The sequence below is a fragment of the Triturus cristatus genome, chromosome 3_2 (assembly GCF_964204655.1).
Source record: "Triturus cristatus chromosome 3_2, aTriCri1.1, whole genome shotgun sequence".
NCBI lineage: Eukaryota > Metazoa > Chordata > Amphibia > Caudata > Salamandridae > Triturus > Triturus cristatus.
Window position 1 is genome coordinate 260,449,528 of NC_140584.1, and position 72,089 is coordinate 260,521,616.

General features: G+C 34.4%; 1 protein-coding gene across 1 annotated transcript; it reads left to right on the forward strand.

Annotated features, from left to right (window-relative positions):
• Nucleotides 1-4,717: 4,717 nt before the first annotated feature.
• LOC146857084 (uncharacterized) lies at nt 4,718-51,837 on the forward strand. Its single transcript, XM_085647019.1, has 3 exons — nt 4,718-5,439; nt 5,748-6,431; nt 51,680-51,837. The coding sequence occupies exons 1-3, from the start codon at nt 5,007-5,009 to the stop codon at nt 51,835-51,837; spliced, it is 1,275 nt and encodes a 424-aa protein (XP_085503145.1). The 5' UTR covers nt 4,718-5,006.
• Nucleotides 51,838-72,089: the final 20,252 nt, after the last annotated feature.

A 72,089-nucleotide genomic window follows, 5' to 3' on the forward strand; every position in this document is an offset into this window, starting at 1 on the left:
TTTTGTCACTGTGAGGCTTTAAAAAGTGGTTATTCAACATGAGGCACAATTCAATTGACATTTTGAATAATTTTTTCTACACTCCAAAAAAATCAATTTTCTGATGAAAAATGATGACCTCAGACCTGTCGAATTTTCTCTGGATGGTCAGAAATGGTCATTTTTAATGTTTAATGTTTTGACTGTAAATGTCCATTGCATGTGAATTATAACTTTTGGAACTAAAATAAGTGTGTTTGGAGTCATTTTCCTGCCCGAAATTGGTCAAAATAGAACCTTCTTAGTAGGAGGAAAAGTCTGTAAAAATGGAAATTTTTGTCACTGTCAGGCTGTAATAAGTGGTTATTCAACATGAGGCACAATCCAAAAGACATTTTGAATAATTTTTTCTACAGTCCAAAAAATCAATTGTCTGATGAAAAACGATGATCCCAGACCTGTCGAATTTTCTCCAGATGGTCAGAAATGGTAATTTTTTAATGTTTAATGTTTTGACTGTAAATGTCCATTGCACGTGAATTATAACTTTTGGAACTAAAAAAAGTGTGTTTGGAGTCATTTTCCTGCCCGAAATTGGTCAAAATAGAAGCTTCTTAGTAGGACGAAAAGTCTGTAAAAATGGAAATTTTTGTCACTGTCAGGCTTTAAAAAGTGGTTATTCAACATGAGGCACAATCCAAAAGACATTTTGAATGATTTTTTCTACAGTCCAAAAAAATCAATTTTCTGATGAAAATCGATGACCCCAGACCTGTCGAACTTTCTCCAGATGGTCAGAAATGGTCATTTTTTAATGTTTAATGTTTTGACTGTAAATGTCCATTACACGTGAACTATCACTTTTGGAACTAAAATAAGTATTTGGAGTAATTTTCCTTCACGAAATTGTTCAAAATACAAGCTTCTGAGTGAGAGGACAAGTTTATAAAAATGGCAATTTTTGTCACTGTGAGGCTTCAAAAAGTGGATATTCAACATGAGGCACAATTCAATTGACATTTTGAATAATTTTTCCTACACTCCAAAAAAATCAATTTTCTGATGAAAAATGATGACCTCAGACCTGTCGAATTTTCTCTGGATGGTCAGAAATGGTCATTTTTAATGTTTAATGTTTTGACTGTAAGTGTCCATTGCATGTGAATTATAACTTTTGGAACTAAAATAAGTGTGTTTGGAGTCATTTTCCTGCCCGAAATTGGTCAAAATAGAACCTTCTTAGTAGGAGGAAAAGTCTGTAAAAATGGAAATTTTTGTCACTGTCAGGCTTTAATAAGTGGTTATTCAACATGAGGCACAATCCAAAAGACATTTTGAATAATTTTTTCTACAGTCCAAAAAATCAATTGTCTGATGAAAAACGATGGTCCCAGACCTGTCGAATTTTCTCCAGATGGTCAGAAATGGTAATTTTTTAATGTTTAATGTTTTGACTGTAAATGTCCATTGCACGTGAATTATAACTTTTGGAACTAAAAAAAGTGTGTTTGGAGTCATTTTCCTGCCCGAAATTGGTCAAAATAGAAGCTTCTTAGTAGGACGAAAAGTCTGTAAAAATGGAAATTTTTGTCACTGTCAGGCTTTAAAAAGTGGTTATTCAACATGAGGCACAATCCAAAAGACATTTTGAATGATTTTTTCTACAGTCCAAAAAAATCAATTTTCTGATGAAAAATGACGACCCCACACCTGTCGAATTTTCTCCGGATGGTCAGAAATGGTCATTTTTTAATGTTTAATGTTTTGACTGTAAATGTCCATTACACGTGAATTATCACTTTTGGAACTAAAATAAGTGTGTTTGGAGTCATTTTCTTGCCTGAAATCGGTCAAAATAGAAGCTTCTGAGTAGGAAGAAAAGTCTGTAAAAATGGCACTTTTGGTCACTGTGAGGCTTTAAAAAGTGGTTATTCAACATGAGGCACAATCCAATTGAAATTTTGAATCATTTTTGCTACAGTCCAAAAAATCAATTTTCTGACGAAAATCGATGACCCCAGACCTGTCGAACTTTCTCCAGATGGTCAGAAATGGTCATTTTTTAATGTTTAAACTCATGACTGTAATTGACCAGTGCACGTGAATTATCACTTTTGGAACTAAAATAAGTGTGTTTGGAGTCATTTTCTTGCCTAAAATTGGTCGAAATAGAAGCTTCTGCGTAGGAAGAAAAGTCTGTAAAAATGGCACTTTTGGTCACTGTGAGGCTTCGAAAAGTGGTTATTCAACATAGGGCACAATCCAATTGACATTTTGAATATTTTTTCTACTGTGAAAAAACTATTTTTTTATGAAAAACTATGACCCCAGACCTGTCGAACTTTCTCCAGATGGTCAGAAATGGTAATTTTTTAATATTTAATCTTTTGACTGTAAATCACGATTGCATGTGAATGATCACTTTAAGAACTAAAATAAGTGTGTTTAGAGTCATTTTCCCTACCCGAAATTGGTCAAAATAGAAGCTTCTGAGTAGGAGGAAAAGTCTGTAAAAATGGCAATTTTGGTCACTGTGAGGCTTTAAAAAGTGGTTATTCAACATGAGGCACAATCCAATTGAAATTTTGAATCATTTTTGCTACAGTCCAAAAAATCAATTTTCTGACGAAAATCGATGACCCCAGACCTGTCGAACTTTCTCCAGATGGTCAGAAATGGTCATTTTTTAATGTTTAAACTCATGACTGTAATTGACCAGTGCATGTGAATTATCACTTTTGGAACTAAAATAAGTGTGTTTGGAGTAATTTTCCTGCCCGAAATTGGTCAAAATAGAAGCTTCTGAGTAGGAAGAAAAGTCTGTAAAAATGGCACTTTTGGTCACTGTGAGGCTTTAAAAAGAGGTTATTCAACATGAGGCACAATCCAATTGACATTTTGAATTATTTTTTCTGCAGTGGAAAACAACAGTTTTCTGATGAAAAACGATGAAATTGTCATTTTTTAATGTTTAATCTCTTGACTGTAATTGACCAGTGCATGTGAATTATCACTTTTGGAACTAAAATAAGTGTGTTTGGAGTCATTTTCTTGCCTGAAATTGGTCAAAATAGAAGCTTCTGAGTAGGAAGAAAAGTCTGTAAAAATGGCACTTTTGGTCACTGTGAGGCTTCCAAAAGTGGTTATTCAACATAGGGCACAATCCAATTGACATTTTGAATAATTTTTTCTACGGTGCAAAAATCTATTTTTTTATAAAAAACTATGACCCCAGACCTATCGAACTTTCTCCAGATGGTCAGAAATGGTCCTTTTTTAATATTTAATCTTTTGACTGTAAATCACGAGTGCATGTGAATGATCACTTTAAGAACTAAAATAAGTGTGTTTAGAGTCATTTTCCTGCCCGAAATTGGTCAAAATAGAAGCTTCTGAGTAGGAGGAAAAGTCTGTAAAAATGGCAATTTTGGTCACTTTCAGGCTTTAAAAAGTGGTTATTCAACACGAGGCACAATCCAAAAGACATTTTGAATAATTTTTTTTACAGTCCACAAAATCAATTTTCTTATGAAAAACGATGACCCCAGACCTGTTGAATTTTCGCCGGATGGTCAGAAATGGTCATTTTTTAATGTTTAATGTTTTGACTGTTAATGTCCATTACACGTGAATTATCACTTTTGGAACTAAAATAAGTGTTTGGAGTAATTTTCCTTCACGAAATTGTTCAAAATAGAAGCTTCTGAGTGAGAGGACAAGTTTATAAAAATGGCAATTTTTGTCACTGTGAGGCTTTAAAAAGTGGTTATTCAACATGAGGCACAATCCAATTGACATTTTGAATAATTTTTTCTACACTCCAAAAAAATCAATTTTCTGATGAAAAATGTTGACCCCAGACCTGTCGAATTTTCTCCGGATGGTCAGAAATGGTAATTTTTTAATGTTTAATGTTTTGACTGTAAATGTCCATTGCACGTGAATTATAACTTTTGGAACTAAAAAAAGTGTGTTTGGAGTCATTTTCCTGCCCGAAATTGGTCAAAATAGAAGCTTCTTAGTAGGAGGAAAAGTCTGTAAAAATGGAAATTTTTGTGACTGTCAGGCTTTAAAAAGTGGTTATTCAACATGAGGCACAATCCAAAAGACATTTTGAATGATTTTTTCTACAGTCCAAAAAATCAATTGTCTGATGAAAAACGATGTTCCCAGACCTGTCGAGTTTTCTCCAGATAGTCAGAAATGGTCATTTTTTAATGTTTAATGTTTTGACTGTAAATGTCCATTAGACATGAATTATCACTTTTGGAACTAAAATAAGTGTGTTTGGAGTCATTTTCCTTCCGGAAATTGGTCAAAATAGAAGCTTCTGAGTGAGAGGACAAGTTTATAAAAATGGCAATTTTTGTCACTGTGAGGCTTTAAAAAGTGGTTATTCAACATGAGGCACAATCCAATTGAAATTTTGAATCAGTTTTTTCTACAGTCCAAAAAATCAATTTTCTGATGAAGAAACGATGACCCCAGACCTGTCGAACTTTCTCCAGATGATCAGAAATGGTCATTTTTTAATGTTTAATCTCTTGACTGTAATTGACCAGTGCATGTGAATTATCACTTTTGGAACTAAAATAAGTGTGTTTGGAGTCATTTTCTTGCCTGAAATTGGTCAAAAGAGAAGCTTCTGAGTAGGAAGAAAAGTCTGCAAAAATGGCACTTTTGGTCACTATGGGGCATATGTATCAAACTCCCCTTTAGCGAATCTCAAATTGCGAGAATTTGCGATTCGCAAAATCAGATTCGCTAAACGGGATGTATAAAATAAATCGCTAATCATTTGCGATTCCTTAAAAATCGCAAATAATTCGCAGAATCCCGTATTGCGATTTCTTAATAGCGAAATTCGCTAAATAAGAAATCGCAAAAACGGGAATCTGCAAGCCTGGTGCAGGCTGATGACATCACAAACAGGAAACTGTAGTGATTGCCTGCACCTGCTCACCTGAGCCACACCCAGAGGCTGCTTGTGGAGTGTGAGGAGGCTTTCCTGGAGACAGCAACCAGCAATGGATCCCAAACAAAACCAGCAGGGCAAAGATGCAGAAAAAAGAAAGAGAAAACACAAGTTTTCAGAAAAGGAGCAGGAGGTCCTCATTGAGGAGATGGTCTGCAGCCATGAGCTCCTCTTTGGGAAGAAGGCACTCAAAGTCCCAGAGGCCAGGAAGAGGAAAATCTGGCTGGAAATACAGAGCAAGGTGAATGCTGTTGGAGTCACCACACGCACCATCGAGGAGCTGCGCAAGCGGTGGTATGATATGCGCCAGAGGTCCAAGGAGAGGGTGGCAGCCAGACTCAAGGATGCCAGTCAGACTGGAGGAGGACCATCCACTGCAGAGCAGCCAACCCCCCATGAGGAGCTTGTGGAGTCAACCCTCCTGCCTGAGAGCGTTGGTGGTGTGGCTGCAATCGACAGCTCCGACCCCTCATCCAGCAGACAAGGTAAGATGCATGCCAAATCACCCTGCACTCCTCCCCATCCCTTGCACACTCCCCCAAATGCGCATAGTTAACTCCCAACATGCCAATCCAGCCCAGGTCTTACAGCACACCCAGCAATGCATCATGGTACTCGTAGTACTGTGTCTGACTGTGTGTCCATGACACCATCACAAGTAAATGCAACATATGTGTTTTGGGGATCATTGAATAGAAATGTGTCAGAGATTAGCCGTCAAAGATTTGTAACTTTATTGAGTGCCACATGCAGACAGTAACACAAACTCATATAGTCCCCTTTACATCCACAGCACACGCCATGCCACAAGAAGACAGCGCTGAGGGAGAGGAGCCTGCAGACCCTGCGGACTCCAGCGATGAGACAGAGCAGCAGCCAATTCAGCGCAGGAAGCGCGCACATGTGCCCCCACTGCCTCCATTTGAGGATGAAGTCCCAGCAACAGGCGATGACACCGACAGGAGAGAGGGGAGTCAGGGTGTGACAGACATGCCCCGTCATGACGCACCAACACCAAGGCAAAGGGAACAGGCCATTTCCAGGTCAAGGCCCAGGAGCAGCACTGCAACAGAAGGAGAAGGCACCGTGTTCTCCGGCTTGGAACAGTGCATGTTGCAGGAACAGCGCCTGCAAAGCAAGGCAATGCGGTCAATGAGTCGCCAGCTAGGCCGCCTACATCAGGACAATCGCAGCATGGTAGCGGCAATACGAGAGCTCTGTGCCACTTTGAGGGACACCCAAGCTGCCAATGACAGGGCTGGACGACGTGCCAATGCACGGCTACACAATTACACCAAGGCAGTCAACCGCCTCTGCACCACCACCAGCGCACTCACACGCAGAAGCGTAACCATGCAGGTGGACATGGCACATTGCTGCCAGGACATAGCGCGAGGGCTGGCGCAGGTGACCACTGCTGTGGAACAGCTGCAGACAGCCAATGCAGGTGGCAGCGCACTAACGGCCTCTGCTGAGAGTGAGGACACATCGAGTCGCAGCAGCATCACTCCAACCTTGCCAGGTGAAAGACGCCGCAGTGGCAGACAGGTAGCAGGCCAAGGGCGCACCATGGGGGTCAACCACCCTGGACGGCACCGACGGAGGTGATCATCTGCGGGGACACTGACTGCAACACGGGTGCATTAACCCGCAAAAGGCTGTTTGCCCTATTTCTTGTGCCTTCTCTGCACTGTGTGTACAACATGTGCTGGGGACAATTACAATTTCTTTCATGTTAAGTGTGATTAAACACTTGACACATCATCAGGCTTTGTAGTCTCATTTCCTCAACACTCACCTAAAAGTAGTTTTGTGTGATCTCAGTCCGTCTCTGGCGTCCAGCAGCTGCCCCAACTCCTGGTGCTGGTCTGGCAGGGGGAGCAGGGCGCTCGTCATCCGATGTGTCTGTATCGCTCACATCAATTGTGGTGCCTTTCCTCATTGCCATGTTGTGTAGCATTGCACAGCTTGCCACGATTTTACAGCAGGTCTCAGGGCTGTATTGCAGTGCGCCTCCACTCTTATGCAGGCACCGGAAGCGGCTCTTCAGGATTCCGAAGGTTCGCTCAATGACACAGCGTGTAGATCTGTGTGCCCTGTTGTAGCTCCTCTCACTTGCATTTGCAGGATCCAGGTATGGGGTCAGGATGAAGTCGCGCACTGCATAGGCACTGTCACCTGCATGGGAAAAACACAATAGGTGAGTCAATGTCCCCCCCCTCAAGTGATGTAGTGGATGTATTGATGTGTGCAATGTATTTACCGAGCAGGTACCCCTCCCCAAACTCTCCAGCACTCAGACGTCTGTGTATTCCACTGTGTCGGAAGATGAAGGAGTCATGTGTACTGCCGGGGTATTTGGCTACGATGTCGGTGATGTGATACTTAGCGTTGCACACAATCTGTGTGTTGAGGGAATGGTAGCATTTCCGATTCCTGTAGACATATTCAGTTTCTGCTGGGGGTGTGATGGCCACATGGGTCCCGTCAATGCAGCCGATGACGTGGGGGAAACGTGCAATCTGGTAGAAGTCCAGTATCGTTTGTTGTAATGCCTGTTGGGTGGTGGGGAAGTAAATGTGATGTGGGAGCCTCAGTAGCATTGCATCTAGGAAGGCATGGAAGAAGCGCGAAAGTGCACTCTGTGACACACCACCAACCTCCGCTATGACCCGTTGAAAACTCCCTGACGCGAGGAGGTGCAGGGAGCACAGGACCTGCACATGTGTGGGAATTGTTTGTGTCCTGCGAGTAGGGTGCTCCAAGTGGGGTTTCAGCTCCTCAATCAGGTCCATTATGGTCTGTGGGTGCAGTCTGTACTTGTCATAGATCTCCTCTTCAGTGTTCTGTAACAGGGTGATGCGCAGCCTGAAGATACGTTCCTGTCTCATTCTCCTGTGTGCAAGGGCCCGAATACGCAGCCTCCTGGCTATCACGTACATTGCAGCCATTGTGGGTGTGTTTGTTGCATTGTGGGCTGGTTTTTGTACCTTGCACCAGTTTACCACCTGCAAGCAATTGGTGTTAATAGCGATTTCTTAATTAGCGAATTTCGTAAAATCGCAATTTGCGATTTTTTCATACATGTGTTTGCGATTTCTTAGCTAGCGATTTCTTGTTAGCGATATTCGCAACGCTAAGGAATCGCAAAATAGGTATTCGCTAGGAAATTCGCAGTTTTCTTGTTTCGCAGCCTAAGAAATCGCTAATTTAGCGATTTCTTATTTTTCAGTTTGGAAATGTGTCCTACATATGAAATAGCGAAAAATCAGTCGCAAACGCTGTTTTTTGCGATTCGCAGCGTTTGCGACTAATTTTTGCTTTCATACATATGCCCCTATGAGGCTTCCAAAAGTGGTTATTCAACATAGGGCACAATCCAATTGACATTTTGAATAATTTTTTCTACGGTGCAAAAATCTATTTTTTTATGAAAATCTATGACCCCAGACCTGTCGAACTTTCTCCAGATGGTCAGAAATGGTCATTTTTTAATATTTAATCTTTTGACTGTAAATCACGATTGCATGTGAATGATCACTTTAAGAACTAAAATAAGTGTGTTTAGAGTCATTTTCCTGCCCAAAATTGGTCAAAATAGAAGCTTCTGAGTAGGAGGAAAAGTCTGTAAAAATGGCAATTTTGGTCACTGTCAGGCTTTAAAAAGTGGTTATTCAACATGAGGCACAATCCAATTGAAATTTTAAATCATTTTTGCTACAGTCCAAAAAATCAATTTTCTGATGAAAATCGATGACCCCAGACCTGTCGAACTTTCTCCAGATGGTCAGAAATGGTCATTTTTTAATGTTTAATGTTTTGACTGTAAATGTCCATTACACGTGAACTATCACTTTTGGAACTAAAATAAGTATTTGGAGTAATTTTCCTTCACGAAATTGTTCAAAATACAAGCTTCTGAGTGAGAGGACAAGTTTATAAAAATGGCAATTTTTGTCACTGTGAGGCTTTAAAAAGTGGTTATTCAACATGAGGCACAATTCAATTGACATTTTGAATAATTTTTTCTACACTCCAAAAAAATCAATTTTCTGATGAAAAATGATGACCTCAGACCTGTCGAATTTTCTCTGGATGGTCAGAAATGGTCATTTTTAATGTTTAATGTTTTGACTGTAAATGTCCATTGCATGTGAATTATAACTTTTGGAACTAAAATAAGTGTGTTTGGAGTCATTTTCCTGCCCGAAATTGGTCAAAATAGAACCTTCTTAGTAGGAGGAAAAGTCTGTAAAAATGGAAATTTTTGTCACTGTCAGGCTGTAATAAGTGGTTATTCAACATGAGGCACAATCCAAAAGACATTTTGAATAATTTTTTCTACAGTCCAAAAAATCAATTGTCTGATGAAAAACGATGATCCCAGACCTGTCGAATTTTCTCCAGATGGTCAGAAATTGTAATTTTTTAATGTTTAATGTTTTGACTGTAAATGTCCATTGCACGTGAATTATAACTTTTGGAACTAAAAAAAGTGTGTTTGGAGTCATTTTCCTGCCCGAAATTGGTCAAAATAGAAGCTTCTTAGTAGGAGGAAAAGTCTGTAAAAATGGAAATTTTTGTCACTGTCAGGCTTTAAAAAGTGGTTATTCAACATGAGGCACAATCCAAAAGACATTTTGAATGATTTTTTCTACAGTCCCAAAAAATCAATTTTCTGATGAAAAATGATGACCCCAGACCTGTCGAGTTTTCTCCAGATAGTCAGAAATGGTCATTTTTTAATGTTTAATGTTTTGACTGTAAATGTCCATTACACGTAAATTATCACTTTTGGAACTAAAATAAGTGTGTTTGGAGTCATTTTCCTTCCCGAAATTGGTCAAAATAGAAGCTTCTGAGTGAGAGGACAAGTTTATGAAAATGGCAATTTTTGTCACTGTGAGGCTTTAAAAAGTGGTTATTCAACATGAGGCACAATCCAATTGAAATTTTGAATCAGTTTTTTCTACAGTCCAAAAAATCAATTTTCTGATGAAGAAACGATGACCCCAGACCTGTCGAACTTTCTGCAGATGATCAGAAATGGTCATTTTTTAATGTTTAAACTCATGACTGTAATTGACCAGTGCATGTGAATTATCACTTTTGGAACTAAAATAAGTGTGTTTGGAGTCATTTTCTTGCCTGAAATTGGTCGAAATAGAAGCTTCTGAGTAGGAAGAAAAGTCTGTAAAAATGTCACTTTTGGTCACTGTGAGGTTTCCAAAAGTGGTTATTCAACATAGGGCACAATCCAATTGACATTTTGAATAATTTTTTCTACGGTGCAAAAATCTATTTTTTTATGAAAATCTATGACCCCAGACCTGTCGAACTTTCTCCAGATGGTCAGAAATGGTCATTTTTTAATATTTAATCTTTTGACTGTAAATCACGATTGCATGTGAATGATCACTTTAAAAACTAAAATAAGTGTGTTTAGAGTCATTTTCCTGCCCGAAATTGGTCAAAATAGAAGCTTCGGAGTAGGAGGAAAAGTCTGTAAAAATGGCAATTTTGGTCACTGTCAGGCTTTAAAAAGTGGTTATTCAACATGAGGCACAATCCAATTGAAATTTTAAATCATTTTTGCTACAGTCCAAAAAATCAATTTTCTGATGAAAATCGATGACCCCAGACCTGTCGAACTTTCTCCAGATGGTCAGAAATGGTCATTTTTTAATGTTTAATGTTTTGACTGTAAATGTCCATTACACGTGAACTATCACTTTTGGAACTAAAATAAGTATTTGGAGTAATTTTCCTTCACGAAATTGTTCAACATACAAGCTTCTGAGTGAGAGGACAAGTTTATAAAAATGGCAATTTTTGTCACTGTGAGGCTTCAAAAAGTGGATATTCAACATGAGGCACAATTCAATTGACATTTTGAATAATTTTTTCTACACTCCAAAAAAATCAATTTTCTGATGAAAAATGATGACCTCAGACCGGTCGAATTTTCTCTGGATGGTCAGAAATGGTCATTTTTAATGTTTAATGTTTTGACTGTAAATGTCCATTGCATGTGAATTATAACTTTTGGAACTAAAATAAGTGTGTTTGGAGTCATTTTCCCGCCCGAAATTGGTCAAAATAGAACCTTCTTAGTAGGAGGAAAAGTCTGTAAAAATGGAAATTTTTGTCACTGTCAGGCTTTAATAAGTGGTTATTCAACATGAGACACAATCCAAAAGACATTTTGAATAATTTTTTCTACAGTCCAAAAAATCAATTGTCTGATGAAAAACGATGATCCCAGACCTGTCGAATTTTCTCCAGATGGTCAGAAATGGTAATTTTTTAATGTTTAATGTTTTGACTGTAAATGTCCATTGCACGTGAATTATAACTTTTGGAACTAAAAAAAGTGTGTTTGGAGTCATTTTCCTGCCCGAAATTGGTCAAAATAGAAGCTTCTTAGTAGGACGAAAAGTCTGTAAAAATGGAAATTTTTGTCACTGTCAGGCTTTAAAAAGTGGTTATTCAACATGAGGCACAATCCAAAAGACATTTTGAATGATTTTTTCTACAGTCCAAAAAAATCAATTTTCTGATGAAAAATGATGACCCCAGACCTGTCGAATTTTCTCCGGATGGTCAGAAATGGTCATTTTTTAATGTTTAATGTTTTGACTGTAAATGTCCATTACACGTGAATTATCACTTTTGGAACTAAAATAAGTTTGTTTGGAGTCATTTTCTTGCCTGAAATCGGTCAAAATAGAAGCTTCTGAGTAGGAAGAAAAGTCTGTAAAAATGGCACTTTTGGTCACTGTGAGGCTTTAAAAAGTGGTTATTCAACATGAGGCACAATCCAATTGAAATTTTGAATCATTTTTGCTACAGTCCAAAAAATCAATTTTCTGACGAAAATCGATGACCCCAGACCTGTCGAACTTTCTCCAGATGGTCAGAAATGGTCATTTTTTAATGTTTAAACTCATGACTGTAATTGACCAGTGCATGTGAATTATCACTTTTGGAACTAAAATAAGTGTGTTTGGAGTCATTTTCTTGCCTGAAATTGGTCGAAATAGAAGCTTCTGAGTAGGAAGAAAAGTCTGTAAAAATGTCACTTTTGGTCACTGTGAGGTTTCCAAAAGTGGTTATTCAACATAGGGCACAATCCAATTGACATTTTGAATAATTTTTTCTACGGTGCAAAAATCTATTTTTTTATGAAAATCTATGACCCCAGACCTGTCGAACTTTCTCCAGATGGTCAGAAATGGTCATTTTTTAATATTTAATCTTTTGACTGTAAATCACGATTGCATGTGAATGATCACTTTAAAAACTAAAATAAGTGTGTTTAGAGTCATTTTCCTGCCCGAAATTGGTCAAAATAGAAGCTTCGGAGTAGGAGGAAAAGTCTGTAAAAATGGCAATTTTGGTCACTGTCAGGCTTTAAAAAGTGGTTATTCAACATGAGGCACAATCCAATTGAAATTTTAAATCATTTTTGCTACAGTCCAAAAAATCAATTTTCTGATGAAAATCGATGACCCCAGACCTGTCGAACTTTCTCCAGATGGTCAGAAATGGTCATTTTTTAATGTTTAATGTTTTGACTGTAAATGTCCATTACACGTGAACTATCACTTTTGGAACTAAAATAAGTATTTGGAGTAATTTTCCTTCACGAAATTGTTCAACATACAAGCTTCTGAGTGAGAGGACAAGTTTATAAAAATGGCAATTTTTGTCACTGTGAGGCTTCAAAAAGTGGATATTCAACATGAGGCACAATTCAATTGACATTTTGAATAATTTTTTCTACACTCCAAAAAAATCAATTTTCTGATGAAAAATGATGACCTCAGACCGGTCGAATTTTCTCTGGATGGTCAGAAATGGTCATTTTTAATGTTTAATGTTTTGACTGTAAATGTCCATTGCATGTGAATTATAACTTTTGGAACTAAAATAAGTGTGTTTGGAGTCATTTTCCCGCCCGAAATTGGTCAAAATAGAACCTTCTTAGTAGGAGGAAAAGTCTGTAAAAATGGAAATTTTTGTCACTGTCAGGCTTTAATAAGTGGTTATTCAACATGAGGCACAATCCAAAAGACATTTTGAATAATTTTTTCTACAGTCCAAAAAATCAATTGTCTGATGAAAAACGATGATCCCAGACCTGTCGAATTTTCTCCAGATGGTCAGAAATGGTAATTTTTTAATGTTTAATGTTTTGACTGTAAATGTCCATTGCACGTGAATTATAACTTTTGGAACTAAAAAAAGTGTGTTTGGAGTCATTTTCCTGCCCGAAATTGGTCAAAATAGAAGCTTCTTAGTAGGACGAAAAGTCTGTAAAAATGGAAATTTTTGTCACTGTCAGGCTTTAAAAAGTGGTTATTCAACATGAGGCACAATCCAAAAGACATTTTGAATGATTTTTTCTACAGTCCAAAAAAATCAATTTTCTGATGAAAAATGATGACCCCAGACCTGTCGAATTTTCTCCGGATGGTCAGAAATGGTCATTTTTTAATGTTTAATGTTTTGACTGTAAATGTCCATTACACGTGAATTATCACTTTTGGAACTAAAATAAGTTTGTTTGGAGTCATTTTCTTGCCTGAAATCGGTCAAAATAGAAGCTTCTGAGTAGGAAGAAAAGTCTGTAAAAATGGCACTTTTGGTCACTGTGAGGCTTTAAAAAGTGGTTATTCAACATGAGGCACAATCCAATTGAAATTTTGAATCATTTTTGCTACAGTCCAAAAAATCAATTTTCTGACGAAAATCGATGACCCCAGACCTGTCGAACTTTCTCCAGATGGTCAGAAATGGTCATTTTTTAATGTTTAAACTCATGACTGTAATTGACCAGTGCATGTGAATTATCACTTTTGGAACTAAAATAAGTGTGTTTGGAGTCATTTTCCTGCCCGAAATTGGTCAAAATAGAAGCTTCTGAGTAGGAAGAAAAGTCTGTAAAAATGGCACTTTTGGTCACTGTGAGGCTTTAAAAAGAGGTTATTCAACATGAGGCACAATCCAATTGACATTTTGAATTATTTTTTCTGCAGTTGAAAACATCAGTTTTCTGATGAAAAACGATGAAATTGTCATTTTTTAATGTTTAATCTTTTGACTGTAAATGTCCATTGCACGTGAATTATCACTTTTGGAACTAAAATAAGAGAGTTTGGAGTCATTTTCCTGCCCGAAATTGGTCAAAATAAAAGCTTCTTAGTAGGAGGAAAAATCTGTAAAAATTGAAATTTTTGTCACTGTCACTGTGAGGCTTTAAAAAGTGGTTATTCAACATGAGGCATAATCCAATTGACATTTTGAATAATTTTTTCTACACTCCAAAAAAATCAATTTTCTGATGAAAAATGATGACCCCAGACCTGTCGAATTTTCTCCGGATGGTCAGAAATGGTCATTTTTTAATGTTTAATGTTTTTACTGTAAATGTCCATTGCACGTGAATTATAACTTTTGGAACTAAAAAAAAGTGTGTTTGGATTCTTTTTCCTGCCTGAAATTGGTCAAAATAGAAGCTTCTTAGTAGGAGGAAACGTCTGTAAAAATAGAAATTTTTGTCACTGTCAGGCTTTAAAAAGTGGTTATTCAACATGAGGCACAATCCAAAAGACATTTTGAATGATTTTTTCTACAGTCCAAAAAATCAATTGTCTGATGAAAAACGATGTTCCCAGACCTGTCGAGTTTTCTCCAGATAGTCAGAAATGGTCAGTTTTTTAATGTTTAATGTTTTGACTGTAAATGTCCATTAGACATGAATTATCACTTTTGGAACTAAAATAAGTGTGTTTGGAGTAATTTTCCTTCCCGAAATTGGTCAAAATAGAAGCTTCTGAGTGATTGGACAAGTTTATAAAAATGGCAATTTTTGTCACTGTGAGGCTTTAAAAAGTGGTTATTCAACATGAGGCACAATCCAATTGAAATTTTGAATCAGTTTTTTCTACAGTCCAAAAAATCAATTTTCTGATGAAGAAACGATGACCCCAGACCTGTCGAACTTTCTCCAGATGATCAGAAATGGTCATTTTTTAATGTTTAATCTCTTGACTGTAATTGACCAGTGCATGTGAATTATCACTTTTGGAACTAAAATAAGTGTGTTTGGAGTCATTTTCTTGCCTGAAATTGGTCAAAATAGAAGCTTCTGAGTAGGAAGAAAAGTCTGTAAAAATGGCACTTTTGGTCACTATGAGGCTTCCAAAAGTGGTTATTCAACATAGGGCACAATCCAATTGACATTTTGAATAATTTTTTCTACGGTGCAAAAATCTATTTTTTTATGAAAATCTATGACCCCAGACCTGTCGAACTTTCTCCAGATGGTCAGAAATGGTCATTTTTTAATATTTAATCTTTTGACTGTAAATCACGATTGCATGTGAATGATCACTTTAAGAACTAAAATAAGTGTGCTTAGAGTCATTTTCCTGCCCGAAATTGGTCAAAATAGAAGCTTCTGAGTAGGAGGAAAAGTCTGTAAAAATGGCAATTTTGGTCACTGTCAGGCTTTAAAAAGTGGTTATTCAACATGAGGCACAATCCAATTGAAATTTAAAATCATTTTTGCTACAGTCCAAAAAATCAATTTTCTGGCGAAAATCGATGACCCCAGACCTGTCGAACTTTCTCCAGATGGTCAGAAATGGTCATTTTTTAATGTTTAATGTTTTGACTGTAAATGTCCATTACACGTGAACTATCACTTTTGGAACTAAAATAAGTATTTGGAGTAATTTTCCTTCACGAAATTGTTCAAAATACAAGCTTCTGAGTGAGAGGACAAGTTTATAAAAATGTCAATTTTTGTCACTGTGAGGCTTTAAAAAGTGGTTATTCAACATGAGGCACAATTCAATTGACATTTTGAATATTTTTTCTACACTCCAAAAAAATCAATTTTCTGATGAAAAATGATGACCTCAGACCTGTCGAATTTTCTCTGGATGGTCAGAAATGGTCATTTTTAATGTTTAATGTTTTGACTGTAAATGTCCATTGCATGTGAATTATAACTTTTGGAACTAAAATAAGTGTGTTTGGAGTCATTTTCCTGCCCGAAATTGGTCAAAATAGAAGCTTCTGAGTAGGAGGAAAAGTCTGTAAAAATGGAAATTTTTGTCACTGTCAGGCTTTAAAAAGTGGTTATTCAACATGAGGCACAATCCAAAAGACATTTTGAATGATTTTTTCTACAGTCCAAAAAAATCAATTTTCTGATGAAAAATGATGACCCCAGACCTGTCGAATTTTCTCCGGATGGTCAGAAATGGTCATTTTTTAATGTTGAATGTTTTGACTGTAAATGTCCATTACACGTGAATTATCACTTTTGGAACTAAAATAAGTGTGTTTGGAGTCATTTTCTTGCCTGAAATCGGTCAAAATAGAAGCTTCTGAGTAGGAAGAAAAGTCTGTAAAAATGGCACTTTTGGTCACTGTGAGGCTTTAAAAAGTGGTTATTCAACCTGAGGCACAATCCAATTGAAATTTTGAATCATTTTTGCTACAGTCCAAAAAATCAATTTTCTGACGAAAATCGATGACCCCAGACCTGTCGAACTTTCTCCAGATGGTCAGAAATGGTCATTTTTTAATGTTTAAACTCATGACTGTAATTGACCAGTGCATGTGAATTATCACTTTTGGAACTAAAATAAGTGTGTTTGGAGTCATTTTCCTGCCCGAAATTGGTCAAAATAGAAGCTTCTGAGTAGAAGGAAAAGTCTGTAAAAATGGCACTTTTGGTCACTGTGAGGCTTTAAAAAGAGGTTATTCAACATGAGGCACAATCCAATTGACATTTTGAATTATTTTTTCTGCAGTTGAAAACATCAGTTTTCTGATGAAAAACGATGAAATTGTCATTTTTTAATGTTTAATCTCTTGACTGTAATTGACCAGTGCATGTGAATTATCACTTTTGGAACTAAAATAGGTGTGTTTAGAGTCATTTTCTTGCCTGAAATTGGTCAAAATAGAAGCTTCTGAGTAGGAAGAAAAGTCTGTAAAAATGGCACTTTTGGTCACTGTGAGGCTTCCAAAAGTGGTTATTCAACATAGGGCACAATCCAATCGACATTTTGAATAATTTTTTCTACGGTGCAAAAATCTATTTTTTTATGAAAAACTATGACCCCAGACCTATCGAACTTTCTCCAGATGGTCAGAAATGGTCATTTTTTAATATTTAATCTTTTGAGTGTAAATCACGATTGCATGTGAATGATCACTTTAAGAACTAAAATAATTGTGTTTAGAGTCATTTTCCTGCCCGAAATTGGTCAAAATAGAGCTTCTGAGTAGGAGGAAAAGTCTGTAAAAATGGCAATTTTGGTCACTGTCAGGCTTTAAAAAGTCGTTATTCAACACGAGGCACAATCCAAAAGACATTTTAAATAATTTTTTTTACAGTCCACAAAATCAATTTTCTTATGAAAAACGATGACCCCAGACCTGTCGAATTTTCGCCGGATGGTCAGAAATGGTCATTTTTTAATGTTTAATGTTTTGACTGTAAATGTCCATTACACGTGAATTATCACTTTTGGAACTAAAATAAGTGTTTGGAGTAATTTTCCTTCACGAAATTGTTCAAAATAGAAGCTTCTGAGTGAGAGGACAAGTTTATAAAAATGGCAATTTTTGTCACTGTGAGGCTTTAAAAAGTGGTTATTCAACATGAGGCACAATCCAATTGACACTTTGAATAATTTTTTCTACACTCCAAAAAAATCAATTTTCTGATGAAAAATGATGACCCCAGACCTGTAGAATTTTCTCAGGATGGTCAGAAATGATAATTTTTTAATGTTTAATGTTCTGACTGTAAATGTCCATTACACGTGAATTATCACTTTTGGAACTAAAATAAGTGTGTTTGGAGTCATTTTCCTGCCCGAAATTGGTCAAAATAGAAGCTTCTTAGTAGGAGGAAAAGTCTGTAAAAATGGAAATTTTTGTCACTGTCAGGCTTTAAAAAGTGGTTATTCAACATGAGGCAGAATCCAAAAGACATTTTGAATGATTTTTTCTACAGTCCAAAAAATCAATTGTCTGATGAAAAACAATGTTCCCAGACCTGTCGAGTTTTCTCCAGATAGTCAGAAATGGTCATTTTTTAATGTTTAATGTTCTGACTGTAAATGTCCATTAGACGTGAATTATCACTTTTGGAACTAAAATAAGTGTGTTTGGAGTCATTTTCCTGTGAGGCTTTAAAAAGTGGTTATTCAACATGAGGCACAATCCAATTGAAATTTTGAATCAGTTTTTTCTACAGTCCAAAAAATCAATTTTCTGATGAAGAAACGATGACCCCAGACCTGTCGAACTTTCTCCAGATGATCAGAAATGGTCATTTTTTATTGTTTAATCTCTTGACTGTAATTGACCAGTGCATGAGAATTATCACTTTTGGAACTAAAATAAGTGGGTTTGGAGTCATTTTCTTGCCTGAAATTGGTCAAAATAGAAGCTTCTGAGTAGGAAGAAAAGTCTGTAAAAATGGCACTTTTGGTCACTGTGAGGCTTCCAAAAGTGGTTATTCAACATAGGGCACAATCCAATTGACATTTTGAATACGTTTTTTCTACGGTGCAAAAATCTATTTTTTTATGAAAAACTATGACCCCAGACCTGTCGAACTTTCTCCAGATGGTCAGAAATGGTAATTTTTTAATATTTAATCTTTTGACTGTAAATCACGATTGCATGTGAATGATCACTTTAAGAACTAAAATAGGTGTGTTTAGAGTAATTTTCCTGCCCGAAATTGGTCAAAATAGAAGCTTCTGAGTAGGAGGAAAAGTCTGTAAAAATGGCAATTTTGGTCACTGTGAGGCTTTAAAAAGTGGTTATTCAACATGAGGCACAATCCAATTGAAATTTTGAATCATTTTTGCTACAGTCCAAAAACTCAATTTTCTGACGAAAATCGATGACCCCAGACATGTCGAACTTTCTCCAGATGGTCAGAAATGGTCATTTTTTAATGTTTAAACTCATGACTGTAATTGACCAGTGCACGTGAATTATCACTTTTGGAACTAAAATAAGTGTGTTTGGAGTCATTTTCTTGCCTAAAATTGGTCGAAATAGAAGCTTCTGCGTAGGAAGAAAAGTCTGTAAAAATGGCACTTTTGGTCACTGTGAGGCTTCGAAAAGTGGTTATTCAACATAGGGCACAATCCAATTGACATTTTGAATATTTTTTCTACTGTGAAAAAACTATTTTTTTATGAAAAACTATGAACCCAGACCTGTCGAACTTTCTCCAGATGGTCAGAAATGGTAATTTTTTAATATTTAATCTTTTGACTGTAAATCACGATTGCATGTGAATGATCACTTTAAGAACTAAAATAAGTGTGTTTAGAGTCATTTTCCCTACCCGAAATTGGTCAAAATAGAAGCTTCTGAGTAGGAGGAAAAGTCTGTAAAAATGGCAATTTTGGTCACTGTGAGGCTTTAAAAAGTGGTTATTCAACATGAGGCACAATCCAATTGAAATTTTGAATCATTTTTGCTACAGTCCAAAAAATCAATTTTCTGACGAAAATCGATGACCCCAGACCTGTCGAACTTTCTCCAGATGGTCAGAAATGGTAATTTTTTAATGTTTAAACTCATGACTGTAATTGACCAGTGCATGTGAATTATCACTTTTGGAACTAAAATAAGTGTGTTTGGAGTCATTTTCCTGCCCGAAATTGGTCAAAATAGAAGCTTCTGAGTAGGAAGAAAAGTCTGTAAAAATGGCACTTTTGGTCACTGTGAGGCTTTAAAAAGAGGTTATTCAACATGAGGCACAATCCAATTGACATTTTGAATTATTTATTCTGCAGTTGAAAACATCAGTTTTCTAATGAAAAACGATGAAATCGTCATTTTTTAATGTTTAATCTCTTGACTGTAATTGACCAGTGCATGTGAATTATCACTTTTGGAACTAAAATAAGTGTATTTGGAGTCATTTTCTTGCCTGAAATTGGTCAAAATAGAAGCTTCTGAGTAGGAAGAAAAGTCTGTAAAAATGGCACTTTTGGTCACTGTGAGGCTTCCAAAAGTGGTTATTCAACATAGGGCACAATCCAATCGACATTTTGAATAATTTTTTCTACGGTGCAAAAATCTATTTTTTTATGAAAAACTATGACCCCAGACCTATCGAACTTTCTCCAGATGGTCAGAAATGGTCATTTTTTAATATTTAATCTTTTGACTGTAAATCACGATTGCATGTGAATGATCACTTTAAGAACTAAAATAAGTGTGTTTAGAGTCATTTTCCTGCCCGAAATTGGTCAAAATAGAAGCTTCTGAGTAGGAGGAAAAGTCTGTAAAAATGGCAATTTTGGTCACTGTCAGGCTTTAAAAAGTGGTTATTCAACACGAGGCACAATCCAAAAGACATTTTGAATAAGTTTTTTACAGTCCACAAAATCAATTTTCTTATGAAAAACGATGACCCCAGACCTGTCGAATTTTCGCCGGATGGTCAGAAATGGTCATTTTTTAATGTTCAATGTTTTGACTGTAAATGTCCATTACACGTGAATTATCACTTTTGGAACTAAAATAAGTGTTTGGAGTAATTTTCCTTCACGAAATTGTTCAAAATAGAAGCTTCTGAGTGAGAGGACAAGTTTATAAAAATGGCAATTTTTCTCACTGTGAGGCTTTAAAAAGTGGTTATTCAACATGAGGCACAATCCAATTGACACTTTGAATAATTTTTTCTACACTCCAAAAAAATCAATTTTCTGATGAAAAATGATGACCCCAGACCTGTCGAATTTTCTTCGGATGGTCAGAAATGGTAATTTTTTAATGTTTTGACTGTAAATGTCAATTGCACGTGAATTATAACTTTTGGAACTAAAAAAAGTGTGTTTGGAGTCATTTTCCTGCCCGAAATTGGTCAAAATAGAAGCTTCTTAGTAGGAGGAAAAGTCTGTAAAAATGGAAATTTTTGTCACTGTCAGGCTTTAAAAAGTGGTTATTCAACATGAGGCACAATCCAAAAGACATTTTGAATGATTTTTTCTACAGTCCAAAAAATCAATTGTCTGATGAAAAACGATGTTCCCAGACCTGTCGAGTTTTCTCCAGATAGTCAGAAATGGTCATTTTTTAATGTTTAATGTTCTGACTGTAAATGTCCATTAGACATGAATTATCACTTTTGGAACTAAAATAAGTGTGTTTGGAGTCATTTTCCTGCCCGAAATTGGTCAAAATAAAAGCTTCTGAGTGAGAGGACAAGTTTATAAAAATGGCAATTTTTGTCACTGTGAGGCTTTAAAAAGTGGTTATTCAACATGAGGCACAATCCAATTGAAATTTTGAATCATTTTTGCTACAGTCCAAAAAATCAATTTTCTGACGAAAATTGATGACCCAAGACCTGTCGAACTTTCTCCAGATGGTCAGAAATGGTCATTTTTTAAAGTTTAAACTCATGACTGTAATTGACCAGTGCATGTGAATTATCACTTTTGGAACTAAAATAAGTGTGTTTGGAGTCATTTTCTTGCCTGAAATTGGTCAAAATAGAAGCCTCTGAGTAGGAATAAAAGTCTGTAAAAATGGCACTTTTGGTCACTGTGAGGCTTCCAAAAGTGGTTATTCAACATAGGGCACAATCCAATTGACATTTTGAATAATTTTTTCTACGGTGCAAAAATCAATTTTTTTATGAAAAACTATGACCCCAGACCTGTCGAACTTTCTCCAGATGGTCAGAAATTGTCATTTTTTTATATTTATTCTTTTACTGTAAATAACGTTTGCATGTGAATGATCACTTTTGGAACTAAAATAAGTGTGTTTAGAGTCATTTTCCTGCTCGAAATTGGTCAAAATAGAAGCTTCTGAGTAGGAGGAAAAGTTTGTAAAAATGGCAGTTTTGGTCACTGTGAGGATTTAAAAAGTGGTTATTCAACATGAGGCACAATCCAAATGACATTCTGAATACTTTTTTCTACAGTCTAAAAAATCAATTTTCTGATGAAAAACGATGACACCGGACCTGCCGAATTTTCTCCGGATGGTCAGAAATGGTAATTTTTTTAATGTTTAATGTTTTGACTGTAAATGTCCATTGCACGTGATTTATTACTTTTGGAACTAAAATAAGTGTGTTTGGAGTCATTTTCCTGCCTGAAATTGGTCAAAATAGAAGCTTCTGAGTAGGAGGAAAAATTTGTAAAAATGGCAATTTTGGTCACTGTGAGGCTTTAAAAAGTCGTTATTTAATATGAGGCACAATCCAATTGATATTTTGAATACTTTTTTCTACAGTGTAAAAAATCCATTTTCTGATGAAAAACGATGACACCGGACCTGTCGAATTTTCTCCGGATGGTCAGAAATGGTCATTTTTTTAATCTTTCATCTTTTGACTGTAACTGACTATTGCATGTGAATTATCACTTTTGGAACTATAATAAGGGTGTTTAGAGTCATCTTCCTGCCCGAAATTGGTCGAAATTGACGCTTCTGAGTAGGAGGACAAGTTTATAAAAATGGCAATTTTTGTCACTGTGAGGCTTCAAAAAGTGGTTATTCAACATGAGGCACAATCCAATTTAAATTTTGAATCATTTTTGCTACAGTCCAAAAAATCAATTTTCTGACGAAAATCAATGACCCCAGACCTGTCGAACTTTCTCCAGATGGTCAGAAATGGTCATTTTTTAATGTTTAATCTCATGACTGTAATTGACCAATGCATGTGAATTATCACTTTTGGAACTAAAATAAGTGTGTTTGGAGTCATTTTCCTGCCCGAAATTGGTCAAAATAGAAGCTTCTGAGTAGGAGGAAAAGTCTGTAAAAATTGAAATTTTTGTCACTGTCAGGCTTTAAAAAGTGGTTATTCAACATGAGGCACAATCCAATTGACATTTTGAATTATTTTTTCTGCAGTCGAAAACATCAATTTTCTGATGAAAAACGATGAAATTGTCATTTTTTAATGTTTAATCTTTTGACTGTAAATGTCGATTGCACGTGAATTATCACTTTTGGAACTAAAATAAGAGAGTTTGGAGTCATTTTCCTGCCCAAAATTGGTCAAAATAAAAGCTTCTTAGTAGGAGGAAAAATCTGTAAAAATTGAAATTTTTGTCACTGTCAGGCTTTAAAAAGTGGTTATTCAACACAAGGCACAATCCAAAAGACATTTTTAATAATTTTTTCTACAGTCCACAAAATCAATTTTCTTATGAAAAACGATGACCCCAGACCTGTCGAATTTTCTCCGAATGGTCAGAAATGGTCATTTTTTAATGTTTAATGTTTTGACTGTAAATGTCCATTGCACGTGAATTATAACTTTTGGAACTAAAATAAGTGTGTTTTGAGTCATTTTCCTTCCCGAAATTGGTCAAAATAGAAGCTTTTGAGCAGGAAGAAAAGTCTGTAAAAATTGTAATTTTTGTCACTTTGAGGCTTTAAAAAGTGGTTATTCAACATGAGGCACAATCCAAAAGACATTTTGAATAATTTTTTCTACAGTCCCAAAAATAAATTTTCTGATGAAAAACGATGACCCCAGACCGTTCGAATTTTCTCCGGATGGTCAGAAAGGGTCATTTTTTAATGTTTAATGTTTTGACTGTAAATGTCCATTACACGTGAATTATCACTTTTGGAACTAAAGTAAGTGTTTGGAGTAATTTTCTTTCACGAAATTGTTCAAAATAGAAGCTTCTGAGTGAGAGGACAAGTTTATAAAAATGGCAATTTTTGTCACTGTGAGGCTTTAAAAAGTGGTTATTCAACATGAGGCATAATCCAATCGACATTTTGAATAATTTTTTCTACAGTATAAAAAAATCAATTTTCTGATGAAAAATGATGACCCCAGACCTGTCGAATTTTCTCTGGATGGTCAAAAATGGTCATTTTTTTATGTTTAATGTTTTGACTGTAAATGTTTATTGCACGTGAATTATAACTTTTGGAACTAAAAAAAAGTGTGTTTGGAGTCATTTTCCTGCCTGAAATTGGTCAAAATAGAAGCTTCTTAGTAGGAGGAAAAGTCTGTAAAAATAGAACTTTTTGTCACTGTCAGGCTTTAAAAAGTGGTTATTCAACATGAGGCACAATCCAAAAGACATTTTGAATAATTTTTTCTACAGTCCAAAAAATCAATTGTCTGATGAAAAACGATGTTCCCAGATCTGTCGAGTTTTCTCCAGATAGTCAGAAATGGTCATTTTTTAATGTTTAATGTTTTGACTGTAAATGTCCATTACACGTAAATTATCACTTTTGGAACTAAAATAAGTGTGTTTGGAGTCATTTTCCTTCCCGAAATTGGTCAAAATAGAAGCTTCTGAGTGAGAGGACAAGTTTATAAAAATGGCACTTTTGGTCACTGTGAGGCTTCCAAAAGTGGTTATTCAACATAGGGCACAATCCAATTGACATTTTGAATAATTTTTTCTACGGTGCAAAAATCTATTTTTTTATGAAAAACTATGACCCCAGACCTGTCGAACTTTCTCCAGATGGTCAGAAATGGTCATTTTTTTAATATTTAATCTTTTGACTGTAAATCACGATTGCATGTGAATGATCACTTTAAGAACTAAAATAAGTGTGTTTAGAGTCATTTTCCTGCCCGAAATTGGTCAAAATAGAAGCTTCTGAGTAGGAGGAAAAGTCTGTAAAAATGGCAATTTTGGTCATTGTGAGGCTTTAAAAAGTGGTTATTCAACATGAGGCACAATCCAATTGAAATTTTGAATCATTTTTGCTACAGTCCAAAAAATCAATTTTCTGACGAAAATCGATGACCCCAGACCTGTCGAACTTTCTCCAGATGGTCAGAAATGGTCATTTTTTAATGATTAAACTCATGACTGTAATTGACCAGTGCATGTGAATTATCACTTTTGGAACTAAAATAAGTGTGTTTGGAGTCATTTTCCTGCCCGAAATTGGTCAAAATAGAAGCTTCTGAGTAGGAAGAAAAGTCTGTAAAAATGGCACTTTTGGTCACTGTGAGGCTTTAAAAAGAGGTTATTCAACATGAGGCACAATCCAATTGACATTTTGAATTATTTTTTCTGCAGTGGAAAACAACAGTTTTCTGATGAAAAACGATGAAATTGTCATTTTTTAATGTTTAATCTCTTGACTGTAATTGACCAGTGCATGTGAATTATCACTTTTGGAACTAAAATAAGTGTGTTTGGAGTCATTTTCTTGCCTGAAATTGGTCAAAATAGAAGCTTCTGAGTAGGAAGAAAAGTCTGTAAAAATGGCACTTTTGGTCACTGTGAGGCTTCCAAAAGTGGTTATTCAACATAGGGCACAATCCAATTAACATTTTGAATAATTTTTTCTACGGTGCAAAAATCTTTTTTTTTATAAAAAACTATGACCCCAGACCTATCGAACTTTCTCCAGATGGTCAGAAATGGTCCTTTTTTAATATTTAATCTTTTGACTGTAAATCACGAGTGCATGTGAATGATCACTTTAAGAACTAAAATAAGTGTGTTTAGAGTCATTTTCCTGCCCGAAATTGGTCAAAATAGAAGCTTCTGAGTAGGAGGAAAAGTCTGTAAAAATGGCAATTTTGGTCACTTTCAGGCTTTAAAAAGTGGTTATTCAACACGAGGCACAATCCAAAAGACATTTTGAATAATTTTTTTTACAGTCCACAAAATCAATTTTCTTATGAAAAACGATGACCCCAGACCTGTCGAATTTTCGCCGGATGGTCAGAAATGGTCATTTTTTAATGTTTAATGTTTTGACTGTAAATGTCCATTACACGTGAATTATCACTTTTGGAACTAAAATAAGTGTTTGGAGTAATTTTCCGTCACGAAATTGTTCAAAATAGAAGCTTCTGAGTGAGAGGACAAGTTTATAAAAATGGCAATTTTTGTCACTGTGAGGCTTTAAAAAGTGGTTATTCAACATGAGGCACAATCCAATTGACATTTTGAATAATTTTTTCTACACTCCAAAAAAATCAATTTTCTGATGAAAAATGTTGACCCCAGACCTGTCGAATTTTCTCCGGATGGTCAGAAATGGTAATTTTTTAATGTTTAATGTTTTGACTGTAAATGTCCATTGCACGTGAATTATAACTTTTGGAACTAAAAAAAGTGTGTTTGGAGTCATTTTCCTGCCCGAAATTGGTCAAAATAGAAGCTTCTTAGTAGGAGGAAAAGTCTGTAAAAATGGAAATTTTTGTGACTGTCAGGCTTTAAAAAGTGGTTATTCAACATGAGGCACAATCCAAAAGACATTTTGAATGATTTTTTCTACAGTCCAAAAAATCAATTGTCTGATGAAAAACGATGTTCCCAGACCTGTCGAGTTTTCTCCAGATAGTCAGAAATGGTCATTTTTTAATGTTTAATGTTTTGACTGTAAATGTCCATTAGACATGAATTATCACTTTTGGAACTAAAATAAGTGTGTTTGGAGTCATTTTCCTTCCCGAAATTGGTCAAAATAGAAGCTTCTGAGTGAGAGGACAAGTTTATAAAAATGGCAATTTTTGTCACTGTGAGGCTTTAAAAAGTGGTTATTCAACATGAGGCACAATCCAATTGAAATTTTGAATCAGTTTTTTCTACAGTCCAAAAAATCAATTTTCTGATGAAGAAACGATGACCCCAGACCTGTCGAACTTTCTCCAGATGATCAGAAATGGTCATTTTTTAATGTTTAATCTCTTGACTGTAATTGACCAGTGCATGTGAATTATCACTTTTGGAACTAAAATAAGTGTGTTTGGAGCCATTTTCTTGCCTGAAATTGGTCAAAATAGAAGCTTCTGAGTAGGAAGAAAAGTCTGCAAAAATGGCACTTTTGGTCACTATGAGGCTTCCAAAAGTGGTTATTCAACATAGGGCACAATCCAATTGACATTTTGAATAATTTTTTCTACGGTGCAAAAATCTATTTTTTTATGAAAATCTATGACCACAGACCTGTCGAACTTTCTCCAGATGGTCAGAAATGGTCATTTTTTAATATTTAATCTTTTGACTGTAAATCACGATTGCATGTGAATGATCACTTTAAGAACTAAAATAAGTGTGTTTAGAGTCATTTTCCTGCCCAAAATTGGTCAAAATAGAAGCTTCTGAGTAGGAGGAAAAGTCTGTAAAAATGGCAATTTTGGTCACTGTCAGGCTTTAAAAAGTGGTTATTCAACATGAGGCACAATCCAATTGAAATTTTAAATCATTTTTGCTACAGTCCAAAAAATCAATTTTCTGATGAAAATCGATGACCCCAGACCTGTCGAACTTTCTCCAGATGGTCAGACATGGTAATTTTTTAATGTTTAATGTTTTGACTGTAAATGTCCATTACACGTGAACTATCACTTTTGGAACTAAAATAAGTATTTGGAGTAATTTTCCTTCACAAAATTGTTCAAAATACAAGCTTCTGAGTGAGAGGACAAGTTTATAAAAATGGCAATTTTTGTCACTGTGAGGCTTTAAAAAGTGGTTATTCAACATGAGGCACAATTCAATTGACATTTTGAATAATTTTTTCTACACTCCAAAAAAATCAATTTTCTGATGAAAAATGATGACCTCAGACCTGTCGAATTTTCTCTGGATGGTCAGAAATGGTCATTTTTAATGTTTAATGTTTTGACTGTAAATGTCCATTGCATGTGAATTATAACTTTTGGAACTAAAATAAGTGTGTTTGGAGTCATTTTCCTGCCCGAAATTGGTCAAAATAGAACCTTCTTAGTAGGAGGAAAAGTCTGTAAAAATGGAAATTTTTGTCACTGTCAGGCTTTAATAAGTGGTTATTCAACATGAGGCACAATCCAAAAGACATTTTGAATAATTTTTTCTACAGTCCAAAAAATCAATTGTCTGATGAAAAACGATGATCCCAGACCTGTCGAATTTTCTCCAGATGGTCAGAAATGGTAATTTTTTAATGTTTAATGTTTTGACTGTAAATGTCCATTGCACATGAATTATAACTTTTGGAACTAAAAAAAGTGTGTTTGGAGTCATTTTCCTGCCCGAAATTGGTCAAAATAGAAGCTTCTTAGTAGGAGGAAAAGTCTGTAAAAATGGAAATTTTTGTCACTGTCAGGCTTTAAAAAGTGGTTATTCAACATGAGGCACAATCCAAAAAGACATTTTGAATGATTTTTTATACAGTCCAAAAAAATCAATTTTCTGATGAAAAATGATGACCCCAGACCTGTCGAATTTTCTCTGGATGGTCAGAAATGGTCATTTTTTAATGTTTAATGTTTTGACTGTAAATGTCCATTACACGTGAATTATCACTTTTGGAACTAAAATAAGTGTGTTTGGAGTCATTTTCTTGCCTGAAATCGGTCAAAATAGAAGCTTCTGAGTAGGAAGAAAAGTCTGTAAAAATGGCACTTTTGGTCACTGTGAGGCTTTAAAAAGTGGTTATTCAACATGAGGCACAATCCAATTGAAATTTTGAATCATTTTTGCTACAGTCCAAAAAATCAATTTTCTGACGAAAATCGATGACCCCAGACATGTCGAACTTTCTCCAGATGGTCAGAAATGGTCATTTTTTAATGTTTAAACTCATGACTGTAATTGACCAGTGCATGTGAATTATCACTTTTGGAACTAAAATAAGAGAGTTTGGAGTCATTTTCCTGCCCGAAATTCGTCAAAATAAAAGCTTCTTAGTAGGAGGAAAAATCTGTAAAAATTGAAATTTTTGTCACTGTCAGGCTTTAATAAGTGGTTATTCAACATGAGGCACAATCCAAAAGACATTTTGAATAATTTTTTCTACAGTCCAAAAAATCAATTGTCTGATGAAAAACGATGATCCCAGACCTGTCGAATTTTCTCCAGATGGTCAGAAATGGTAATTTTTTAATGTTTAATGTTTTGACTGTAAATGTCCATTGCACATGAATTATAACTTTTGGAACTAAAAAAAGTGTGTTTGGAGTCATTTTCCTGCCCGAAATTGGTCAAAATAGAAGCTTCTTAGTAGGAGGAAAAGTCTGTAAAAATGGAAATTTTTGTCACTGTCAGGCTTTAAAAAGTGGTTATTCAACATGAGGCACAATCCAAAAGACATTTTGAATGATTTTTTATACAGTCCAAAAAAATCAATTTTCTGATGAAAAATGATGACCCCAGACCTGTCGAATTTTCTCTGGATGGTCAGAAATGGTCATTTTTTAATGTTTAATGTTTTTACTGTAAATGTCCATTGCACGTGAATTATAACTTTTGGAACTAAAAAAAAGTGTGTTTGGATTCTTTTTCCTGCCTGAAATTGGTCAAAATAGAAGCTTCTTAATAGGAGGAAACGTCTGTAAAAATAGAAATTTTTGTCACTGTCAGGCTTTAAAAAGTGGTTATTCAACATGAGGCACAATCCAAAAGACATTTTGAATGATTTTTTCTACAGTCCAAAAAATCAATTGTCTGATGAAAAACGATGTTCCCAGACCTGTCGAGTTTTCTCCAGATAGTCAGAAATGGTCATTTTTTAATGTTTAATGTTTTGACTGTAAATGTCCATTAGACATGAATTATCACTTTTGGAACTAAAATAAGTGTGTTTGGAGTAATTTTCCTTCCCGAAATTGGTCAAAATAGAAGCTTCTGAGTGATTGGACAAGTTTATAAAAATGGCAATTTTTGTCACTGTGAGGCTTTAAAAAGTGGTTATTCAACATGAGGCACAATCCAATTGAAATTTTGAATCAGTTTTTTCTACAGTCCAAAAAATCAATTTTCTGATGAAGAAACGATGACCCCAGACCTGTCGAACTTTCTCCAGATGATCAGAAATGGTCATTTTTTAATGTTTAATCTCTTGACTGTAATTGACCAGTGCATGTGAATTATCACTTTTGGAACTAAAATAAGTGTGTTTGGAGTCATTTTCTTGCCTGAAATTGGTCAAAATAGAAGCTTCTGAGTAGGAAGAAAAGTCTGTAAAAATGGCACTTTTGGTCACTATGAGGCTTCCAAAAGTGGTTATTCAACATAGGGCACAATCCAATTGACATTTTGAATAATTTTTTCTACGGTGCAAAAATCTATTTTTTTATGAAAATCTATGACCCCAGACCTGTCGAACTTTCTCCAGATGGTCAGAAATGGTCATTTTTTAATATTTAATCTTTTGACTGTAAATCACGATTGCATGTGAATGATCACTTTAATAACTAAAATAAGTGTGCTTAGAGTCATTTTCCTGCCCGAAATTGGTCAAAATAGAAGCTTCTGAGTAGGAGGAAAAGTCTGTAAAAATGGCAATTTTGGTCACTGTCAGGCTTTAAAAAGTGGTTATTCAACATGAGGCACAATCCAATTGAAATTTAAAATCATTTTTGCTACAGTCCAAAAAATCAATTTTCTGACGAAAATCGATGACCCCAGACCTGTCGAACTTTCTCCAGATGGTCAGAAATGGTCATTTTTTATGTTTAATGTTTTGACTGTAAATGTCCATTGCATGTGAATTATAACTTTTGGAACTAAAATAAGTGTGTTTGGAGTCATTTTCCTGCCCGAAATTGGTCAAAATAGAACCTTCTTAGTAGGAGGAAAAGTCTGTAAAAATGGTAATTTTTGTCACTGTCAGGCTTTAAAAAGTGGTTATTCAACATGAGGCACAATCCAAAAGACATTTTGAATGATTTTTTCTACAGTCCAAAAAAATCAATTTTCTGATGAAAAATGATGACCCCAGACCTGTCGAATTTTCTCCGGATGGTCAGAAATGGTCATTTTTTAATGTTGAATGTTTTGACTGTAAATGTCAAATTACACGTGAATTATCACTTTTGGAACTAAAATAAGTGTGTTTGGAGTCATTTTCTTGCCTGAAATCGGTCAAAATAGAAGCTTCTGAGTAGGAAGAAAAGTCTGTAAAAATGGCACTTTTGGTCACTGTGAGGCTTTAAAAAGTGGTTATTCAACATGAGGCACAATCCAATTGAAATTTTGAATCATTTTTGCTACAGTCCAAAAAATCAATTTTCTGACGAAAATCGATGACCCCAGACCTGTCGAACTTTCTCCAGATGGTCAGAAATGGTCATTTTTTAATGTTTAAACTCATGACTGTAATTGACCAGTGCATGTGAATTATCACTTTTGGAACTAAAATAAGTGTGTTTGGAGTCATTTTCCTGCCCGAAATTGGTCAAAATAGAAGCTTCTGAGTAGGAAGAAAAGTCTGTAAAAACGGCACTTTTGGTCACTGTGAGGCTTTAAAAAGAGGTTATTCAACATGAGGCACAATCCAATTGACATTTTGAATTATTTTTTCTGCAGTTGAAAACATCAGTTTTCTGATGAAAAACGATGAAATTGTCATTTTTTAATGTTTAATCTCTTGACTGTAATTGACCAGTGCATGTGAATTATCACTTTTGGAACTAAAATAAGTGTGTTTAGAGTCATTTTCTTGCCTGAAATTGGTCAAAATAGAAGCTTCTGAGTAGGAAGAAAAGTCTGTAAAAATGGCACTTTTGGTCACTGTGAGGCTTCCAAAAGTGGTTATTCAACATAGGGCACAATCCAGTCGACATTCTGAATAATTTTTTCTACGGTGCAAAAATCTATTTTTTTATGAAAAACTATGACCCCAGACCTATCGAACTTTCTCCAGATGGTCAGAAATGGTCATTTTTTAATATTTAATCTTTTGAGTGTAAATCACGATTGCATGTGAATGATCACTTTAAGAACTAAAATAAGTGTGTTTAGAGTCATTTTCCTGCCCGAAATTGGTCAAAATAGAAGCTTCTGAGTAGGAGGAAAAGTCTGTAAAAATGGCAATTTTGGTCACTGTCAGGCTTTAAAAAGTCGTTATTCAACACGAGGCACAATCCAAAAGACATTTTAAATAAATTTTTTTACAGTCCACAAAATCAATTTTCTTATGAAAAACGATGACCCCAGACCTGTCGAATTTTCTCCGAATGGTCAGAAATGGTCATTTTTTAATGTTTAATGTTTTGACTGTAAATGTCCATTGCACGTGAATTATAACTTTTGGAAATAAAATAAGTCTGCTTGAAGTCATTTTCCTTCCCGAAATTGGTCAAAATAGAAGCTTCTGAGCAGGAGGAAAAGTCTGTAAAAATGGTAATTTTTGTCACTTTGAGGCTTTAAAAAGTGGTTATTTAACATGAGGCACAATCCAAAAGACATTTTGAATAATTTTTTCTACAGTCCAAAAAATCAATTTTCTGATGAAAAACGATGACCTCAGACCTGTCGAATTTTCGCCGGATGGTCAGAAATGGTCATTTTTTAATGTTTAATGTTTTGACTGTAAATGTCCATTACACGTGAATTATCACTTTTGAAACTAAAATAAGTGTTTGGAGTAATTTTCCTTCACGAAATTGTTCAAAATAGAAGCTTCTGAGTGAGAGGACAAGTTTATAAAAATGGCAATTTTTGTCACTGTGAGGCTTTAAAAAGTGGTTATTCAACATGAGGCACAATCCAATTGACACTTTGAATAATTTTTTCTACACTCCAAAAAAATCAATTTTCTGATGAAAAATGATGACCCCAGACCTGTAGAATTTTCTCAGGATGGTCAGAAATGGTAATTATTTAATGTTTAATGTTCTGACTGTAAATGTCCATTACACGTGAATTATCACTTTTGGAACTAAAATAAGTGTGTTTGGAGTCATTTTCCTGCCCGAAATTGGTCAAAATAGAAGCTTCTTAGTAGGAGGAAAAGTCTGTAAAAATGGAAATTTTTGTCACTGTCAGGCTTTAAAAAGTGGTTATTCAACATGAGGCAGAATCCAAAAGACATTTTGAATGATTTTTTCTACAGTCCAAAAAATCAATTGTCTGATGGAAAACGATGTTCCCAGACCTGTCGAGTTTTCTCCAGATAGTCAGAAATGGTCATTTTTTAATGTTTAATGTTCTGACTGTAAATGTCCAATAGACGTGAATTATCACTTTTGGAACTAAAATAAGTGTGTTTGGAGTCATTTTCCTTCCCGAAATTGGTCAAAATAGAAGCTTCTGAGTGAGAGGACAAGTTTATAAAAATGGCAATTTTTGTCACTGTGAGGCTTTAAAAAGTGGTTATTCAACATGAGGCACAATCCAATTGAAATTTTGAATCAGTTTTTTCTACAGTCCAAAAAATCAATTTTCTGATGAAGAAACGATGACCCCAGACCTGTCGAACTTTCTCCAGATGATCAGAAATGGTCATTTTTTAATGTTTAATCTCTTGACTGTAATTGACCAGTGCATGTGAATTATCACTTTTGGAACTAAAATAAGTGTGTTTGGAGTCATTTTCTTGCCTGAAATTGGTCAAAATAGAAGCTTCTGTGTAGGAAGAAAAGTCTGTAAAAATGGCACTTTTGGTCACTGTGAGGCTTCCAAAAGTGGTTATTCAACATAGGGCACAATCCAATTGACATTTTGAATAATTTTTTCTACGGTGCAAAAATCTATTTTTTTATGAAAAACTATGACCCCAGACCTGTCGAACTTTCTCCAGATGGTCAGAAATGGTTAGTTTTTAATATTTAATCTTTTGACTGTAAATCACGATTGCATGTGAATGATCACTTTAAGAACTAAAATAAGTGTATTTAGAGTCATTTTCCTGCCCGAAATTGGTCAAAATAGAAGCTTCTGAGTAGGAGGAAAAGTCTGTAAAAATGGCAATTTTGGTCACTGTCAGGCTTTAAAAAGTGGGTATTCAACATGAGGCACAATCCAATTAAGATTTTAAATCATTTTTGCTACAGTCCAAAAAATCAATTTTCTGACGAAAATCGATGACCCCAGACCTGTCGAACTTTCTCCAGATGGTCAGCAATGGTCATTTTTTAATGTTTAATGTTTTGACTGTAAATGTCCATTACACGTGAATTATCACTTTTGGAACTAAAATAAGTATTTGGAGTAATTTTCCTTCACGAAATTGTTCAAAATAGAAGCTTCTGAGTGAGAGGACAAGTTTATAAAAATGGCAATTTTTGTCACTGTGAGGCTTTAAAAAGTGGTTATTCAACATGAGGCACAATTCAAATGACATTTTGAATAATTTTTTGTACACTACAAAAAAATCAATTTTCTGATGAAAAATGATGACCCCAGACCTGTCGAATTTTCTCTAGATGGTCAGAAATGGTCATTTTTTAATGTTTAATGTTTTGACTGTAAATTTCCATTGCACGTGAATTATAACTTTTGGAACTAAAATAAGTGTGTTTGGAGTCATTTTCCTGCCCGAAATTGGTCAAAATAGAAGCTTCTTAGTAGGAGGAAATGTCTGTAAAAATGGAAATTTTTGTCACTGTCAGGCTTTAAAAAGTGGTTATTCAACATGAGGCACAATCAAAAAGACATTTTGAATAATTTTTTCTACAGTCCAAAAAATCAATTGTCTGATGAAAAACGATGATCCCAGACCTGTCGAATTTTCTCCAGATGGTCAGAAATGGTCATTTTTTAATGTTTAATGTTTTGACTGTAAATGTCCATTACACGTGAATTATCACTTTTTGGAACTAAAATAAGTGTGTTTGGAGTCATTTTCCTTCCCGAAATTGGTCAAAATAGAAGCTTCCGAGTGAGAGGACAAGTTTAGAAAAATGGCAATTTTTGTCACTGTGAGGCTTTAAAAAGTGGTTATTCAACATGAGGCACAATCCAATTGAAATTTTGAATCAGTTTTTTCTACAGTCCAAAAAATCAATTTTCTGATGAAGAAACGATGACCCCAGACCTGTCAAACTTTCTCCAGATGGTCAGAAATGATAATTTTTTAATGATTAATCTCTTGACTGTAATTGACCAGTGCATGTCTATTATCACTTTTGGAACTAAAATAGTGTGTTTGGAGTCATTTTCCTGCCTGAAATTGGTCAAAATAGAAGCTTCTCAGTAGGAGGAAAAGTTTGTAAAAATGGCAGTTTTGGTCACTGTGAGGATTTAAAAAGTGGTTATTCAACATGAGGCACAACCCAATTGAAATTTTGAATCATTTTTGCTACAGTCCAAAAAATCAATTTTCTGACGAAAATTTATGACCCCAGACCTGTCAAACTTTCTCCAGATGGTCAGAAATGGTCATTTTTTAAAGTTTAAACTCATGACTGTAATTGACCAGTGCATGTGAATTATCACTTTTGGAACTAAAATAAGTGTGTTTGGAGTCATTTTCTTGCCTGAAATTGGTCGAAATAGAAGCTTCTGAGTAGGAAGAAAAGTCTGTAAAAATGGCACTTTTGGTCACTGTGAGGCTTCCAAAAGTGGTTATTCAACATAGGGCACAATCCAATTGACATTTTGAATAATTTTTTCTACGGTGCAAAAATCTATTTTTTTATGAAAAACTATGACCCCAGACCTGTCGAACTTTCTCCAGATGGTCAGAAATGGTCATTTTTTTAATATTTAATCTTTTGACTGTAAATCACGATTGCATGTGAATGATCACTTTAAGAACTAAAATAAGTGTGTTTAGAGTCATTTTCCTGCCTGAAATTGGTCAAAATAGAAGCTTCTTAGTAGGAGGAAACGTCTGTAAAAATAGAAATTTTTGTCACTGTCAGGCTTTAAAAAGTGGTTATTCAACATGAGGCACAATCCAAATTGACATTTTGAATAATTTTTTCTACAGTCCAAAAAATCAATTGTCTGATGAAAAACGATGTTCCCAGACCTGTCGAGTTTTCTCCAGATAGTCAGAAATGGTCATTTTTTAATGTTTAATGTTTTGACTGTAAATGTCCATTACACGTAAATTATCACTTTTGGAACTAAAATAAGTGTGTTTGGAGTCATTTTCCTTCCCGAAATTGGTCAAAATAGAAGCTTCTGAGTGAGAGGACAAGTTTATGAAAATGGCAATTTTTGTCACTGTGAGGCTTTAAAAAGTGGTTATTCAACATGAGGCACAATCCAATTGAAATTTTGAATCAGTTTTTTCTACAGTCCAAAAAATCAATTTTCTGATGAAGAAACGATGACCCCAGACCTGTCGAACTTTCTGCAGATGATCAGAAATGGTCATTTTTTAATGTTTAAACTCATGACTGTAATTGACCAGTGCATGTGAATTATCACTTTTGGAACTAAAATAAGTGTGTTTGGAGTCATTTTCTTGCCTGAAATTGGTCGAAATAGAAGCTTCTGAGTAGGAAGAAAAGTCTGTAAAAATGTCACTTTTGGTCACTGTGAGGTTTCCAAAAGTGGTTATTCAACATAGGGCACAATCCCATTGACATTTTGAATAATTGTTTCTACGGTGCAAAAATCTATTTTTTTATGAAAAACTATGACCCCAGACCTGTCGAACTTTCTCCAGGTGCTCAGAAATGGTAATTTTTTAATATTTAATCTTTTGACTGTAAATCACGATTGCATGTGAATGATCACTTTAAGAACTAAAATATGTGTGTTTAGAGTCATTTTCCTGCCCGAAATTGGTCAAAATAGAAGCTTCTGAGTAGGAGGAAAAGTCTGTAAAAATGGCAATTTTGGTCACTGTGAGGCTTTAAAAAGTGGTTATTCAACATGAGGCACAATCCAATTGAAATTTTGAATCATTTTTGCTACAGTCCAAAAAATCAATTTTCTGACGAAAATTGATGACCCCAGACCTGTCGAACTTTCTCCAGATGGTCAGAAATGGTCATTTTTTAAAGTTTAAACTCATGACTGTAATTGACCAGTGCATGTGAATTATCACTTTTGGAACTAAAATAAGTGTGTTTGGAGTCATTTTCTTGCCTGAAATTGGTCGAAATAGAAGCCTCTGAGTAGGAATAAAAGTCTGTAAAAATGGCACTTTTGGTCACTGTGAGGCTTCCAAAAGTGGTTATTCAACATAGGGCACAATCCAATTGACATTTTGAATAATTTTTTCTACGGTGCAAAAATCAATTTTTTTATGAAAAACTATGACCCCAGACCTGTCGAACTTTCTCCAGATGGTCAGAAATGGTCATTTTTTAATGTTTAAACTCATGACTGTAATTGACCAGTGCATGTGAATTATCACTTTTGGAACTAAAATAAGTGTGTTTGGAGTCATTTTCCTGCCCGAAATTGGTCAAAATAGAAGCTTCTGAGTAGGAAGAAAAGTCTGTAAAAATGGCACTTTTGGTCACTGTGAGGCTTTAAAAAGAGGTTATTCAACATGAGGCACAATCCAATTGACATTTTGAATTATTTTTTCTGCAGTGGAAAACAACAGTTTTCTGATGAAAATCAATGAAATTGTCATTTTTTAATGTTTAATCTCTTGACTGTAATTGACCAGTGCATGTGAATTATCACTTTTGGAACTAAAATAAGTGTGTTTGGAGTCATTTTCTTGCCTGAAATTGGTCAAAATAGAAGCTTCTGAGTAGGAAGAAAAGTCTGTAAAAATGGCACTTTTGGTCACTGTGAGGCTTCCAAAAGTGGTTATTCAACATAGGGCACAATCCAATTGACATTTTGAATAATTTTTTCTACGGTGCAAAAATCTATTTTTTTATAAAAAACTATGACCCCAGACCTATCGAACTTTCTCCAGATGGTCAGAAATGGTCCTTTTTTAATATTTAATCTTTTGACTGTAAATCACGAGTGCATGTGAATGATCACTTTAAGAACTAAAATAAGTGTGTTTAGAGTCATTTTCCTGCCCGAAATTGGTCAAAATAGAAGCTTCTGAGTAGGAGGAAAAGTCTGTAAAAATGGCAATTTTGGTCACTTTCAGACTTTAAAAAGTGGTTATTCAACACGAGGCACAATCCAAAAGACATTTTGAATAATCTTTTTTACAGTCCACAAAATCAATTTTCTTATGAAAAACGATGACCCCAGACCTGTCGAATTTTCGCCGGATGGTCAGAAATGGTCATTTTTTAATGTTTAATGTTTTGTTTGTAAATGTCCATTACACGTGAATTATCACTTTTGGAACTAAAATAAGTGTTTGGAGTAATTTTCCTTCACGAAATTGTTCAAAATAGAAGCTTCTGAGTGAGAGGACAAGTTTATAAAAATGGCAATTTTTGTCACTGTGAGGCTTTAAAAAGTGGTTATTCAACATGAGGCACAATCCAATTGACATTTTGAATAATTTTTTCTACACTCCAAAAAAATCAATTTTCTGATGAAAAATGTTGACCCCAGACCTGTCGAATTTTCTCCGGATGGTCAGAAATGGTAATTTTTTAATGTTTAATGTTTTGACTGTAAATGTCCATTGCACGTGAATTATAACTTTTGGAACTAAAAAAAGTGTGTTTGGAGTCATTTTCCTGCCTGAAATTGGTCAAAATAGAAGCTTCTCAGTAGGAGGAAAAATCTGTAAAAATGGAAATTTTTGTGACTGTCAGGCTTTAAAAAGTGGTTATTCAACATGAGGCACAATCCAAAAGACATTTTGAATGATTTTTTCTACAGTCCAAAAAATCAATTGTCTGATGAAAAACGATGTTCTCAGACCTGTCGAGTTTTCTCCAGATAGTCAGAAATGGTCATTTTTTAATGTTTAATGTTTTGACTGTAAATGTCCATTAGACATGAATTATCACTTTTGGAACTAAAATAAGTGTGTTTGGAGTCATTTTCCTGCCCGAAATTGGTCAAAATAGAAGCTTCTGAGTAGGAGGAAAAGTCTGTAAAAATGGCAATTTTGGTCACTGTGAGGCTTTAAAAAGTGGTTATTCAACATGAGGCACAATCCAATTGAAATTTTGAATCATTTTTGCTACAGTCCAAAAAATCAATTTTCTGATGAAAATTGATGACCCAAGACCTGTCGAACTTTCTCCAGATGGTCAGAAATGGTCATTTTTTAAAGTTTAAACTCATGACTGTAATTGACCAGTGCATGTGAATTATCACTTTTGGAACTAAAATAAGTGTGTTTGGAGTCATTTTCTTGCCTGAAATTGGTCGAAATAGAAGCCTCTGAGTAGGAATAAAAGTCTGTAAAAATGGCACTTTTGGTCACTGTGAGGCTTCCAAAAGTGGTTATTCAACATAGGGCACAATCCAATTGACATTTTGAATAATTTTTTCTACGGTGCAAAAATCTATTTTTTTATGAAAAACTATGACCCCAGACCTGTCGAACTTTCTCCAGATAGTCAGAAATGGTCATTTTTTTAATATTTAATCTTTTGACTGTAAATCACGATTGCATGTGAATGATCACTTTAAGAACTAAAATAAGTGTGTTTAGAGTCATTTTCCTGCCCGAAATTGGTCAAAATAGAAGCTTCTGAGTAGGAGGAAAAGTCTGTAAAAATGGCAATTTTGGTCACTGTGAGGCTTTAAAAAGTGGTTATTCAACATGAGGCACAATCCAATTGAAATTTTGAATCATTTTTGCTGCAGTCCAAAAAATCAATTTTCTGACGAAAATCGATGACCCCAGACCTGTCGAACTTTCTCCAGATGGTCAGAAATGGTCATTTTTTAATGTTTAAACTCATGACTGTAATTGACCAGTGCATGTGAATTATCACTTTTGGAACTAAAATAAGTGTGTTTGGAGTCATTTTCCTGCCCGAAATTGGTCAAAATAGAAGCTTCTGAGTAGGAAGAAAAGTCTGTAAAAATGGCACTTTTGGTCACTGTGAGGCTTTAAAAAGAGGTTATTCAACATGAGGCACAATCCAATTGACATTTTGAATTATTTTTTCTGCAGTGGAAAACAACAGTTTTCTGATGAAAATCAATGAAATTGTCATTTTTTAATGTTTAATCTCTTGACTGTAATTGACCAGTGCATGTGAATTATCACTTTTGGAACTAAAATAAGTGTGTTTGGAGTCATTTTCTTGCCTGAAATTGGTCAAAATAGAAGCTTCTGAGTAGGAAGAAAAGTCTGTAAAAATGGCACTTTTGGTCACTGTGAGGCTTCCAAAAGTGGTTATTCAACATAGGGCACAATCCAATTGACATTTTGAATAATTTTTTCTACGGTGCAAAAATCTATTTTTTTATAAAAAACTATGACCCCAGACCTATCGAACTTTCTCCAGATGGTCAGAAATGGTCCTTTTTTAATATTTAATCTTTTGACTGTAAATCACGAGTGCATGTGAATGATCACTTTAAGAACTAAAATAAGTGTGTTTAGAGTCATTTTCCTGCCCGAAATTGGTCAAAATAGAAGCTTCTGAGTAGGAGGAAAAGTCTGTAAAAATGGCAATTTTGGTCACTTTCAGACTTTAAAAAGTGGTTATTCAACACGAGGCACAATCCAAAAGACATTTTGAATAATCTTTTTTACAGTCCACAAAATCAATTTTCTTATGAAAAACGATGACCCCAGACCTGTCGAATTTTCGCCGGATGGTCAGAAATGGTCATTTTTTAATGTTTAATGTTTTGTTTGTAAATGTCCATTACACGTGAATTATCACTTTTGGAACTAAAATAAGTGTTTGGAGTAATTTTCCTTCACGAAATTGTTCAAAATAGAAGCTTCTGAGTGAGAGGACAAGTTTATAAAAATGGCAATTTTTGTCACTGTGAGGCTTTAAAAAGTGGTTATTCAACATGAGGCACAATGCAATTGACATTTTGAATAATTTTTTCTACACTCCAAAAAAATCAATTTTCTGATGAAAAATGTTGACCCCAGACCTGTCGAATTTTCTCCGGATGGTCAGAAATGGTAATTTTTTAATGTTTAATGTTTTGACTGTAAATGTCCATTGCACGTGAATTATAACTTTTGGAACTAAAAAAAGTGTGTTTGGAGTCATTTTCCTGCCTGAAATTGGTCAAAATAGAAGCTTCTCAGTAGGAGGAAAAATCTGTAAAAATGGAAATTTTTGTGACTGTCAGGCTTTAAAAAGTGGTTATTCAACATGAGGCACAATCCAAAAGACATTTTGAATGATTTTTTCTACAGTCCAAAAAATCAATTGTCTGATGAAAAACGATGTTCTCAGACCTGTCGAGTTTTCTCCAGATAGTCAGAAATGGTCATTTTTTAATGTTTAATGTTTTGACTGTAAATGTCCATTAGACATGAATTATCACTTTTGGAACTAAAATAAGTGTGTTTGGAGTCATTTTCCTGCCCGAAATTGGTCAAAATAGAAGCTTCTGAGTAGGAGGAAAAGTCTGTAAAAATGGCAATTTTGGTCACTGTGAGGCTTTAAAAAGTGGTTATTCAACATGAGGCACAATCCAATTGAAATTTTGAATCATTTTTGCTACAGTCCAAAAAATCAATTTTCTGACGAAAATTGATGACCCAAGACCTGTCGAACTTTCTCCAGATGGTCAGAAATGGTCATTTTTTAAAGTTTAAACTCATGACTGTAATTGACCAGTGCATGTGAATTATCACTTTTGGAACTAAAATAAGTGTGTTTGGAGTCATTTTCTTGCCTGAAATTGGTCGAAATAGAAGCCTCTGAGTAGGAATAAAAGTCTGTAAAAATGGCACTTTTGGTCACTGTGAGGCTTCCAAAAGTGGTTATTCAACATAGGGCACAATCCAATTGACATTTTGAATAATTTTTTCTACGGTGCAAAAATCAATTTTTTTATGAAAAACTATGACCCCAGACCTGTCGAACTTTCTCCAGATGGTCAGAAATGGTCATTTTTTTAATATTTAATCTTTTGACTGTAAATCACGATTGCATGTGAATGATCACTTTAAGAACTAAAATAAGTGTGTTTAGAGTCATTTTCCTGCCCGAAATTGGTCAAAATAGAAGCTTCTGAGTAGGAGGAAAAGTCTGTAAAAATGGCAATTTTGGTCACTGTGAGGCTTTAAAAAGTGGTTATTCAACATGAGGCACAATCCAATTGAAATTTTGAATCATTTTTGCTACAGTCCAAAAAATCAATTTTCTGACGAAAATCGATGACCCCAGACCTGTCGAACTTTCTCCAGATGGTCAGAAATGGTCATTTTTTAATGTTTAAACTCATGACTGTAATTGACCAGTGCATGTGAATTATCACTTTTGGAACTAAAATAAGTGTGTTTGGAGTCATTTTCCTGCCCGAAATTGGTCAAAATAGAAGCTTCTGAGTAGGAAGAAAAGTCTGTAAAAATGGCACTTTTGGTCACTGTGAGGCTTTAAAAAGAGGTTATTCAACATGAGGCACAATCCAATTGACATTTTGAATTATTTTTTCTGCAGTGGAAAACAACAGTTTTCTGATGAAAATCAATGAAATTGTCATTTTTTAATGTTTAATCTCTTGACTGTAATTGACCAGTGCATGTGAATTATCACTTTTGGAACTAAAATAAGTGTGTTTGGAGTCATTTTCTTGCCTGAAATTGGTCAAAATAGAAGCTTCTGAGTAGGAAGAAAAGTCTGTAAAAATGGCACTTTTGGTCACTGTGAGGCTTCCAAAAGTGGTTATTCAACATAGGGCACAATCCAATTGACATTTTGAATAATTTTTTCTACGGTGCAAAAATCTATTTTTTTATAAAAAACTATGACCCCAGACCTATCGAACTTTCTCCAGATGGTCAGAAATGGTCCTTTTTTAATATTTAATCTTTTGACTGTAAATCACGAGTGCATGTGAATGATCACTTTAAGAACTAAAATAAGTGTGTTTAGAGTCATTTTCCTGCCCGAAATTGGTCAAAATAGAAGCTTCTGAGTAGGAGGAAAAGTCTGTAAAAATGGCAATTTTGGTCACTTTCAGACTTTAAAAAGTGGTTATTCAACACGAGGCACAATCCAAAAGACATTTTGAATAATCTTTTTTACAGTCCACAAAATCAATTTTCTTATGAAAAACGATGACCCCAGACCTGTCGAATTTTCGCCGGATGGTCAGAAATGGTCATTTTTTAATGTTTAATGTTTTGTTTGTAAATGTCCATTACACGTGAATTATCACTTTTGGAACTAAAATAAGTGTTTGGAGTAATTTTCCTTCACGAAATTGTTCAAAATAGAAGCTTCTGAGTGAGAGGACAAGTTTATAAAAATGGCAATTTTTGTCACTGTGAGGCTTTAAAAAGTGGTTATTCAACATGAGGCACAATCCAATTGACATTTTGAATAATTTTTTCTACACTCCAAAAAAATCAATTTTCTGATGAAAAATGTTGACCCCAGACCTGTCGAATTTTCTCCGGATGGTCAGAAATGGTAATTTTTTAATGTTTAATGTTTTGACTGTAAATGTCCATTGCACGTGAATTATAACTTTTGGAACTAAAAAAAGTGTGTTTGGAGTCATTTTCCTGCCTGAAATTGGTCAAAATAGAAGCTTCTCAGTAGGAGGAAAAATCTGTAAAAATGGAAATTTTTGTGACTGTCAGGCTTTAAAAAGTGGTTATTCAACATGAGGCACAATCCAAAAGACATTTTGAATGATTTTTTCTACAGTCCAAAAAATCAATTGTCTGATGAAAAACGATGTTCTCAGACCTGTCGAGTTTTCTCCAGATAGTCAGAAATGGTCATTTTTTAATGTTTAATGTTTTGACTGTAAATGTCCATTAGACATGAATTATCACTTTTGGAACTAAAATAAGTGTGTTTGGAGTCATTTTCCTGCCCGAAATTGGTCAAAATAGAAGCTTCTGAGTAGGAGGAAAAGTCTGTAAAAATGGCAATTTTGGTCACTGTGAGGCTTTAAAAAGTGGTTATTCAACATGAGGCACAATCCAATTGAAATTTTGAATCATTTTTGCTACAGTCCAAAAAATCAATTTTCTGACGAAAATTGATGACCCAAGACCTGTCGAACTTTCTCCAGATGGTCAGAAATGGTCATTTTTTAAAGTTTAAACTCATGACTGTAATTGACCAGTGCATGTGAATTATCACTTTTGGAACTAAAATAAGTGTGTTTGGAGTCATTTTCTTGCCTGAAATTGTTCGAAATAGAAGCTTCTGAGTAGGAAGAAAAGTCTGTAAAAATGGCACTTTTGGTCACTGTGAGGCTTCCAAAAGTGGTTATTCAACATAGGGCACAATCCAATTGACATTTTGAATAATTTTTTCTACGGTGCAAAAATCTATTATTTTATGAAAAACTATGACCCCAGACCTGTCGAACTTTCTCCATATGGTCAGAAATGGTCATTTTTTTAATATTTAATCTTTTGACTGTAAATCACGATTGCATGTGAATGATCACTTTAAGAACTAAAATAAGTGTGCTTAGAGTCATTTTCCTGCCCGAAATTGGTCAAAATAGAAGCTTCTGAGTAGGAGGAAAAGTCTGTAAAAATGGCAATTTTGGTCACTGTCAGGCTTTAAAAAGTGGTTATTCAACATGAGGCACAATCCAATTGAAATTTAAAATCATTTTTGCTACAGTCCAAAAAATCAATTTTCTGGCGAAAATCGATGACCCCAGACCTGTCGAACTTTCTCCAGATGGTCAGAAATTGTAATTTTTTAATGTTTAATGTTTTGACTGTAAATGTCCATTGCACGTGAATTATAACTTTTGGAACTAAAAAAAGTGTGTTTGGAGTCATTTTCCTGCCCGAAATTGGTCAAAATAGAAGCTTCTTAGTAGGAGGAAAAGTCTGTAAAAATGGAAATTTTTGTCACTGTCAGGCTTTAAAAAGTGGTTATTCAACATGAGGCACAATCCAAAAGACATTTTGAATGATTTTTTCTACAGTCCAAAAAAATCAATTTTCTGATGAAAAATGATGACCCCAGACCTGTCGAGTTTTCTCCAGATAGTCAGAAATGGTCATTTTTTAATGTTTAATGTTTTGACTGTAAATGTCCATTACACGTAAATTATCACTTTTGGAACTAAAATAAGTGTGTTTGGAGTCATTTTCCTTCCCGAAATTGGTCAAAATAGAAGCTTCTGAGTGAGAGGACAAGTTTATGAAAATGGCAATTTTTGTCACTGTGAGGCTTTAAAAAGTGGTTATTCAACATGAGGCACAATCCAATTGAAATTTTGAATCAGTTTTTTCTACGGTGCAAAAATCTATTTTTTTATGAAAATCTATGACCCCAGACCTGTCGAACTTTCTCCAGATGGTCAGAAATGGTCATTTTTTAATATTTAATCTTTTGACTGTAAATCACGATTGCATGTGAATGATCACTTTAAGAACTAAAATAAGTGTGTTTAGAGTCATTTTCCTGCCCGAAATTGGTCAAAATAGAAGCTTCTGAGTAGGAGGAAAAGTCTGTAAAAATGGCAATTTTGGTCACTGTGAGGCTTTAAAAAGTGGTTATTCAACATGAGGCACAATCCAATTGAAATTTTGAATCATTTTTGCTACAGTCCAAAAAATCAATTTTCTGACGAAAATCGATGACCCCAGACCTGTCGAACTTTCTCCAGATGGTCAGAAATGGTCATTTTTTAATGTTTAAACTCATGACTGTAATTGACCAGTGCATGTGAATTATCACTTTTGGAACTAAAATAAGTGTGTTTGGAGTCATTTTCCTGCCCGAAATTGGTCAAAATAGAAGCTTCTGAGTAGGAAGAAAAGTCTGTAAAAATGGCACTTTTGGTCACTGTGAGGCTTTAAAAAGAGGTTATTCAACATGAGGCACAATCCAATTGACATTTTGAATTATTTTTTCTGCAGTGGAAAACAACAGTTTTCTGATGAAAAACGATGAAATTGTCATTTTTTAATGTTTAATCTCTTGACTGTAATTGACCAGTGCATGTGAATTATCACTTTTGGAACTAAAATAAGTGTGTTTGGAGTCATTTTCTTGCCTGAAATTGGTCAAAATAGAAGCTTCTGAGTAGGAAGAAAAGTCTGTAAAAATGGCACTTTTGGTCACTGTGAGGCTTCCAAAAGTGGTTATTCAACATAGGGCACAATCCAATTGACATTTTGAATAATTTTTTCTACGGTGCAAAAATCTATTTTTTTATAAAAAACTATGACCCCAGACCTATCGAACTTTCTCCAGATGGTCAGAAATGGTCCTTTTTTAATATTTAATCTTTTGACTGTAAATCACGAGTGCATGTGAATGATCACTTTAAGAACTAAAATAAGTGTGTTTAGAGTCATTTTCCTGCCCGAAATTGGTCAAAATAGAAGCTTCTGAGTAGGAGGAAAAGTCTGTAAAAATGGCAATTTTGGTCACTTTCAGGCTTTAAAAAGTGGTTATTCAACACGAGGCACAATCCAAAAGACATTTTGAATAATTTTTTCTACAGTCCACAAAATCAATTGTCTGATGAAAAACGATGATCCCAGACCTGTCGAATTTTCTCCAGATGGTCAGAAATGGTAATTTTTTAATGTTTAATGTTTTGACTGTAAATGTCCATTGCACGTGAATTATAACTTTTGGAACTAAAAAAAGTGTGTTTGGAGTCATTTTCCTGCCCGAAATTGGTCAAAATAGAAGCTTCTTAGTAGGACGAAAAGTCTGTAAAAATGGAAATTTTTGTCACTGTCAGGCTTTAAAAAGTGGTTATTCAACATGAGGCACAATCCAAAAGACATTTTGAATGATTTTTTCTACAGTCCAAAAAAATCAATTTTCTGATGAAAAATGATGACCCCAGACCTGTCGAATTTTCTCCGGATGGTCAGAAATGGTCATTTTTTAATGTTTAATGTTTTGACTGTAAATGTCCATTACACGTGAATTATCACTTTTGGAACTAAAATAAGTGTGTTTGGAGTCATTTTCTTGCCTGAAATCGGTCAAAATAGAAGCTTCTGAGTAGGAAGAAAAGTCTGTAAAAATGGCAATTTTGGTCACTGTGAGGCTTTAAAAAGTGGTTATTCAACATGAGGCACAATCCAATTGAAATTTTGAATCATTTTTGCTACAGTCCAAAAAATCAATTTTCTGACGAAAATCGATGACCCCAGACCTGTCGAACTTTCTCCAGATGGTCAGAAATGGTCATTTTTTAATGTTTAAACTCATGACTGTAATTGACCAGTGCATGTGAATTATCACTTTTGGAACTAAAATAAGAGAGTTTGGAGTCATTTTCCTGCCCGAAATTGGTCAAAATAGAAGCTTCTGAGTAGGAAGAAAAGTCTGTAAAAATGGCACTTTTGGTCACTGTGAGGCTTTAAAAAGAGGTTATTCAACATGAGGCACAATCCAATTGACATTTTGAATTATTTTTTCTGCAGTTGAAAACATCAGTTTTCTGATGAAAAACGATGAAATTGTCATTTTTTAATGTTTAATCTTTTGACTGTAAATGTCCATTGCACGTGAATTATCACTTTTGGAACTAAAATAAGAGAGTTTGGAGTCATTTTCCTGCCCGAAATTGGTCAAAATAAAAGCTTCTTAGTAGGAGGAAAAATCTGTAAAAATTGAAATTTTTGTCACTGTCACTGTGAGGCTTTAAAAAGTGGTTATTCAACATGAGGCATAATCCAATTGACATTTTGAATAACTTTTTCTACACTCCAAAAAAATCAATTTTCTGATGAAAAATGATGACCCCAGACCTGTCGAATTTTCTCCGGATGGTCAGAAATGGTCATTTTTTAATGTTTAATGTTTTTACTGTAAATGTCCATTGCACGTGAATTATAACTTTTGGAACTAAAAAAAAGTGTGTTTGGATTCTTTTTCCTGCCTGAAATTGGTCAAAATAGAAGCTTCTTAGTAGGAGGAAACGTCTGTAAAAATAGAAATTTTTGTCACTGTCAGGCTTTAAAAAGTGGTTATTCAACATGAGGCACAATCCAAATTGACATTTTGAATAATTTTTTCTACAGTCCAAAAAATCAATTGTCTGATGAAAAACGATGTTCCCAGACCTGTCGAGTTTTCTCCAGATAGTCAGAAATGGTCATTTTTTAATGTTTAATGTTTTGACTGTAAATGTCCATTACACGTAAATTATCACTTTTGGAACTAAAATAAGTGTGTTTGGAGTCATTTTCCTTCCCGAAATTGGTCAAAATAGAAGCTTCTGAGTAGGAGGAAAAGTCTGTAAAAATGGCAATTTTGGTCACTGTGAGGCTTTAAAAAGTGGTTATTCAACATGAGGCACAATCCAATTGAAATTTTGAATCATTTTTGCTACAGTCCAAAAAATCAATTTTCTGACGAAAATTGATGACCCCAGACCTGTCGAACTTTCTCCAGATGGTCAGAAATGGTAATTTTTTAAAGTTTAAACTCATGACTGTAATTGACCAGTGCATGTGAATTATCACTTTTGGAACTAAAATAAGTGTGTTTGGAGTCATTTTCTTGCCTGAAATTGGTCGAAATAGAAGCTTCTGAGTAGGAAGAAAAGTCTGTAAAAATGGCACTTTTGGTCACTGTGAGGCTTCCAAAAGTGGTTATTCAACATAGGGCACAATCCAATTGACATTTTGAATAATTTTTTCTACGGTGCAAAAATCTATTTTTTTATGAAAAACTATGACCCCAGACCTGTCGAACTTTCTCCAGATGGTCAGAAATGGTCATTTTTTTAATATTTAATCTTTTGACTGTAAATCACGATTGCATGTGAATGATCACTTTAAGAACTAAAATAAGTGTGTTTAGAGTCATTTTCCTGCCCGAAATTGGTCAAAATAGAAGCTTCTGAGTAGGAGGAAAAGTCTGTAAAAATGGCAATTTTGGTCACTGTGAGGCTTTAAAAAGTGGTTATTCAACATGAGGCACAATCCAAAAGACATTTTGAATGATTTTTTCTACAGTCCAAAAAATCAATTGTCTGATGAAAAACGATGTTCCCAGACCTGTCGAGTTTTCTCCAGATAGTCAGAAATGGTCATTTTTTAATGTTTAATGTTCTGACTGTAAATGTCCATTAGACATGAATTATCACTTTTGGAACTAAAATAAGTGTGTTTGGAGTCATTTTCTTGCCTAAAATTGGTCGAAATAGAAGCTTCTGTGTAGGAAGAAAAGTCTGTAAAAATGGCACTTTTGGTCACTGTGAGGCTTCGAAAAGTGGTTATTCAACATAGGGCACAATCCAATTGACATTTTGAATATTTTTTCTACTGTGAAAAAACTATTTTTTTATGAAAAACTATGACCCCAGACCTGTCGAACTTTCTCCAGATGGTCAGAAATGGTAATTTTTTAATATTTAATCTTTTGACTGTAAATCACGATTGCATGTGAATGATCACTTTAAGAACTAAAATAAGTGTGTTTAGAGTCATTTTCCCTACCCGAAATTGGTCAAAATAGAAGCTTCTGAGTAGGGGGAAAAGTCTGTAAAAATGGCAATTTTGGTCACTGTGAGGCTTTAAAAAGTGGTTATTCAACATGAGGCACAATCCAATTGAAATTTTGAATCATTTTTGCTACAGTCCAAAAAATCAATTTTCTGACGAAAATCGATGACCCCAGACCTGTCGAACTTTCTCCAGATGGTCAGAAATGGTCATTTTTTAATGTTTAAACTCATGACTGTAATTGACCAGTGCATGTGAATTATCACTTTTGGAACTAAAATAAGTGTGTTTGGAGTCATTTTCCTGCCCGAAATTGGTCAAAATAGAAGCTTCTGAGTAGGAAGAAAAGTCTGTAAAAATGGCACTTTTGGTCACTGTGAGGCTTTAAAAAGTGGTTATTCAACATGAGGCACAATCCAATTGACATTTTGAATTATTTTTTCTGCAGTGGAAAACAACAGTTTTCTGATGAAAAACGATGAAATTGTCATTTTTTAATGTTTAATCTCTTGACTGTAATTGACCAGTGCATGTGAATTATCACTTTTGGAACTAAAATAAGTGTGTTTGGAGTCATTTTCTTGCCTGAAATTGGTCAAAATAGAAGCTTCTGAGTAGGAAGAAAAGTCTGTAAAAATGGCACTTTTGGTCACTGTGAGGCTTCCAAAAGTGGTTATTCAACATAGGGCACAATCCAATTGACATTTTGAATAATTTTTTCTACGGTGCAAAAATCTATTTTTTTATAAAAAACTATGACCCCAGACCTATCGAACTTTCTCCAGATGGTCAGAAATGGTCCTTTTTTAATATTTAATCTTTTGACTGTAAATCACGAGTGCATGTGAATGATCACTTTAAGAACTAAAATAAGTGTGTTTAGAGTCATTTTCCTGCCCGAAATTGGTCAAAATAGAAGCTTCTGAGTAGGAGGAAAAGTCTGTAAAAATGGCAATTTTGGTCACTTTCAGGCTTTAAAAAGTGGTTATTCAACACGAGGCACAATCCAAAAGACATTTTGAATAATTTTTTTTACAGTCCACAAAATCAATTTTCTTTTGAAAAACGATGACCCCAGACCTGTTGAATTTTCGCCGGATGGTCAGAAATGGTCATTTTTTAATGTTTAATGTTTTGACTGTTAATGTCCATTACACGTGAATTATCACTTTTGGAACTAAAATAAGTGTTTGGAGTAATTTTCCTTCACGAAATTGTTCAAAATAGAAGCTTCTGAGTGAGAGGACAAGTTTATAAAAATGGCAATTTTTGTCACTGTGAGGCTTTAAAAAGTGGTTATTCAACATGAGGCACAATCCAATTGACATTTTGAATAATTTTTTCTACACTCCAAAAAAATCAATTTTCTGATGAAAAATGTTGACCCCAGACCTGTCGAATTTTCTCCGGATGGTCAGAAATGGTAATTTTTTAATGTTTAATGTTTTGACTGTAAATGTCCATTGCACGTGAATTATAACTTTTGGAACTAAAAAAAGTGTGTTTGGAGTCATTTTCCTGCCCGAAATTGGTCAAAATAGAAGCTTCTTAGTAGGAGGAAAAGTCTGTAAAAATGGAAATTTTTGTGACTGTCAGGCTTTAAAAAGTGGTTATTCAACATGAGGCACAATCCAAAAGACATTTTGAATGATTTTTTCTACAGTCCAAAAAATCAATTGTCTGATGAAAAACGATGTTCCCAGACCTGTCGAGTTTTCTCCAGATAGTCAGAAATGGTCATTTTTTAATGTTTAATGTTTTGACTGTAAATGTCCATTAGACATGAATTATCACTTTTGGAACTAAAATAAGTGTGTTTGGAGTCATTTTCCTTCCCGAAATTGGTCAAAATAGAAGCTTCTGAGTGAGAGGACAAGTTTATAAAAATGGCAATTTTTGTCACTGTGAGGCTTTAAAAAGTGGTTATTCAACATGAGGCACAATCCAATTGAAATTTTGAATCAGTTTTTTCTACAGTCCAAAAAATCAATTTTCTGATGAAGAAACGATGACCCCAGACCTGTCGAACTTTCTCCAGATGATCAGAAATGGTCATTTTTTAATGTTTAATCTCTTGACTGTAATAGACCAGTGCATGTGAATTATCACTTTTGGAACTAAAATAAGTGTGTTTGGAGTCATTTTCTTGCCTGAAATTGGTCAAAATAGAAGCTTCTGAGTAGGAAGAAAAGTCTGCAAAAATGGCACTTTTGGTCACTATGAGGCTTCCAAAAGTGGTTATTCAACATAGGGCACAATCCAATTGACATTTTGAATAATTTTTTCTACGGTGCAAAAATCTATTTTTTTATGAAAATCTATGACCCCAGACCTGTCGAACTTTCTCCAGATGGTCAGAAATGGTCATTTTTTAATATTTAATCTTTTGACTGTAAATCACGATTGCATGTGAATGATCACTTTAAGAACTAAAATGTTATGTTATGTTATATGCTTTTATATAGCGCACGGATGCCGCAGCAAAGTGGCGTCCCGGCGCTTATGGAGAATAGTAAACACAACACGACAAAAGATAAAAGAGATGGACCTAAATTGTGGTGAAAAGAAAAGTTTTAAGAGCCTTTCTAAAAGGAAGCAACTCAGGGATGGAGCGCAAAGGGGCAGGCAGAGAATTCCAAAGAGTGGCCGCCAAAACTGAGAAAGAGCGTCCACCCATCCTAGATTTTTGGAAGCGTGGCACGATGGCCAAATTAGCTCCAGCAGAGCGGAGAGCTCTGGCAGGAACATAGTGCTGGATAGTCTGTGCAAGGATGGGTGGGGAGGCTGCTTTGAGAATCTTAAAAGTTAAGCAGAGAGCTTTAAACTTAATTCTGTGTTTAGAGTCATTTTCCTGCCCAAAATTGGTCAAAATAGAAGCTTCTGAGTAGGAGGAAAAGTCTGTAAAAATGGCAATTTTGGTCACTGTCAGGCTTTAAAAAGTGGTTATTCAACATGAGGCACAATCCAATTGAAATTTTAAATCATTTTTGCTACAGTCCAAAAAATCAATTTTCTGATGAAAATCGATGACCCCAGACCTGTCGAACTTTCTCCAGATGGTCAGAAATGGTCATTTTTTAATGTTTAATGTTTTGACTGTAAATGTCCATTACACGTGAACTATCACTTTTGGAACTAAAATAAGTATTTGGAGTAATTTTCCTTCACGAAATTGTTCAAAATACAAGCTTCTGAGTGAGAGGACAAGTTTATAAAAATGGCAATTTTTGTCACTGTGAGGCTTTAAAAAGTGGTTATTCAACATGAGGCACAATTCAATTGACATTTTGAATAATTTTTTCTACACTCCAAAAAAATCAATTTTCTGATGAAAAATGATGACCTCAGACCTGTCGAATTTTCTCTGGATGGTCAGAAATGGTCATTTTTAATGTTTAATGTTTTGACTGTAAATGTCCATTGCATGTGAATTATAACTTTTGGAACTAAAATAAGTGTGTTTGGAGTCATTTTCCTGCCCGAAATTGGTCAAAATAGAACCTTCTTAGTAGGAGGAAAAGTCTGTAAAAATGGAAATTTTTGTCACTGTCAGGCTGTAATAAGTGGTTATTCAACATGAGGCACAATCCAAAAGACATTTTGAATAATTTTTTCTACAGTCCAAAAAATCAATTGTCTGATGAAAAACGATGATCCCAGACCTGTCGAATTTTCTCCAGATGGTCAGAAATTGTAATTTTTTAATGTTTAATGTTTTGACTGTAAATGTCCATTGCACGTGAATTATAACTTTTGGAACTAAAAAAAGTGTGTTTGGAGTCATTTTCCTGCCCGAAATTGGTCAAAATAGAAGCTTCTTAGTAGGAGGAAAAGTCTGTAAAAATGGAAATTTTTGTCACTGTCAGGCTTTAAAAAGTGGTTATTCAACATGAGGCACAATCCAAAAGACATTTTGAATGATTTTTTCTACAGTCCAAAAAATCAATTGTCTGATGAAAAACGATGTTCCCAGACCTGTCGAGTTTTCTCCAGATAGTCAGAAATGGTCATTTTTTAATGTTTAATGTTCTGACTGTAAATGTCCATTAGACGTGAATTATCACTTTTGGAACTAAAATAAGTGTGTTTGGAGTCATTTTCCTTTCCGAAATTGGTCAAAATAAAAGCTTCTGAGTGAGAGGACAAGTTTATAAAAATGGCAATTTTTGTCACTGTGAGGCTTTAAAAAGTGGTTATTCAACATGAGGCACAATCCAATTGAAATTTTGAATCAGTTTTTTCTACAGTCCAAAAAATCAATTTTCTGATGAAGAAACGATGACCCCAGACCTGTCGAACTTTCTCCAGATGATCAGAAATGGTCATTTTTTAATGTTTAATCTCTTGACTGTAATTGACCATTGCATGTGAATTATCACTTTTGGAACTAAAATAAGTGTGTTTGGAGTCATTTTCTTGCCTGAAATTGGTCAAAATAGAAGCTTCTGTGTAGGAAGAAAAGTCTGTAAAAATGGCACTTTTGGTCACTGTGAGGCTTCCAAAAGTGGTTATTCAACATAGGGCACAATCCAATTGACATTTTGAATAATTTTTTCTACGGTGCAAAAATCTATTTTTTTATGAAAAACTATGACCCCAGACCTGTCGAACTTTCTCCAGATGGTCAGAAATGGTCATTTTTTAATATTTAATCTTTTGACTGTAAATCACGATTGCATGTGAATGATCACTTTAAGAACTAAAATAAGTGTATTTAGAGTCATTTTCCTGCCCGAAATTGGTCAAAATAGAAGCTTCTGAGTAGGAGGAAAAGTCTGTAAAAATGGCAATTTTGGTCACTGTCAGGCTTTAAAAAGTGGTTATTCAACATGAGGCACAATCCAATTGAAATTTTAAATCATTTTTGCTACAGTCCAAAAAATCAATTTTCTGACGAAAATCGATGACACCAGACCTGTCGAACTTTCTCCAGATGGTCAGAAATGGTCATTTTTTAATGTTTAATCTTTTGACTGTAAATGTCCATTGCACGTGAATTATAACTTTTGGAACTAAAATAAGTGTGTTTGGAGTCATTTTCCTTCCCGAAATTGGTCAAAATAGAAGCTTCTGAGCAGGAAGAAAAGTCTGTAAAAATTGTAATTTTTGTCACTTTGAGGCTTTAAAAAGTGGTTATTCAACATGAGGCATAATCCAAAAGACATTTTGAATAATTTTTTCTACAGTCCAAAAAATCAATTGTCCGATGAAAAACGATGATCCCAGACCTGTCGAATTTTCTCCAGATGGTCAGAAATGGTCATTTTTTAATGTTTAATGTTTTGACTGTAAATGTCCATTACACGTGAATTATCACTTTTTGGAACTAAAATAAGTGTGTTTGGAGTCATTTTCCTTCCCGAAATTGGTCAAAATAAAAGCTTCCGAGTGAGATGACAAGTTTATAAAAATGGCAATTTTTGTCACTATGAGGCTTTAAAAAGTGGTTATTCAACATGAGGCACAATCCAATTGAAATTTTGAATCAGTTTTTTCTACAGTCCAAATAATCAATTTTCTGATGAAGAAACGATGACCCCAGACCTGTCAAACTTTCTCCAGATGGTCAGAAATGATCATTTTTTAATGATTAATCTCTTGACTGTAATTGGCCAGTGCATGTCTATTATCACTTTTGGAACTAAAATAGTGTGTTTGGAGTCATTTTCCTGCCTGAAATTGGTCAAAATAGAAGCTTCTGAGTAGGAAGAAAAGTCTGTAAAAATGGCAATTTTGGTCACTGTGAGGCTTCCAAAAGTGGTTATTCAACATAGGGCACAATCCAATTGACATTTTGAATAATTTTTTCTACGGTGCAAAAATCCATTTTTTTTATGAAAAACTATGACCACTGACCTGTCGAACTTTATCCAGATGGTCAGAAATTGTCATTTTTTTATATTTATTCTTTTACTGTAAATAACGTTTGCATGTGAATGATCACTTTTGGAACTAAAATAAGTGTGTTTAGAGTCATTTTCCTGCTCGAAATTGGTCAAAATAGAAGCTTCTGAGTAGGAGGAAAAGTTTGTAAAAATGGCAGTTTTGGTCACTGTGAGGATTTAAAAAGTGGTTATTCAACATGAGGCACAATCCAAATGACATTCTGAATACTTTTTTCTACAGTCTAAAAAATCAATTTTCTGATGAAAAACGATGACACCGGACCTGCCGAATTTTCTCCGGATGGTCAGAAATGGTAATTTTTTTAATGTTTAATGTTTTGACTGTAAATGTCCATTGCACGTGATTTATTACTTTTGGAACTAAAATAAGTGTGTTTGGAGTCATTTTCCTGCCTGAAATTGGTCAAAATAGAAGCTTCTGAGTAGGAGGAAAAATTTGTAAAAATGGCAATTTTGGTCACTGTGAGGCTTTAAAAAGTCGTTATTTAATATGAGGCACAATCCAATTGATATTTTGAATACTTTTTTCTACAGTGTAAAAAATCCATTTTCTGATGAAAAACGATGACACCGGACCTGTCGAATTTTCTCCGGATGGTCAGAAATGGTCATTTTTTTAATCTTTCATCTTTTGACTGTAACTGACTATTGCATGTGAATTATCACTTTTGGAACTATAATAAGGGTGTTTAGAGTCATCTTCCTGCCCGAAATTGGTCGAAATTGACGCTTCTGAGTAGGAGGACAAGTTTATAAAAATGGCAATTTTTGTCACTGTGAGGCTTCAAAAAGTGGTTATTCAACATGAGGCACAATCCAATTTAAATTTTGAATCATTTTTGCTACAGTCCAAAAAATCAATTTTCTGACGAAAATCAATGACCCCAGACCTGTCGAACTTTCTCCAGATGGTCAGAAATGGTCATTTTTTAATGTTTAATCTCATGACTGTAATTGACCAATGCATGTGAATTATCACTTTTGGAACTAAAATAAGTGTGTTTGGAGTCATTTTCCTGCCCGAAATTGGTCAAAATAGAAGCTTCTGAGTAGGAGGAAAAGTCTGTAAAAATTGAAATTTTTGTCACTGTCAGGCTTTAAAAAGTGGTTATTCAACATGAGGCACAATCCAATTGACATTTTGAATTATTTTTTCTGCAGTCGAAAACATCAATTTTCTGATGAAAAACGATGAAATTGTCATTTTTTAATGTTTAATCTTTTGACTGTAAATGTCGATTGCACGTGAATTATCACTTTTGGAACTAAAATAAGAGAGTTTGGAGTCATTTTCCTGCCCAAAATTGGTCAAAATAAAAGCTTAGTAGGAGGAAAAATCTGTAAAAATTGAAATTTTTGTCACTGTCAGGCTCTAAAAAGTGGTTATTCAACACAAGGCACAATCCAAAAGACATTTTTAATAATTTTTTCTACAGTCCACAAAATCAATTTTCTTATGAAAAACGATGACCCCAGACCTGTCGAATTTTCTCCGAATGGTCAGAAATGGTCATTTTTTAATGTTTAATGTTTTGACTGTAAATGTCCATTGCACGTGAATTATAACTTTTGGAACTAAAATAAGTGTGTTTTGAGTCATTTTCCTTCCCGAAATTGGTCAAAATAGAAGCTTTTGAGCAGGAAGAAAAGTCTGTAAAAATTGTAATTTTTGTCACTTTGAGGCTTTAAAAAGTGGTTATTCAACATGAGGCACAATCCAAAAGACATTTTGAATAATTTTTTCTACAGTCCCAAAAATAAATTTTCTGATGAAAAACGATGACCCCAGACCGTTCGAATTTTCTCCGGATGGTCAGAAAGGGTCATTTTTTAATGTTTAATGTTTTGACTGTAAATGTCCATTACACGTGAATTATCACTTTTGGAACTAAAGTAAGTGTTTGGAGTAATTTTCTTTCACGAAATTGTTCAAAATAGAAGCTTCTGAGTGAGAGGACAAGTTTATAAAAATGGCAATTTTTGTCACTGTGAGGCTTTAAAAAGTGGTTATTCAACATGAGGCATAATCCAATCGACATTTTGAATAATTTTTTCTACAGTATAAAAAAATCAATTTTCTGATGAAAAATGATGACCCCAGACCTGTCGAATTTTCTCCGGATGGTCAAAAATGGTCATTTTTTTATGTTTAATGTTTTGACTGTAAATGTTTATTGCACGTGAATTATAACTTTTGGAACTAAAAAAAAGTGTGTTTGGAGTCATTTTCCTGCCTGAAATTGGTCAAAATAGAAGCTTCTTAGTAGGAGGAAAAGTCTGTAAAAATAGAACTTTTTGTCACTGTCAGGCTTTAAAAAGTGGTTATTCAACATGAGGCACAATCCAAAAGACATTTTGAATAATTTTTTCTACAGTCCAAAAAATCAATTGTCTGATGAAAAACGATGTTCCCAGATCTGTCGAGTTTTCTCCAGATAGTCAGAAATGGTCATTTTTTAATGTTTAATGTTTTGACTGTAAATGTCCATTACACGTAAATTATCACTTTTGGAACTAAAATAAGTGTGTTTGGAGTCATTTTCCTTCCCGAAATTGGTCAAAATAGAAGCTTCTGAGTGAGAGGACAAGTTTATAAAAATGGCACTTTTGGTCACTGTGAGGCTTCCAAAAGTGGTTATTCAACATAGGGCACAATCCAATTGACATTTTGAATAATTTTTTCTACGGTGCAAAAATCTATTTTTTTATGAAAAACTATGACCCCAGACCTGTCGAACTTTCTCCAGATGGTCAGAAATGGTCATTTTTTTAATATTTAATCTTTTGACTGTAAATCACGATTGCATGTGAATGATCACTTTAAGAACTAAAATAAGTGTGTTTAGAGTCATTTTCCTGCCCGAAATTGGTCAAAATAGAAGCTTCTGAGTAGGAGGAAAAGTCTGTAAAAATGGCAATTTTGGTCATTGTGAGGCTTTAAAAAGTGGTTATTCAACATGAGGCACAATCCAATTGAAATTTTGAATCATTTTTGCTACAGTCCAAAAAATCAATTTTCTGACGAAAATCGATGACCCCAGACCTGTCGAACTTTCTCCAGATGGTCAGAAATGGTCATTTTTTAATGATTAAACTCATGACTGTAATTGACCAGTGCATGTGAATTATCACTTTTGGAACTAAAATAAGTGTGTTTGGAGTCATTTTCCTGCCCGAAATTGGTCAAAATAGAAGCTTCTGAGTAGGAAGAAAAGTCTGTAAAAATGGCACTTTTGGTCACTGTGAGGCTTTAAAAAGAGGTTATTCAACATGAGGCACAATCCAATTGACATTTTGAATTATTTTTTCTGCAGTGGAAAACAACAGTTTTCTGATGAAAAACGATGAAATTGTCATTTTTTAATGTTTAATCTCTTGACTGTAATTGACCAGTGCATGTGAATTATCACTTTTGGAACTAAAATAAGTGTGTTTGGAGTCATTTTCTTGCCTGAAATTGGTCAAAATAGAAGCTTCTGAGTAGGAAGAAAAGTCTGTAAAAATGGCACTTTTGGTCACTGTGAGGCTTCCAAAAGTGGTTATTCAACATAGGGCACAATCCAATTGACATTTTGAATAATTTTTTCTACGGTGCAAAAATCTTTTTTTTTATAAAAAACTATGACCCCAGACCTATCGAACTTTCTCCAGATGGTCAGAAATGGTCCTTTTTTAATATTTAATCTTTTGACTGTAAATCACGAGTGCATGTGAATGATCACTTTAAGAACTAAAATAAGTGTGTTTAGAGTCATTTTCCTGCCCGAAATTGGTCAAAATAGAAGCTTCTGAGTAGGAGGAAAAGTCTGTAAAAATGGCAATTTTGGTCACTTTCAGGCTTTAAAAAGTGGTTATTCAACACGAGGCACAATCCAAAAGACATTTTGAATAATTTTTTTTACAGTCCACAAAATCAATTTTCTTATGAAAAACGATGACCCCAGACCTGTCGAATTTTCGCCGGATGGTCAGAAATGGTCATTTTTTAATGTTTAATGTTTTGACTGTAAATGTCCATTACACGTGAATTATCACTTTTGGAACTAAAATAAGTGTTTGGAGTAATTTTCCGTCACGAAATTGTTCAAAATAGAAGCTTCTGAGTGAGAGGACAAGTTTATAAAAATGGCAATTTTTGTCACTGTGAGGCTTTAAAAAGTGGTTATTCAACATGAGGCACAATCCAATTGACATTTTGAATAATTTTTTCTACACTCCAAAAAAATCAATTTTCTGATGAAAAATGTTGACCCCAGACCTGTCGAATTTTCTCCGGATGGTCAGAAATGGTAATTTTTTAATGTTTAATGTTTTGACTGTAAATGTCCATTGCACGTGAATTATAACTTTTGGAACTAAAAAAAGTGTGTTTGGAGTCATTTTCCTGCCCGAAATTGGTCAAAATAGAAGCTTCTTAGTAGGAGGAAAAGTCTGTAAAAATGGAAATTTTTGTGACTGTCAGGCTTTAAAAAGTGGTTATTCAACATGAGGCACAATCCAAAAGACATTTTGAATGATTTTTTCTACAGTCCAAAAAATCAATTGTCTGATGAAAAACGATGTTCCCAGACCTGTCGAGTTTTCTCCAGATAGTCAGAAATGGTCATTTTTTAATGTTTAATGTTTTGACTGTAAATGTCCATTAGACATGAATTATCACTTTTGGAACTAAAATAAGTGTGTTTGGAGTCATTTTCCTTCCCGAAATTGGTCAAAATAGAAGCTTCTGAGTGAGAGGACAAGTTTATAAAAATGGCAATTTTTGTCACTGTGAGGCTTTAAAAAGTGGTTATTCAACATGAGGCACAATCCAATTGAAATTTTGAATCAGTTTTTTCTACAGTCCAAAAAATCAATTTTCTGATGAAGAAACGATGACCCCAGACCTGTCGAACTTTCTCCAGATGATCAGAAATGGTCATTTTTTAATGTTTAATCTCTTGACTGTAATTGACCAGTGCATGTGAATTATCACTTTTGGAACTAAAATAAGTGTGTTTGGAGCCATTTTCTTGCCTGAAATTGGTCAAAATAGAAGCTTCTGAGTAGGAAGAAAAGTCTGCAAAAATGGCACTTTTGGTCACTATGAGGCTTCCAAAAGTGGTTATTCAACATAGGGCACAATCCAATTGACATTTTGAATAATTTTTTCTACGGTGCAAAAATCTATTTTTTTATGAAAATCTATGACCACAGACCTGTCGAACTTTCTCCAGATGGTCAGAAATGGTCATTTTTTAATATTTAATCTTTTGACTGTAAATCACGATTGCATGTGAATGATCACTTTAAGAACTAAAATAAGTGTGTTTAGAGTCATTTTCCTGCCCAAAATTGGTCAAAATAGAAGCTTCTGAGTAGGAGGAAAAGTCTGTAAAAATGGCAATTTTGGTCACTGTCAGGCTTTAAAAAGTGGTTATTCAACATGAGGCACAATCCAATTGAAATTTTAAATCATTTTTGCTACAGTCCAAAAAATCAATTTTCTGATGAAAATCGATGACCCCAGACCTGTCGAACTTTCTCCAGATGGTCAGACATGGTAATTTTTTAATGTTTAATGTTTTGACTGTAAATGTCCATTACACGTGAACTATCACTTTTGGAACTAAAATAAGTATTTGGAGTAATTTTCCTTCACAAAATTGTTCAAAATACAAGCTTCTGAGTGAGAGGACAAGTTTATAAAAATGGCAATTTTTGTCACTGTGAGGCTTTAAAAAGTGGTTATTCAACATGAGGCACAATTCAATTGACATTTTGAATAATTTTTTCTACACTCCAAAAAAATCAATTTTCTGATGAAAAATGATGACCTCAGACCTGTCGAATTTTCTCTGGATGGTCAGAAATGGTCATTTTTAATGTTTAATGTTTTGACTGTAAATGTCCATTGCATGTGAATTATAACTTTTGGAACTAAAATAAGTGTGTTTGGAGTCATTTTCCTGCCCGAAATTGGTCAAAATAGAACCTTCTTAGTAGGAGGAAAAGTCTGTAAAAATGGAAATTTTTGTCACTGTCAGGCTTTAATAAGTGGTTATTCAACATGAGGCACAATCCAAAAGACATTTTGAATAATTTTTTCTACAGTCCAAAAAATCAATTGTCTGATGAAAAACGATGATCCCAGACCTGTCGAATTTTCTCCAGATGGTCAGAAATGGTAATTTTTTAATGTTTAATGTTTTGACTGTAAATGTCCATTGCACATGAATTATAACTTTTGGAACTAAAAAAAGTGTGTTTGGAGTCATTTTCCTGCCCGAAATTGGTCAAAATAGAAGCTTCTGAGTAGGAGGAAAAGTCTGTAAAAATGGCAATTTTGGTCATTGTGAGGCTTTAAAAAGTGGTTATTCAACATGAGGCACAATCCAATTGAAATTTTGAATCATTTTTGCTACAGTCCAAAAAATCAATTTTCTGACGAAAATCGATGACCCCAGACCTGTCGAACTTTCTCCAGATGGTCAGAAATGGTCATTTTTTAATGATTAAACTCATGACTGTAATTGACCAGTGCATGTGAATTATCACTTTTGGAACTAAAATAAGTGTGTTTGGAGTCATTTTCCTGCCCGAAATTGGTCAAAATAGAAGCTTCTGAGTAGGAAGAAAAGTCTGTAAAAATGGCACTTTTGGTCACTGTGAGGCTTTAAAAAGAGGTTATTCAACATGAGGCACAATCCAATTGACATTTTGAATTATTTTTTCTGCAGTGGAAAACAACAGTTTTCTGATGAAAAACGATGAAATTGTCATTTTTTAATGTTTAATCTCTTGACTGTAATTGACCAGTGCATGTGAATTATCACTTTTGGAACTAAAATAAGTGTGTTTGGAGTCATTTTCTTGCCTGAAATTGGTCAAAATAGAAGCTTCTGAGTAGGAAGAAAAGTCTGTAAAAATGGCACTTTTGGTCACTGTGAGGCTTCCAAAAGTGGTTATTCAACATAGGGCACAATCCAATTGACATTTTGAATAATTTTTTCTACGGTGCAAAAATCTTTTTTTTTATAAAAAACTATGACCCCAGACCTATCGAACTTTCTCCAGATGGTCAGAAATGGTCCTTTTTTAATATTTAATCTTTTGACTGTAAATCACGAGTGCATGTGAATGATCACTTTAAGAACTAAAATAAGTGTGTTTAGAGTCATTTTCCTGCCCGAAATTGGTCAAAATAGAAGCTTCTGAGTAGGAGGAAAAGTCTGTAAAAATGGCAATTTTGGTCACTTTCAGGCTTTAAAAAGTGGTTATTCAACACGAGGCACAATCCAAAAGACATTTTGAATAATTTTTTTTACAGTCCACAAAATCAATTTTCTTATGAAAAACGATGACCCCAGACCTGTCGAATTTTCGCCGGATGGTCAGAAATGGTCATTTTTTAATGTTTAATGTTTTGACTGTAAATGTCCATTACACGTGAATTATCACTTTTGGAACTAAAATAAGTGTTTGGAGTAATTTTCCGTCACGAAATTGTTCAAAATAGAAGCTTCTGAGTGAGAGGACAAGTTTATAAAAATGGCAATTTTTGTCACTGTGAGGCTTTAAAAAGTGGTTATTCAACATGAGGCACAATCCAATTGACATTTTGAATAATTTTTTCTACACTCCAAAAAAATCAATTTTCTGATGAAAAATGTTGACCCCAGACCTGTCGAATTTTCTCCGGATGGTCAGAAATGGTAATTTTTTAATGTTTAATGTTTTGACTGTAAATGTCCATTGCACGTGAATTATAACTTTTGGAACTAAAAAAAGTGTGTTTGGAGTCATTTTCCTGCCCGAAATTGGTCAAAATAGAAGCTTCTTAGTAGGAGGAAAAGTCTGTAAAAATGGAAATTTTTGTGACTGTCAGGCTTTAAAAAGTGGTTATTCAACATGAGGCACAATCCAAAAGACATTTTGAATGATTTTTTCTACAGTCCAAAAAATCAATTGTCTGATGAAAAACGATGTTCCCAGACCTGTCGAGTTTTCTCCAGATAGTCAGAAATGGTCATTTTTTAATGTTTAATGTTTTGACTGTAAATGTCCATTAGACATGAATTATCACTTTTGGAACTAAAATAAGTGTGTTTGGAGTCATTTTCCTTCCCGAAATTGGTCAAAATAGAAGCTTCTGAGTGAGAGGACAAGTTTATAAAAATGGCAATTTTTGTCACTGTGAGGCTTTAAAAAGTGGTTATTCAACATGAGGCACAATCCAATTGAAATTTTGAATCAGTTTTTTCTACAGTCCAAAAAATCAATTTTCTGATGAAGAAACGATGACCCCAGACCTGTCGAACTTTCTCCAGATGATCAGAAATGGTCATTTTTTAATGTTTAATCTCTTGACTGTAATTGACCAGTGCATGTGAATTATCACTTTTGGAACTAAAATAAGTGTGTTTGGAGCCATTTTCTTGCCTGAAATTGGTCAAAATAGAAGCTTCTGAGTAGGAAGAAAAGTCTGCAAAAATGGCACTTTTGGTCACTATGAGGCTTCCAAAAGTGGTTATTCAACATAGGGCACAATCCAATTGACATTTTGAATAATTTTTGCTACAGTCCAAAAAATCAATTTTCTGATGAAAATCGATGACCCCAGACCTGTCGAACTTTCTCCAGATGGTCAGACATGGTAATTTTTTAATGTTTAATGTTTTGACTGTAAATGTCCATTACACGTGAACTATCACTTTTGGAACTAAAATAAGTATTTGGAGTAATTTTCCTTCACAAAATTGTTCAAAATACAAGCTTCTGAGTGAGAGGACAAGTTTATAAAAATGGCAATTTTTGTCACTGTGAGGCTTTAAAAAGTGGTTATTCAACATGAGGCACAATTCAATTGACATTTTGAATAATTTTTTCTACACTCCAAAAAAATCAATTTTCTGATGAAAAATGATGACCTCAGACCTGTCGAATTTTCTCTGGATGGTCAGAAATGGTCATTTTTAATGTTTAATGTTTTGACTGTAAATGTCCATTGCATGTGAATTATAACTTTTGGAACTAAAATAAGTGTGTTTGGAGTCATTTTCCTGCCCGAAATTGGTCAAAATAGAACCTTCTTAGTAGGAGGAAAAGTCTGTAAAAATGGAAATTTTTGTCACTGTCAGGCTTTAATAAGTGGTTATTCAACATGAGGCACAATCCAAAAGACATTTTGAATAATTTTTTCTACAGTCCAAAAAATCAATTGTCTGATGAAAAACGATGATCCCAGACCTGTCGAATTTTCTCCAGATGGTCAGAAATGGTAATTTTTTAATGTTTAATGTTTTGACTGTAAATGTCCATTGCACATGAATTATAACTTTTGGAACTAAAAAAAGTGTGTTTGGAGTCATTTTCCTGCCCGAAATTGGTCAAAATAGAAGCTTCTTAGTAGGAGGAAAAGTCTGTAAAAATGGAAATTTTTGTCACTGTCAGGCTTTAAAAAGTGGTTATTCAACATGAGGCACAATCCAAAAGACATTTTGAATGATTTTTTATACAGTCCAAAAAAATCAATTTTCTGATGAAAAATGATGACCCCAGACCTGTCGAATTTTCTCTGGATGGTCAGAAATGGTCATTTTTTAATGTTTAATGTTTTGACTGTAAATGTCCATTACACGTGAATTATCACTTTTGGAACTAAAATAAGTGTGTTTGGAGTCATTTTCTTGCCTGAAATCGGTCAAAATAGAAGCTTCTGAGTAGGAAGAAAAGTCTGTAAAAATGGCACTTTTGGTCACTGTGAGGCTTTAAAAAGTGGTTATTCAACATGAGGCACAATCCAATTGAAATTTTGAATCATTTTTGCTACAGTCCAAAAAATCAATTTTCTGACGAAAATCGATGACCCCAGACATGTCGAACTTTCTCCAGATGGTCAGAAATGGTCATTTTTTAATGTTTAAACTCATGACTGTAATTGACCAGTGCATGTGAATTATCACTTTTGGAACTAAAATAAGAGAGTTTGGAGTCATTTTCCTGCCCGAAATTCGTCAAAATAAAAGCTTCTTAGCAGGAGGAAAAATCTGTAAAAATTGAAATTTTTGTCACTGTCAGGCTTTAATAAGTGGTTATTCAACATGAGGCACAATCCAAAAGACATTTTGAATAATTTTTTCTACAGTCCAAAAAATCAATTGTCTGATGAAAAACGATGATCCCAGACCTGTCGAATTTTCTCCAGATGGTCAGAAATGGTAATTTTTTAATGTTTAATGTTTTGACTGTAAATGTCCATTGCACATGAATTATAACTTTTGGAACTAAAAAAAGTGTGTTTGGAGTCATTTTCCTGCCCGAAATTGGTCAAAATAGAAGCTTCTTAGTAGGAGGAAAAGTCTGTAAAAATGGAAATTTTTGTCACTGTCAGGCTTTAAAAAGTGGTTATTCAACATGAGGCACAATCCAAAAGACATTTTGAATGATTTTTTATACAGTCCAAAAAAATCAATTTTCTGATGAAAAATGATGACCCCAGACCTGTCGAATTTTCTCTGGATGGTCAGAAATGGTCATTTTTTAATGTTTAATGTTTTTACTGTAAATGTCCATTGCACGTGAATTATAACTTTTGGAACTAAAAAAAAGTGTGTTTGGATTCTTTTTCCTGCCTGAAATTGGTCAAAATAGAAGCTTCTTAGTAGGAGGAAACGTCTGTAAAAATAGAAATTTTTGTCACTGTCAGGCTTTAAAAAGTGGTTATTCAACATGAGGCACAATCCAAAAGACATTTTGAATGATTTTTTCTACAGTCCAAAAAATCAATTGTCTGATGAAAAACGATGTTCCCAGACCTGTCGAGTTTTCTCCAGATAGTCAGAAATGGTCATTTTTTAATGTTTAATGTTTTGACTGTAAATGTCCATTAGACATGAATTATCACTTTTGGAACTAAAATAAGTGTGTTTGGAGTAATTTTCCTTCCCGAAATTGGTCAAAATAGAAGCTTCTGAGTGATTGGACAAGTTTATAAAAATGGCAATTTTTGTCACTGTGAGGCTTTAAAAAGTGGTTATTCAACATGAGGCACAATCCAATTGAAATTTTGAATCAGTTTTTTCTACAGTCCAAAAAATCAATTTTCTGATGAAGAAACGATGACCCCAGACCTGTCGAACTTTCTCCAGATGATCAGAAATGGTCATTTTTTAATGTTTAATCTCTTGACTGTAATTGACCAGTGCATGTGAATTATCACTTTTGGAACTAAAATAAGTGTGTTTGGAGTCATTTTCTTGCCTGAAATTGGTCAAAATAGAAGCTTCTGAGTAGGAAGAAAAGTCTGTAAAAATGGCACTTTTGGTCACTATGAGGCTTCCAAAAGTGGTTATTCAACATAGGGCACAATCCAATTGACATTTTGAATAATTTTTTCTACGGTGCAAAAATCTATTTTTTTATGAAAATCTATGACCCCAGACCTGTCGAACTTTCTCCAGATGGTCAGAAATGGTCATTTTTTAATATTTAATCTTTTGACTGTAAATCACGATTGCATGTGAATGATCACTTTAATAACTAAAATAAGTGTGCTTAGAGTCATTTTCCTGCCCGAAATTGGTCAAAATAGAAGCTTCTGAGTAGGAGGAAAAGTCTGTAAAAATGGCAATTTTGGTCACTGTCAGGCTTTAAAAAGTGGTTATTCAACATGAGGCACAATCCAATTGAAATTTAAAATCATTTTTGCTACAGTCCAAAAAATCAATTTTCTGACGAAAATCGATGACCCCAGACCTGTCGAACTTTCTCCAGATGGTCAGAAATGGTCATTTTTTATGTTTAATGTTTTGACTGTAAATGTCCATTGCATGTGAATTATAACTTTTGGAACTAAAATAAGTGTGTTTGGAGTCATTTTCCTGCCCGAAATTGGTCAAAATAGAACCTTCTTAGTAGGAGGAAAAGTCTGTAAAAATGGTAATTTTTGTCACTGTCAGGCTTTAAAAAGTGGTTATTCAACATGAGGCACAATCCAAAAGACATTTTGAATGATTTTTTCTACAGTCCAAAAAAATCCATTTTCTGATGAAAAATGATGACCCCAGACCTGTCGAATTTTCTCCGGATGGTCAGAAATGGTCATTTTTTAATGTTGAATGTTTTGACTGTAAATGTCAAATTACACGTGAATTATCACTTTTGGAACTAAAATAAGTGTGTTTGGAGTCATTTTCTTGCCTGAAATCAGTCAAAATAGAAGCTTCTGAGTAGGAAGAAAAGTCTGTAAAAATGGCACTTTTGGTCACTGTGAGGCTTTAAAAAGTGGTTATTCAACATGAGGCACAATCCAATTGAAATTTTGAATCATTTTTGCTACAGTCCAAAAAATCAATTTTCTGACGAAAATCGATGACCCCAGACCTGTCGAACTTTCTCCAGATGGTCAGAAATGGTCATTTTTTAATGTTTAAACTCATGACTGTAATTGACCAGTGCATGTGAATTATCACTTTTGGAACTAAAATAAGTGTGTTTGGAGTCATTTTCCTGCCCGAAATTGGTCAAAATAGAAGCTTCTGAGTAGGAAGAAAAGTCTGTAAAAACGGCACTTTTGGTCACTGTGAGGCTTTAAAAAGAGGTTATTCAACATGAGGCACAATCCAATTGACATTTTGAATTATTTTTTCTGCAGTTGAAAACATCAGTTTTCTGATGAAAAACGATGAAATTGTCATTTTTTAATGTTTAATCTCTTGACTGTAATTGACCAGTGCATGTGAATTATCACTTTTGGAACTAAAATAAGTGTGTTTAGAGTCATTTTCTTGCCTGAAATTGGTCAAAATAGAAGCTTCTGAGTAGGAAGAAAAGTCTGTAAAAATGGCACTTTTGGTCACTGTGAGGCTTCCAAAAGTGGTTATTCAACATAGGGCACAATCCAGTCGACATTCTGAATAATTTTTTCTACGGTGCAAAAATCTATTTTTTTATGAAAAACTATGACCCCAGACCTATCGAACTTTCTCCAGATGGTCAGAAATGGTCATTTTTTAATATTTAATCTTTTGAGTGTAAATCACGATTGCATGTGAATGATCACTTTAAGAACTAAAATAAGTGTGTTTAGAGTCATTTTCCTGCCCGAAATTGGTCAAAATAGAAGCTTCTGAGTAGGAGGAAAAGTCTGTAAAAATGGCAATTTTGGTCACTGTCAGGCTTTAAAAAGTCGTTATTCAACACGAGGCACAATCCAAAAGACATTTTAAATAAATTTTTTTACAGTCCACAAAATCAATTTTCTTATGAAAAACGATGACCCCAGACCTGTCGAATTTTCTCCGAATGGTCAGAAATGGTCATTTTTTAATGTTTAATGTTTTGACTGTAAATGTCCATTGCACGTGAATTATAACTTTTGGAAATAAAATAAGTCTGCTTGAAGTCATTTTCCTTCCCGAAATTGGTCAAAATAGAAGCTTCTGAGCAGGAGGAAAAGTCTGTAAAAATGGTAATTTTTGTCACTTTGATGCTTTAAAAAGTGGTTATTTAACATGAGGCACAATCCAAAAGACATTTTGAAAAATTTTTTCTACAGTCCAAAAAATCAATTTTCTGATGAAAAACGATGACCTCAGACCTGTCGAATTTTCGCCGGATGGTCAGAAATGGTCATTTTTTAATGTTTAATGTTTTGACTGTAAATGTCCATTACACGTGAATTATCACTTTTGGAACTAAAATAAGTGTTTGGAGTAATTTTCCTTCACGAAATTGTTCAAAATAGAAGCTTCTGAGTGAGAGGACAAGTTTATAAAAATGGCAATTTTTGTCACTGTGAGGCTTTAAAAAGTGGTTATTCAACATGAGGCACAATCCAATTGACACTTTGAATAATTTTTTCTACACTCCAAAAAAATCAATTTTCTGATGAAAAATGATGACCCCAGACCTGTAGAATTTTCTCAGGATGGTCAGAAATGGTAATTATTTAATGTTTAATGTTCTGACTGTAAATGTCCATTACACGTGAATTATCACTTTTGGAACTAAAATAAGTGTGTTTGGAGTCATTTTCCTGCCCGAAATTGGTCAAAATAGAAGCTTCTTAGTAGGAGGAAAAGTCTGTAAAAATGGAAATTTTTGTCACTGTCAGGCTTTAAAAAGTGGTTATTCAACATGAGGCAGAATCCAAAAGACATTTTGAATGATTTTTTCTACAGTCCAAAAAATCAATTGTCTGATGGAAAACGATGTTCCCAGACCTGTCGAGTTTTCTCCAGATAGTCAGAAATGGTCATTTTTTAATGTTTAATGTTCTGACTGTAAATGTCCAATAGACGTGAATTATCACTTTTGGAACTAAAATAAGTGTGTTTGGAGTCATTTTCCTTCCCGAAATTGGTCAAAATAGAAGCTTCTGAGTGAGAGGACAAGTTTATAAAAATGGCAATTTTTGTCACTGTGAGGCTTTAAAAAGTGGTTATTCAACATGAGGCACAATCCAATTGAAATTTTGAATCAGTTTTTTCTACAGTCCAAAAAATCAATTTTCTGATGAAGAAACGATGACCCCAGACCTGTCGAACTTTCTCCAGATGATCAGAAATGGTCATTTTTTAATGTTTAATCTCTTGACTGTAATTGACCAGTGCATGTGAATTATCACTTTTGGAACTAAAATAGGTGTGTTTGGAGTCATTTTCTTGCCTGAAATTGGTCAAAATAGAAGCTTCTGTGTAGGAAGAAAAGTCTGTAAAAATGGCACTTTTGGTCACTGTGAGGCTTCCAAAAGTGGTTATTCAACATAGGGCACAATCCAATTGACATTTTGAATAATTTTTTCTACGGTGCAAAAATCTATTTTTTTATGAAAAACTATGACCCCAGACCTGTCGAACTTTCTCCAGATGGTCAGAAATGGTTAGTTTTTAATATTTAATCTTTTGACTGTAAATCACGATTGCATGTGAATGATCACTTTAAGAACTAAAATAAGTGTATTTAGAGTCATTTTCCTGCCCGAAATTGGTCAAAATAGAAGCTTCTGAGTAGGAGGAAAAGTCTGTAAAAATGGCAATTTTGGTCACTGTCAGGCTTTAAAAAGTGGGTATTCAACATGAGGCACAATCCAATTAAGATTTTAAATCATTTTTGCTACAGTCCAAAAAATCAATTTTCTGACGAAAATCGATGACCCCAGACCTGTCGAACTTTCTCCAGATGGTCAGCAATGGTCATTTTTTAATGTTTAATGTTTTGACTGTAAATGTCCATTACACGTGAATTATCACTTTTGGAACTAAAATAAGTATTTGGAGTAATTTTCCTTCACGAAATTGTTCAAAATAGAAGCTTCTGAGTGAGAGGACAAGTTTATAAAAATGGCAATTTTTGTCACTGTGAGGCTTTAAAAAGTGGTTATTCAACATGAGGCACAATTCAAATGACATTTTGAATAATTTTTTGTACACTACAAAAAAATCAATTTTCTGATGAAAAATGATGACCCCAGACCTGTCGAATTTTCTCTAGATGGTCAGAAATGGTCATTTTTTAATGTTTAATGTTTTGACTGTAAATTTCCATTGCACGTGAATTATAACTTTTGGAACTAAAATAAGTGTGTTTGGAGTCATTTTCCTGCCCGAAATTGGTCAAAATAGAAGCTTCTTAGTAGGAGGAAATGTCTGTAAAAATGGAAATTTTTGTCACTGTCAGGCTTTAAAAAGTGGTTATTCAACATGAGGCACAATCAAAAAGACATTTTGAATAATTTTTTCTACAGTCCAAAAAATCAATTGTCTGATGAAAAACGATGATCCCAGACCTGTCGAATTTTCTCCAGATGGTCAGAAATGGTCATTTTTTAATGTTTAATGTTTTGACTGTAAATGTCCATTACACGTGAATTATCACTTTTTGGAACTAAAATAAGTGTGTTTGGAGTCATTTTCCTTCCCGAAATTGGTCAAAATAGAAGCTTCCGAGTGAGAGGACAAGTTTAGAAAAATGGCAATTTTTGTCACTGTGAGGCTTTAAAAAGTGGTTATTCAACATGAGGCACAATCCAATTGAAATTTTGAATCAGTTTTTTCTACAGTCCAAAAAATCAATTTTCTGATGAAGAAACGATGACCCCAGACCTGTCAAACTTTCTCCAGATGGTCAGAAATGATAATTTTTTAATGATTAATCTCTTGACTGTAATTGACCAGTGCATGTCTATTATCACTTTTGGAACTAAAATAGTGTGTTTGGAGTCATTTTCCTGCCTGAAATTGGTCAAAATAGAAGCTTCTCAGTAGGAGGAAAAGTTTGTAAAAATGGCAGTTTTGGTCACTGTGAGGATTTAAAAAGTGGTTATTCAACATGAGGCACAACCCAATTGAAATTTTGAATCATTTTTGCTACAGTCCAAAAAATCAATTTTCTGACGTAAATTTATGACCCCAGACCTGTCGAACTTTCTCCAGATGGTCAGAAATGGTCATTTTTTAAAGTTTAAACTCATGACTGTAATTGACCAGTGCATGTGAATTATCACTTTTGGAACTAAAATAAGTGTGTTTGGAGTCATTTTCTTGCCTGAAATTGGTCGAAATAGAAGCTTCTGAGTAGGAAGAAAAGTCTGTAAAAATGGCAATTTTGGTCACTTTCAGGCTTTAAAAAGTGGTTATTCAACACGAGGCACAATCCAAAAGACATTTTGAATAATTTTTTTTACAGTCCACAAAATCAATTTTCTTTTGAAAAACGATGACCCCAGACCTGTTGAATTTTCGCCGGATGGTCAGAAATGGTCATTTTTTAATGTTTAATGTTTTGACTGTTAATGTCCATTACACGTGAATTATCACTTTTGGAACTAAAATAAGTGTTTGGAGTAATTTTCCTTCACGAAATTGTTCAAAATAGAAGCTTCTGAGTGAGAGGACAAGTTTATAAAAATGGCAATTTTTGTCACTGTGAGGCTTTAAAAAGTGGTTATTCAACATGAGGCACAATCCAATTGACATTTTGAATAATTTTTTCTACACTCCAAAAAAATCAATTTTCTGATGAAAAATGTTGACCCCAGACCTGTCGAAGTTTCTCCGGATGGTCAGAAATGGTAATTTTTTAATGTTTAATGTTTTGACTGTAAATGTCCATTG

What these genes read in the sequence shown, in the direction of transcription:
- LOC146857084 (XM_085647019.1), top strand. Translation starts at nt 5,007, where the DNA reads ATGGATCCCAAACAAAACCAGCAGGGCAAAGATGCAGAAAAAAGAAAG. An exon ending in CCCCTCATCCAGCAGACAAG is followed by an intron (nt 5,440 to 5,747) that starts GTAAGATGCATG and finishes TTACATCCACAG; the next exon opens with CACACGCCATGCCACAAGAA. An exon ending in ACTAACGGCCTCTGCTGAGA is followed by an intron (nt 6,432 to 51,679) that starts GTGAGGACACAT and finishes CCTTTCTAAAAG; the next exon opens with GAAGCAACTCAGGGATGGAG.